This window comes from Cibotium barometz, chromosome 39, assembly GCF_041138505.1.
Source record: "Cibotium barometz isolate CiBa-2024 chromosome 39, ASM4113850v1, whole genome shotgun sequence".
Classification (NCBI taxonomy): Eukaryota; Viridiplantae; Streptophyta; class Polypodiopsida; order Cyatheales; family Cibotiaceae; genus Cibotium; species Cibotium barometz.
In genome coordinates, this window is record NC_141084.1 from 20,568,660 (window position 1) to 20,640,748 (window position 72,089).

Consider the following 72,089-nt stretch of genomic DNA (forward strand, 5'->3'; position numbering starts at 1 on the left):
TACCCTTCATATGAAATATTGGGGTTGCTTTCAAAACCAAGGGATGCGACTCTCATCCAACACCCGTGAAAAGTCGCAAAAATCTCATTTTCTAAGCTAGAAGATGAGTTATGTTAACGGATGTGCAAAGGTTTTCATAATAATCCTAAAAACCTTCAAAATTTTGAACCCATTTGCTTAAATGCAATTCTGGGAAGGTGGATATATACCATCCGCTCAACAAGTGTGCCACTATCATGTAGTCCCAAGGCATCGAACTCTGGGTCCCCATAGTGGAACGCGACCATTCTACCAATTGAACTACACATATTTAATGCAAGTTCTCTAGTATATTAGCAAAACATTTCAAGCAACTTGACACACCACAAGCCCGCAAGGCCATTTCCTAGAGCAGTACCAACCCACGACAAACTCCCATCCAACCTCACTCCTGTTAAGGAGAGGCCGTTTGCACCACGAGCTACTACACCTACCAACTCAAGTGAAGCCCCCAACCTACCTCATGTCTATTACAAAGACGAACTTTGCTTGCAAAAGACTCTCAGCTTGTTGTGCAACCGCTTCTCCCCCGTGGTGTTGCTTTAAACAAGGTTTCACTGAGGGAAGATAAAAAAAACATACACGCAGACAAAATAATAAATGAGGGTGTGCCTCAAGCTATGTCATAGATGACTTCCGAACTAGCATATGGGAAATGCTAGTTTGCCTCCAGGTACATCATTGGCAAGGACTCCATGTGGCTTCCCTTCTATATATTTTGTACTTCTATTCATAACGCATATTGCACATTTACCACAAAGTATTTTCATGTTCTAATATTACCATTTACTCACATTGTTAATTACATTCATTGCTATTTCATAATTCTCTAACAATCTAACGCCCATATACCAAGACTTGTTAGGAAAGCTAGTGGTTGAACATGGCCTTCAAAACCACCCCAATCTATACCAAATTTGATGGTCGTGCTTGAATGAGACTATTCCACATGTTATGAAATTGCACATATACCAAGGAGTTATTACATTGCCTATTAGTGAGGAGTTCTTACATTACCTATTAGTTTGTTTAACTACCAAATTTCCAAGCATACTTCTTTGACAGATTGGCAAGGAACTTGACAAACAGAGCTCCTTTCTTTGAGATTTTGGGTACTTTGGACAATTAGATTGGTCACAATTGACCGGTTTTCTAGTCACGTCAAATTGAGACAACTCAGTTCTCCAATCACCTCAAGTTGACAAGTATTACTACTTCCGTCAATCATTGCCTATAACTGTGTTCAGCTATTGTCAATTGCATCTGGACTTGTTTTTCCACTGGTTTTAGCTGTACATTGTATAAGAAGTGCCCTCATCTTGGGGGCTCTTCTCTTTATATAATAAAGAAATAGAAAGCGTGGTTTTACCCCCCCAAAAAAATGTATGGGGTGATAGATTAAAAAGAAAAATCTGATAGAGGAGCTTGAGAGCAGATTAAGAAAGAGAGGCTGCATTTCATAGATGAAAGCAATTGTTTCCCTATTAGTATGACACAGCGCTATCTTTGGAAAACACCCTAATTTTACACCACTTTTGAATAACCTGATTTCAGTTTTGTTGGTTGTTTGGAATGCATCAGTACATAAGCACAATCACATTTGTCTAAATTTGTTAACTCGTAAAGATTGAATGACAAATAAGTTAATGAAGCTTACTAAACACAGTTTCCCTAATATCTAGCTAGCCTAGGCATGTACGTACACACAACATGAGATCTGCCCTAGGACCTCATGACCATGTTTGTACACGACGTCTGCCCTATGGTTATGGGATAGTATGTAGACAGATCTATATGAGGATGGCATCAGTACACACGGTTGCTCTATACTCATGGGTATGTATGTATAACAGCACCTTATATAGCTGCCTTGCCCTCATGATAAGAACAGATCACATGGTTGCCTTGCTTTCTGAGGATGCAAGTATATATACTCGTGAGTATGAACAATAGACATAGCTTACCTACCTTCTGAGCATGTATGCTGCCGTATCGACGTTGGTGTGTATGTAGGCATGGCATAGCTTCCTACCCTCATCTAGCTAGATTACCAATAATGTGGAAATCAATTGATCACTACACACAATCAACACTCAGAGTGAGCCAACTGACCCTCTCTTTGCAATAAAATTGCTGCCTTGTCATTCTCCTCGCGCAACAGCAGCAAGCAACCAGCAAAAAACGAGCTAGTGGTTTCCAAGCAATGCTTAACAAGCATCATGCCAGAAATTGCAATCCATGTCTACAAACGCAAAACTTTCATTCAATCAAGTGATGCTCCCCACTCTAGTTTGTAAATCTACTCATAACCTGCAACCTGCAAGAACCCAAACTTCATGATGTTTCCCTTCAGGTAATTACAGACATCTCTCCCGCCCATAAGACAGACACCAAGATCCAAGGGACGTGCAGGATTTATGTCTGTAAAGCTCCACACTTTTTTACTTTTTCCTAAACAAGGCTATCTATGTTAACATTAGAAAAATAACACTATAAATGGCATGGGGCTGTACTTTTATTTCCTTGGATTTTACATTATAGCAGACGGACATATAAGCCAACCACATTATTACAACATTTTTCACATATAGCCCCTTTCACGCATAATTTGCTTCACAATATTCAGAATTCTTGGGAATTCAAAGAACAAGCTGGACTCCTTGCCACTCAACCCAACTCGGCTAATCCGGTTATTTCCAGATAGATTGTTGCAGGGGCTTCCTCCGATGATGAAGTCAATCCTACCAATTTCATCAATCAGCCCAGCTAGCACTTCATTGGTGAGCTCTCTCACATCATCTTTGAGTATCAAATCCCCTTTCTGGCCACTCTTCTTCCACCAACTTGCTATGATGTTCCTTGTTTTCACGTTTATCTCCACTGATACAACAGTCTTCAGAAAGATTCCAAGCTTGTGGAGTGCAACCTCTGCACCACCAATGCCTGAGAAGAGTGACAACACTGTCATACCCTGTGGATACAAGGACTTGAGGGGGGAAAGGTGGTAGGCAACCGTGTTGACTTGGAAGGAGTTTCCAAGAGCATCATATCGGTCGGTCATGGTTGAGCAACCCCTGCTGTGATCACGGTCAAAACCAAGCAGTAACTCAATCTCATGTGGCTCAAGAGGAGCAGGTTGGCCTGGCCCCACCCAGACCAAATTCCATTTTTTGCATGCTTGGAGAATCTCCTGATGCCTATTGTATGGAATCTCACAGCCGTCATACTTTGTAAAAAAATTTCTGATCAAATCACACAGACTGTCCGAGGCCCTCCGTGTGTTGATGCAGTTCAGCTTGTCCCTGGTATCCCAAGAAGGCCAATATTTCCTTGTACCAGGAAGTGCCTCGAAAATGGTCATGGGGGGTGTGGGCAGGATCAGCTTTCTGCCTTCAACAGGCAAGTTGTGGACATACCCCCTCGGCCGTCGGCTAGCTGAAAAGAACTTTGAGTCTGTAAACTCTGGGTCCACCCCATTGAAATGACGTTTGATAGTGTCCCATTCTGTTTTGGGGACACTGGCCACATTCTCGAAGTAGAAATAGGGGGGCCCTTGCATCAAATTGGGCAATGGCCCGGGCCTTCCTATGAAATGGCCAGGCATTCCAAAACCCATCATCCTTCCTTGTGGTAAGGGTCTGGATATGTCCTCTCTTTGGGATTGGAGGACACAAATCTTCTTGCTTCCCCTTTTTATTTTCAAGGCTGATTTCCCCTCCCAAGCTGATCCTTGGGTTTCACTGTCACTTCCATCCGATTCTGAGAAATGAGTGCTCTTTTTCTTGGAGCCAATGTATGTGTACCAGAGCTTTACTTTATCTTCTGTCCATTTGACTGAACCGGACACATTTCTTGAGGAGCCAGCCTCATCTGCTGCCTTTGAGTTAGTGGACATCTTTCTGAGAAGGCCATCTCTTGCGTGTTTTCCCTACATGCATCACAAAATTGCAGATGATTAGTTGAAGTCACAATCTCTTTCTCTCTCTCTCTTTCTCTCTCTCTCTCTCTGTGTTGTTTTTGAAAGAGGGAAAGGGGCGGGCGCCAGGGGGGTGGCGGGGTTTCGGGGGGGGCACCATAACACATACAAATGGAGCCGAGAAGAGGAGGTCTGAAAAAGGAAGCTAGAGACAAATGGGGTGTCTACATATCAACGAGTGATTATCCAGGAGAAACGTGCACAGATTCCCAAATAGGGGGATGTGGCCTGTGGACCAAACATAACCTATGCGTGGCAATATGAAATTGCAATGGCACACTTTGGTCAGTCATTGACAACTTTAGCGAGTCATACTCTTTCTCTTTTGTAATACGTTATATTACTAGTGGGAAACCTCCAAGTGGAGGAGAAAACCCACAATCAAAATACAAAAAACATGACGTAAGTTACAAGCCCAGCTGTCCAACTTTGAGACAGCTAAAATTCAAAATCAATCAAAGAACACTTGCAGCTGGTGCAAGGGAAGATCTCCAAGGCCAAAAGAATCCTGAAGAAATAAAAGAAGAGATCTCCTGAAGAAAGCAAAACAGAGAATATCTTGTGTGGCAAAGATCAGCTGATTTCTTGCATGATAAATGGACCATAGGGACCAAAATCTAGTCCATGCAAAGTATCAAATTGTGGCAAAGTGGGGGAAGTGCTGCCAAATAGCCAAAAAATTTTGCCAAAAGATCTACCCACAACTCACACGAAGGTGTCTTGACAATCTGTCTAGAAGAGCAAGGGAATAAGAGCAAGACCATAGAAGATGATACTGTCCCACGTGGATGTGAACACCTTCTACAAGATGCAAGAGCAATACGTCTTTCGGCCAAAAAACTGACAACCAATAAAGCACCAATGAGGCATATCCAGAAGAAGACTTTTTGTTTGAGGGATAATTTACTCTTCCAGATTTTTGAGAGAGAGACCCTCCACCAGCCAGAAGGCTTGTTAATGTGTCATGGTGAATTTCCATGAGCCTGTATCCAAGGTGGAGGAAGAAGCAATTTGTATGCACTGATTGCAGTCAGCTTTTGAAAGCGCAGCGCATGGCAACCTGCATTTTGATCCATCAATATCCAATCTTTCAAGCTATGACTCAATTTAGAGGAGGTACAAGCTGAAAATGATGCAATAAAGAAGCCATGGTTCACCATATTGGTCTGTGATGTAGACCTAGATTATAAAGTGTCATAACTTGTGGAAAAGAAAGAACATAGCCCCTATCACTCACTACATCCTCAACATATCTAACTGCTTTGGAAGAAAGGAAATGATGTAAAAGAGTAAGTGGTTGCGGAAATGCACGACTCCAATGAATGCTCTCTCTGCGAAGAGAGTTGCCTTGATTAGGTAGTCTACCATACCGTTTCATTTGAGCCATCAGATTCTGCCAATCTTGAATCAATTTCGTGGAAAACGAGCATCCAAGAATGCACCCCTCTAGGCATCCAAATATAACCTGAGCATGAGTAATCATCCAATGCCCAAAAGTTGGAGTTCTCATTGTTGCAACAAGACTTGATAACACTAAAGTCCAAGGCTATTTTCGCTCCAAGAAACTCAAAAGAAGAGAAGCTTTCCTGGCAATAACATGAGTGTAAATTCAGTATATTGAGGCCACCATGCATTCTTGGAGTACAGACCAAATGCATTTTGAGTAGCCTGATGGGTTTTTTGTCCACCTTCGTACGCCACAAACAAGCTAATGCTGCAAACATGAAATTATCCAAATCTCCCGAAGACTAGAGAACAAAAGGCAAGTGAAACTGAATATAAGCCATTAAAATGGATTGCACTATTCCCAATCTAACAGAGAGACATTCTAGCCCAGAGGATACCCAAGATGTATAACTATCTATTCTGGTGAAATTATCTGTCCCGGCCAAAGAATAGAGTGCCAATCACAATGCTTAAGCGGTAGAAGCTTGGACTTAGCAAAATTAATTTTCAAGCATGCCGCAAGACCATACATGTCCAGCGCATCCATAATTTTTTTAACATCATCTTGAGTATTCCTTGGAAAGAAAAACGAGTCATCCGCATAAGCTTGGCTAACAAAGTGATTTACATCTAAAATCTATACGCCATGTAGCTTGTTCATTGCAAAGAGTTTGTCCATTAATAAGAGCATGGGATGAGTGGCTATTGCATAGAGCAATGCACTAAGGAGACAACCTTGTCGCACTGATTTGCCTAGAGACCAAATATCCAAAAGACCCTTGTGTAATATACATGGAGGCTGGAGCAGTGCCTCCTTCATAGAGCCAATGAATAGGCCCAAACTCCATATTTTCCATGACACTGGCAATAAATTGTCATTGTATTGTACAAATGCTTTTTCTATGTCTATCCACATTATGAGTACATCCTGCTGAGTAAATTTCACATATTCAATGCCAATGTAAGCATTGGCAATGTTATCCATTATTTGCCTTCTGGGCACAAAACCATATTGTGCAAGGTGTAGACCCTCATATAAGATGTTCTTCAAATGTCTAACCAGCATTCTTGCAGCCAGTTTGTAAACCATAGGCATAAGAGTTATTGGTCTCTGATCCGATAGCTTTTCATACAGATGTGTTTTGGGAAATAAATGAGCCAATCCCTCTTTCCATAAAGAAGGGAGTAGCCCCAAATGCCAACAACAATTAATCATAAAAATCAGCTCAGATTTTAGCATATTCCAAAATGCCAGAAAAAATTCTACTGTCAAGCCATTCCAACCTAGGGATTTCCATTTGCCTAAATTGTGTAGTGCACGCAGCACGTTGTAGTTCTTCCATGGTGAATTCAACCTCCAAATCAAATGCCGATTGCTGGGACACAATTCTATTCACATTGCACTTCAATGAGACATACACTGGTAATGATGTTATCTTAAAGGTGCACCAAAGCTTGGGAGAGGTTTTCCAATTGTAAACATACAACTGGGGACCAACGTACAAGGATGAGACTCGAGAATGTGGAGGAGCACGCGGAATGCTTTTTCAGTCACACCTTCGAAGCATGATTAGTATTTTCAAGTGGCATCCACAGCGAGGTCATGGAAGAGACATGTGTATTGTTGCTTTGTGGATGTCTGCAAAGTCCTTGACTCAATCCCCCGATCCCGTTTGATTGGGCGCCTACAAGAGCTCCAATTCTCACATGAGATGATATGGGGTGTGATGGATCATGGCACTATATGAGGCAGTACTTGACTGAGTACCTGCACCCGGTGGACTCTCGCGAGATATATGTAGCACTATTGGGGTTAAGCAGGGCACTCTTTGGTCTATACATTGATGAGATTGCAGTATTTGTGGACAGTTTCAGAGGTAGAGGCTCACGGGGCAACCTCTCTGGCCCTTTTGGAGAGACCATGTTTCAAGGTGTTGAAATTTGAGCATAATGATGAGCTATGGTGGATCAAACACTAGAATCAACATCATTAACAAAGTGATTAGCAAGTGATTAAGACGTAATTAGTGAATAATTAGCAAATAGATTAATGTAGGCATGGATACTCAAAAACCAACAAATTCTCATTAGGGCTATGCCTCAATTTATAGAGTTTACATCAAGCATCAAATCCCATTGATTTCTCCATGACTCACTCCCAGAATATCTCCACCTTTTGCCTGATTCTCTCCACCTCTTCTCTTTTCCCTGAATATCTCCCAGAATATCTCCACACTCCTAAATTCCCTCATGCTACCCATTATTCTCTCCCGGTAGATTCTTCTAACCTTTTCACAGGTTCTTTCACAATTACATCTCCTCTTTTACAGCCTCTATCCAAGAGCTTGTTCCCACACACACCCTATTCACTTGTATATTTCAACACAAGGCACATTTCCAAGAGCCCGTACTAAATGTTGGCTCTTTGACTCTTTAGTACAACCAGCAGCTATGTATGGTGCAGCCCTCTGGGGCCAGGCCTACAGAAGGATGAGTGGAGGAGCATAGAGAGGCTACAGGTGATGATATTGTCATATATGTGCAGAGTTTGGGGTGGCTCTAGCGGCGAGAAAGAAGGCTGAAGGCAGGGGCGCACTCCAAGAATAACGGGCAGGAGGCAGAAAGAAACGCCCAGGAGGGCAGTGCGCAGGAGAAGGGGAGGGAGGGAGGTAGAGGGCAACAGCGGGCAGAAGGGAGAAGAGGAGAGAAGCAGGGGCAGCACAAAGGGGGACAGGGGGAGAGGTGGCGCAGGTTCGTGAATGGGCGGGCTGCTACAGCTCGCTCGTATTGATGTAGATCCTCTTATCTCATTTGCAAATTGCAAAATTGGAGGGAGGTAGTCCAAGCACTCCTTATCTATTTGTAAGCAAGATAAATCAACAACTCCAACCATTATACATCACATGTTCGGTTCTAAGTCAGTTGTGTTATATGAAAACTTAAACTACCTTCACCTTAGTCTCTCTTATTATTGCATGTGTTCATAGGGGTGTATTCATTTCAAGAACACAAGAGCACGATCTACTTAGATGCCCTCTCAAAATGAAAGTGCACCGCCCATTCACAGAAGCTCAAGACCACTGCCCATTCTCTCAAATAAACGTGCATCCTTAACTTCAACAAGCTTTAAATTATGGACTCAGAAATGCATAGCATGGACCTACAGCCATGGCATCACAACTCGCATCATCAACATGCCTGTGTTGAAATTCTTCCACAACAGTGCAAGTTTTTTAGATACACCTTTAGGAACTCACATGTGCCTGTGTTTGCTGGCCGTCTTCTTCCACTTGTGAGTCTTCTTTGGGCAGTAAGTCCACGTTTTCAGTTTCAACAATAAAGCCAAGAAGTACCTCAAAATCAAGGCTCTCTGCACACACACACAGTAGCAACATGTTTAACAAGCACTTTCCTTCCAACAGTGCAGAATCCATTCATATAAGTGGTAGATGATATACCACATGTTTCAATAGCCTTTTGGATGGCAGCATACGAAAAACCCATGCTTTTCAGTTTCTGAAAGGATGTGACTTCATCGCTATCTCCATCCTCAGAAGAATCCACCTTGCAACGTGGCCAAAAATCAAAATAATCTATGACCATAAAAAAGAGAGAAGAACAAACTTCCAATGCATCACACACATAAACACTAAACAAAACCCTCTGTAACCTTTGAATGCAAAACTATTTCTTGTATAAGCCTTGCACACATAACATGCAAAAGAAAAATGTTGAGGTTTAATTCTAGGAGCCGGAGCAAGAGTTTTGGGCAGCCAAACAGGAAAACATCAGCAAGAGAAGTATGACTTGGGGGAAAGGGGGGGGGAGAGAGAGAGAGAGAGAGAGAGAGAGATTTGAAAGGAAATGGAAAAGGGAAGGAAGTAGAAAGCAGGTGGGCGAGAGAAGATATGGAGAAATGTAAGTCATTTGACCTACACATTGTTAAAAATTTGGCTCCAATAGGAGCGGGTTTTCGATGTGTGTGTGAGCACCATATGTGCAATTATGTGTGGCAGTTTGAATGGTTTGAGAGAGAATGATTGGGTGAATTGGATAGAATGTGAATAGGTTAGATAAGATTGAGTGATGTAAGTGATGGGCGATGAAAGCAATGATGTCAAGATAAGCCTTTTTGGCTATACATGTTGTACTTGGCCTCATCTTTGTGAGAGATTTCTCAATGATCTGGTGTGTTTTCAGTATTCTTGTTGTGATTAATACTCCTTAACTCAATAGTGTGACGTTTGATGAATTTCCTATGATTAGGTTTAATCATGAAGCTTTCCACTTACTATGAACCGTAGCCATGCCTAGATCCATGTTTTCGACATAGTATCAGAACCATGGCTGTGCATAGGGTTATATTATATTAAAAATTACATAGGATTGAACAAAAGGGTTAATACTCTCTTCCTTCCATCCCTCACCTTTATTTCTAGAGAGAGAGAGAGAGAGAGAGAGAGCTCTTCACATATTTTAGCACTCTGTATTGTAGCCCCATTCTTGGCCTGTCTACTGCAACAAGAAAGTTTGTAAAAGGAGGATACTAAGAGGGTGCATCCAGTAACTGAGCAAGCTCTTTGACTCACAACAGTGAGCTTCATCAGTAGCTTCAGTAAGAAAACATGCAACTATGCATATATTGGCAAGTGGCAGTGGCAGTAGCTTGCACCAGCTCAGCAATGAGTCCCAGCCTTGGCTTCAGCTCAAGCAAAAGTGCAAGTCTGTGCTGGCGAAGACTCATCAAGAGGTCTGAAGATGTTCACAAGCAATAAACTTGCACCTCTTTCCACAACACAGCAGCACATCCGCATCCCCTCAAACACTGCCCTCCGTACGCAGTATAGACTGCTATAGCAGCTCCCTCAAGCTTCAACGTTCTGCAAATAATAACAAGGGGATGTCTGCATGTCAAAAGCAAGAGAAAGAGAAAGTGGTATCAAGCTGCTCCCAACCACCACCACCAGTGAGCACTCACGATCCGTGGCCCCATCTACAGAAATACTCAAGGTGTGATCCCAGGTGGCTGCAGCTCAGCCTCATCAACTCTGCAACAGATCAACACAAAAACACTAGAAGAGCTCTCCTCGACGGCAGCAATCCACCCTTTTACGCAACTCCTACTCAAACCAATACCTCCGCCTGGCCAGCACCTATACCCCCCTTACAAGTCGTAGTCTACACAAGCTCAAGGAACCTCCAAAGGTAGCAACTCAACAGTATAGCTCCTCAACAACAACCTACAGACAATGTAAGATCCCTCTTACTAGCTGAAAATTTAATTGATAATGAAAAAATGCTTGAGTTCATCCTTTTGAGAAAAGTGTGTAAATAAAATAAATTATAGCCTTTTTCAGATAAATTTTAAGGGAAAATGTGCAAAACTAAAGAGAAGACCCCTGGGTGCACATATGCATATTACTGTGCACATTAGTGCACACACCTTGCAAATTAAATTAGATTAAGAAGGTAAAATGGTAAATATTAATTAAGAAAAAGAAAATAAATAATTTAATCGAGTACTTGTAATTAATTAAAATATTAAAGCATTTAATTGCAAGAGTTCCCCTTGGATGAATTAAATTAATATGCATACCCATGTGTGTGCACATTAATTAGTCTATTTGTGCTAAGGGTAATTTTTCTAAGGTTTAGAAAATCATGGTTTGAAAAAAACCAGAGTAGATTGGGTTGATATGTGGTGGTTTTCTACCCATGGTAATTATTGGTCAGTTTATGGTAAATGGTTTATGCAAAACTAGAGTCGTGCACCTTCTATTAGTTCACTTTAGATAGATAAAGTGCATGCATGTTAATCAAGGTTTAGTTTAGCCCCCAATCTCTATGGTGTGCATGAGTTGCATGGTAGGTATGGCATGACATTGACTCTACAAGACTAATAGCATGGAAGGATCCCAACCATCGATTTCTAGTATAAATACCCACCTTCCCTCAAAAGAAATCCACGAGTTTTTTCTTGATGCTTGTGAATCCATTTTATTGCTTTCTGTACCAAGTACATCACCTAGACTTATACAGTCCTCTTTCTAGCCATTAAACCTCTTCAAAACTATCAAAACCTTGTAATTTTGAGTACTACAAAAACCTAGGTAGAAGCAAAAAAATTTGTGGACTTCCAAGGCATTGTGCAAGTCATCTTCATCAAATTCCGCATCTATATCAAGTCAATTTCAAGGCCAAAAAGGTACAACTCATAATTATCACTCAAATTTGACCTTTTTAAACCTTTTCTTACCCTTGATTGGTTCAATTTGAATTAATTTAAATTAAATACTTCTTGCATAAATAAATATACAAGAACCTTAAGAATTAATCAAGATCAAAGGTCTCCATATGGCTATGTGTCCAATTTTAATTAATTCACTTAAATAAGCACCATGTAAATTCTAAAGCTTAGAATAGACCTTGAATAAAGGATTAATTTAATCCTTTGAGAGAGGAATATTCTTTCATTTTTCTTTTAGAAACAAAATATTGCTTGCTCTTAGTAGTGACCTTACGACTAATTATTTAAAATTGACCTTGGTTTAAAACCTAGTCAAAGAATAAAAGCTCAATAATTAGAGAAATTGATACTCTAGAAATTGTGAGGCTTGATTTTAAAAATAAATTAAGGTTGAATTCAATAAATTGTGCACATAAGCATGGGTGTACAAAAATATGCACACGATGCACATAAAAGGTGTACAAATGATCCCCTTGCAAAAAGAAAACTTGACTAAAAGGATATTAATCAAGTGAAGATTAAGACCCTCGAATTAGATTCATTTTTTTAGAAAAAGCCAAATCCCATCATCAAGTTTAGGAGAAGGGGATGATGTGCATGCACATGTACATGCTAATCCCACAACTAATCCCTAAAGGGCAACACAAAGATAAGATTTAGAACCAGATTCAGGAGCTTTTCCAACTAGTCTTCGCACACAAGACATTTGGATGGAACGGGAGGCTGTCGGCCAGCAGACAAAGAGATGGTTCACGTGTCGACTGCAAAAAAAAAGGGATTATTTGTCCAGGGACATGACCGACAGCAGGTCGGCCAATCCATGTGTACTTCCCAAGCCTATAAAGGCAACACATAACTCATTGTGAGGTCTCTCTCACCTTGTTGAGGTGTTCGGTCATAGACTAGGTTAGACTAGATGTTCTACCTTTTATGGGGTAGCCTATGGCTTGCCAAGAATGTATACCTTTTTGTACTATATTGAATATACTGAGAGGGTGCGGAGCGACTGGCTCGATTCAGAGCAGACCCAGGCATGTTCTTCAAGGAGCTGTGGACACCTCCTTCATTGTTGTATACCATTTTATACCCCCAGTATGGTACAGGATGGAGCTAGCTAGGTTTTTTTTCTTTTTCCGAGAAAAGATCCTTTCATTAGTTATATAAAAACGCCCGTAGGGCTACAAAAGATCCTCTCCTGCTCACAAGAAAAACAGAGCAGTGAACGAAGCAAGGCAGCCCGAGAGACTCTCCCTAGGTCCTGAAAAGTACAAGCATCAGTACAAAGAACTGAGGGGCTAAATCATACAATAGGAGGAGGGAAAAGCAAAACAAGTGGCCTGTAATGCCAACGGGGGGACCCCGCGTGCAGGGTATAGAAGGGGCCGCTGCGCCAAGTGGTGTGAAAGGCCTGGCGCCGCAAGATCGCCTCATCCGAGTCGCCCCGGATGCGGTCATACTGTCCTCGCAGGGTGTGGATCAACTCCTGCCAAATCCCCCGTACAGTCTCTGCTGGTGGCTCCAGTCTCCCCTCAAAGGCCCTGAAACACCGGGCCCTCCGGGTGAACCAGATGGTGAGGCTGCTGAGGAGCTCCCATCGTAGATCCCTCTCCTGTGTCCAGCTGGCGGACGAGAAATCCGGTGAAGGAACAAGGCGAGGCTGGCCCCTAATGAATCTGATGGCCTGACTGTCTTGCTTCCTCTCATAGCCCATAGCAGGCCCTGACGAAGTCGACCAAGCAGCGGCACCCCACGTAAACATACCCTCTGGAGAGAGGGGGGCCAGAATACACAACATCCGCAGCCAAATCTGCTGCGCCTAAGGGCAATCCCATAGGCAATGTCTCTGTGTCTCCATAGGGTGGCCGCATCGGACGCAGGCCGCCGGAAGACCGCTGTAGACAAGCCAAGTGCCAACTGCTGAGCCCCTGTGGTGGGCGACCAGCCACTGGAAAGTCGAGATCCTGCGGGCCTGTCGACTAGCCTAGAGCCGGGCCCAAAAATCCTCCAGGAACTCCTGTGAAAGTCCCTGTAGCCGCCAGTGCCCCGCTGCAGCTGGAGAGACCATCCTCCTCGCCGTCAAAATATGCCGCCCCAGCCGAACAGTATACTGGAAAAAGGTGATCTCTGTGGCCTCAAGGGATGCATAAGGATCATGCCACTCGTACTCCCCAGGGTCCCACTGTAGCCGGGCCAAGGGGCGCGCTGCATATGCCCATATGCACCAATCCGGGAGCACATCTGCAGGGTCTGGGTGAATATGCCACTTCCGAGAAGCGGCGGCCACTACCGAGAAGCGGCGGCCACTACCCGTATCCTCTGAAAGGTGCACTCTGCAACCAAAGGCGACTCCACCTCCACTCTCTGGAGTCTGCCCTCATCCTGAATCTCATAGTAGAGGCATCTGCCATCCTCAGTGCAAGCTCTGACAGCAATCAGGATCTCCAATTGTGTAAAGGCTCCCATCCACCGTGGGGCCACTAGCTCGAGAGGCGTGAACCACTCCTCTGTGAGTGCCTCCTGAATGTCATCCCTAATAATCAACCCCCCTCTGAAGTGACTCAGTCTCTCCACTTGGATCTCCTCTGGGAGACTGCAAAAGGCCTGCCAGTCTCCAAAGCTACGTGCTGGGCCTGCCGCCAAAGGTCCCCATGCTAGACGAGGCCGAGAACCCAGCATATGACCCTGCTCTGTGCGAATCGCTGGGCTCCAGATGAGCGGCTGTCTGGCCCGCTCCTCAACACACGAAGGAGGTCTCTGAGAGAGTCCCGATCTCAGCAGCTCCCAAGCTCTCAGGATGCTCAAAGCAAATCTGTCCTCCCATCCTCTACTGAGGCCTGTCCTCCTCATCTCTATGAAGATCCATCAAATCTCTGGTGCCCAAGTGCCGCCTGCTGGGGAAGCCCGAGCCTGCAGCCGCTGCAAAAGAAGCTCTTTCCAAGGCTCAGCGCCTGGAAGCAGCCCCCGAACAATAAGCTTCCCCAATAAGGCTCTACTCTGATCGACTGGATCTATAATGCCCAAGCCTCCCTGGGCCAGCGGAAGTGTAATAACTACCCAAGCAACCTTCGCCCGAGTAGACTGACCGTCCCGCCCGGACCAAAGAAAGTTCCTGATCAACCTCTGTACCTGGCTGATGCAAGAGCTCGAGAAGATCCAGCAAGACGTAATGTACCACATGGTCGCTAAAAGCACCTGATTTGCCACCACCACCCTCCCAGCCAAGGATAGCCGAGCTATACTCCAATACAAAAGCTTCTTCCAAATGCTCAGAAGAAGCGGGGCAATCTGTTGCTCAAGTGGCAAATCTAGTCCAATCTGGCATCCCAAATATCGCACTGCTGTGCCAGGAGGAATCCATCTAAAACCGGGGTCTGGGCTCCATGCCAAAGTAGGAGCGCTACTGATCCAAAAGGCCACTGTCTTGCGCCAATTGATCAATGCTCCCGAAGCTGCACTAAAAACCTGGAGCGACTGCTCTGCCCGAAGAAGATTGGCCTCCTGGCCATGCAAAAATAAGCCCGTGTCGTCAGCAAACTCAGCATCAAGAAGGTCCTCCCCCCGGACTGGGAGCTGGAGTCCTCTCAAACTAACCTCCTCTGCCGTCAAATACATGCTCATAGCCTCAGCAAAGAAGAGAAATAGAAACGGGGCGTGAGGACACCTCTGTCGGACTGATCTGGTAAGCTCAAAACTCGGCCCCCGTCCTCCTGCAATCAACACCTGGCTACGAGCTGTGGAATATAGCGCCGCCACCCCTCTAATCCAACCTGGCTCAAAGCCCAGGCGAAGCATAGTGCCCTCTAAGAAACCCCAATCGACTCTATCGTATGCGTTCTCAAAATCGAGAAGCATCACGACCAAGTCCTCACCAAGAAATCTAGCTCGGGCCGTCACCTCCCAGAAGGTGAAAATGTTGTCAAGGATACTACGCTCCTGGACGAATCCTGTCTGTGTAGCATGAATCAACTCCCCCAAGAAGGGCTGGATCCTCAAACTCAAGGCCTTTGCTAAGACCTTGTAGACAGTATTGAGGATCGTAATAGGTCTCCAATGCCGAATATCATCTGATACTCCCTCCCCCTTGAGGATAAGAAAGATCAAGCCCTCTGAAAAGCTCTGTGGCATCATCCCAGTGTCCAAAACATACTGAAAGCCCCTGCGGAGGCCTGGCCCCAAAAGGTCCCAATAGCGCATAAAAAAGGCTGGCGTCAATCCGTCCTCCCCTGGGCAACTATGGCGCGGCAGGACCCTCAAGGCCTCAGCAAGCTCAACCTTTGAAAGAGGCTCACCCAGAACTATACGCATACGATCTGTGACCCTCCTCTGCACATGGGCCCACACAATCTGTCTGCAAGCATCCCAAGCCTTAGTGGCTGGCTCCGCTGAAAGCAGGTCTCTATAGAACCCAGTGGCAATGGCTCTGATCTCCCCGGGCTCAGTAGCTACCGATCCGTCCGGCCTCCCAAGCTGGCGGACTCCTGCTCGAGCATGGCGGGGTCCAGTGATCTCAAAAAACTCCCCAGTCACTCTATCACCAAGCTGCGTCCCCACTGAGAGGCCTGGCGACGATAGTAAAACTCATGTCTCTGCTCCTCTGCCTCTCTAACCTCCTGGCGTGTCTGGCTCAGCTAGGACGCCACCCACTCACATGCAAGCTGCTGCTCCTGAAGGCGCTGAAGCGAAGCAAGGCTGCGTCTCAGCCAATGCTCCCGCTCGCGAGTCTCTCTCAGCCGTGTCAAAGCTGCAGCGTGCAGAAAAGAGCTAAGCTCGATGAGTCCCGGGGCACACTGGCCTGCTACATCCTGGTCAGAGCACTGACTATCATGCCAGATCCTCTCAATGTCCTCAGCGAGACTAGGATCTGTAAGTACCCTCTCTGGGATCCTCAACTGCAAGCTGGGCTCCCGTGTCCTCTCTTCTAGTGTCAAAATAACTGGCGCATGGTCTGAAAATGAGGTGCCAGCGAGAATGCCAACGGAGCCCCCTCGCTCCCCTAACCAGTCGCCCACATAAAAGCGATCAATCCAAGATAGATTAGTCCTTCCCTGCCGGCGATCTGACCGAGAGAAACTAAGACTGTCCTGAGAGCGGGAGAAGGCCCCATGCTGCCATGCATCAGTGATCCTCAGTGACATGCAAAATCGCTCCCAAGCTGCAAGCTCCGTGCCGTGCACTGTAACATGACTACCTCCCACCCTATCGGTCGGGTCCTCAAGCATGTTGAAGTCCCCCCCGACACACCAATGTGCGGCCTCTGGAAATGCATCCGTAACCTAGGTCCAGAACTCTGCTCTGGCACTAGCATGGTTGGGCGCATAGACGTTGAGCACGCCCAAGAGCTCATCATGCATCCTCAGAATGACGTACTGTGCTCTACCAGGCACAATGATCCCTCAATCCACAATGGCCTGCCGCCATACATCTGCAATGACCATGCATACTCCTCCCTGTCCACCCAAAGGACCAAACCCTGCAGACCAAAAGGTGTCCCATCTACCAGGCATCACCGAACCATACCTCTGGATCCTGCTCTCACCCAAGTGGTGCTCCTGCATCATCAAAATATCAATACTGCCACCAACCAGGCATCTCTGCAGCTCCTGCCTCAAGCAACCACGATAGCGTATATAATGTGCTCCGCCAAGGCCCTGTACATTCCATGAGATGATCCTCATGGATGACCTGCTGAGGTGAATGCTGTCTCAACCGTACGGCGGGCCTTCGCAAGCGGCTTGGACGGAGAATAGTCCCCATCCGAGCGGCTACGAATCTGCCCACACGGTGTGCTGCGAGAATCACGGATCAGGCGCCAGTGGCTGTCCCATGGCGACTGCCTCCGGCTCCGACAGAGCAACCTCGTGTATGCATACATATCCAGGGTCGCGTGCTAAGCCTGCCACTATGCGAACGACCAAATGACGAATCCCTGAGGCATCCACACTCCCGGGATCCAAGAAAAAATGAGCCAACTCCCATAGTCGGCCTATCACATCTGTCACCTCCAGATCGCTCACATGGTGGGAGAACTCAACTGCCTGAGTCCTCAAAGTGCTAAGAGCGAGCTCCAAAGTCCACTCCCGGTCGCATGGGCCACAGAGAGGGAACGAGAAGGCCACCGCTGAATCAAGTGCCTCCTCCCCGTGGGCCGGAGGTATGACTACATGAACTCGGATGGGTGCTGGCTCATGGAGGCCCTCTGCTCCAAAAAGGTGTGTGAAGGAGTAATCAAAAGCCTCCGAGCGCTGTCTAGTGCCGAGGCGACTCAGCCGACTGCGGATAGATGATATCCGTGAAGCCCGAATCGGCATGGTAAGTCTCCTCTGCAGTGCTCGATCAAGATCAATGCTCAGAGCCCTCGCAGGTGAACGCCAGGGGACTGCCAGGGCCTCACGGGGAGCTGAGGCGGGGAGGGGGGGGAGGAGGGGGGGGCGAGGGGGGTGGAGAAGGAGCCGTTGCCGAAACCGGAGCGGGGACGGGAGGCGGCGAAGGTGGAAGCGAGGCGGTAGGGGGGGATGGGGGTGGGGGGGGTGGAGGAGGGGGTGTAGGCATCTCTCCTGGTCCTCAGTCGTCGCAGGGGCCTCCTCCTGTAGGGGAGCAAAGCTCTTCCTCACGTGAACCCAGTGATGCTGAGACTGTGGCTGCTGCTACATCGGTCTCGGGGCGTGCTGCTGCGGCTGTCTCCCTCGACAGCGCCCCTGTCCAGGCTGCCACTCCGAGGTCTCTGTGGCCTGAGCAGGTGTCCCGGAGGCTGCCTGCCGAGCCGCATCTGTGGGCGGGCCATCAAGGGCCTGCTGCTGCAGTGAGGGTCGGGGTCTCCTGCGAGGACAGGCCTTGGCCAGATGGTCGACCTGCCTGCAAATAAAGCACTGGTTCGGGAGCCCCGAGAACTCCACTCTCTGATCAATCCATCCCCCCCCTATCCTAGGTAGCTGAATGACCTTCGGAAGGGAGGAGATGTCAGGAACCAAAACTCTGACTAAAGGTAGCCCAGCTGCTCTGGCCACCACTGAAGCTGCTGTGGGGCCAGTCTCTAGCACCGAACCCACCAATGCTCCTAGCCTAGAAAGGAGCGGCAGGTACTTACGGCGGAGTCCAGGGAAGCAAACTGTAACATGGAAAAGGCGCTCTCCCTGCTCGGCCGCTGCTGGGTCAAAGCCATGCTGCCAAGGTCTGAAGAATGCCCGAGCACCCTAATGTCTAGGGGACTCATGGCTAGGACCTTGGCCACGCTCTGGGCAGTCTCGAACTCGATCTGGTAGTGACCACGGCCCAGTAGCTGAACGTCCAGGATCTTGTCCACATCTGCAAGAAGGCGGACCTGGAGAAGAACCCAGATCTCCCCTCTGCTGGGGCAAGTGCCGACTATATGGCAGATGGTGGAGTGTGCCTAGAGGCGTTCCACCTCTGCGGAGAGGCTCGCTTCCTCTTCTGGCGAAAGAGAAAGCCTGATGGGGGTATCCTCAGGGGCGGGCGAGGGGGCTGCGGGAGAGTCCCTCTGAGGTGGGGCGGGAGGAGCCTCCATCAGTGTCTGAAGCAAAGTCGAAGGCGAAGCGAAAGCAGAGAGACTTGCAAGAGCCGAGCTGCACACAAAGGACGGAGGGGGAGGGCGGAAGGCAAAAAGAAAAAAGAGGAAGACCCCAGGGGACGAAAAAAATCAGAAAAAAGGGGGGGGGGGGGGGGGGGAGGTAAGGCGGCGAGGACAAAAAACCCAAGGGGGGCGGCGGAACAACGCGAAACAAGGGGCGGGGGGGAAGATAAGGCGATGGCGTCGAGCAGGGGGGCGGAACGCTGAAGAAAAACAAGAGGGCGCAAAGGAGAGGAGGAGTAGGGGGGCGGGCGCTGCAGCACTAGGGCGCGCAGGACAGCCAGGCGGGGGGAGGGGGGGCAAACGCGAGTGCAAGCGGGGGGAGGGGGAGGTGAGCAAGCGCGATGGCGGGAGAGGGGGAAAGGGGAGCAGTCAACGTGAGCAGGGGGGGGAGCGTAGCTTCAGCGAGCGCTATTCAATGGAAAATATTTTTCTTAGCAAGTCAAAAAAATTCGGAGCTAGCTAGGTTGCATATCATGATTGTATACTCCATGCATATAGCTTTGCATTCTCCTAGTAGTAGAGCTCCATCCCCTCCCCCACTCACTGTACTTATTGCACACCCAGATTCAGCTTTTAGTTCGGTACTTTTTCATTTTGTTGGGATGACAGAGGATACCCCATACAGGTACACCGATTTGTCTCATAGGCCGAGTTCGGTCTTTTGGAAGACGTTAATAAAATCTCTCTCTCTCTCTCTCTCTCTCTCTCTCTCTCTCTCTCTCTCTCTCTCTCTCTCTCTCTCTCTCTCTCTCTCTCTCTCTCTCTCTCTCCTACTTGCGTTTGCATCAAGCACGTTCCAGGAAAGGTGTTTAGGGCTGAAAGAAGACTCCCAAAGCTTCCGCATGTGACAGATGCATACCATCTTGGCCCAAGAATCACGATTTGTGGTACGAGGAGATTCATGTGATGAGGTGACACTAATGTGTTACTTGGATATTTGTTATGTGATGTGGACATATGATATATGCATGGTTTAAAAAGGCATAATGTGATGTATGTTTTCTTTCAAAAGGACTATTTTTATAAAGGAGTGTGCGTGCGAACTCAAGTTTTCTGTAAGTGGGTGTGTGAGTAAAGTAGCAATTTCAATTATGGATGTGTGAGTTCACATCGGCTCCATAGGTCCAGTGATGGACAGAAGGCTACACCCATGGAATTGGACGAGACTAGGTTGAAGCTATGGATCTAGTCCAAGTAGAAAAGGGATTAAACACTGGAAAGTGGACGGCCCGGTGGACCCGAGAAGCAGATACTTTCCAAACCGAAGCAAATGTCTTTTAAAGCAAGAAAAATATGGGAGGAATAGTTTAGTTGGCAAGTCATGAATAAGGATAGACGCATTGCCTTCATAATCAAGGAGTCAGAACATCTTGTTGAGCCTAGAGGAGCCGCTCGATGTGACATGCTTGTGAAAATTATGAAAGAAATACATCTCGAGGGATCATTCACCTTTCTTTCGTGAGGATTATTCTAGTCAAACTGAGAGGAATTGACCGGATAGCCAAGTGTTAGGCCATTGTGATATGAGGCCCCGAGTGAGTTGCTCTACCCTTAGTGTGATTCCGTTGCCATAGATAGAGAGATAGGGGTCTCACAGACAAACAACACAACAAATCATATTTGTAACCTGCTAACTTATGCAAAAGCTAAGTTAACGATGATTAATGCTAAGCTACATAGATTAACCATAATCACATGTGCAATGATGACACACAGAAGTAGAGAGATGTAGAAGAGGGAGATTCTTCACCTAACGTACGTCCACTGTATATTATCAAATGAATATATACAATAGTGTAATGCTATGTGAAAATGCTACAATGCATAATATAACAATACTTTCTTCTACTAGCTACTCCAATCCAGAATGCCCCTATATCTCCTTTTTTATAGGGATTTTGATAAAAGATCGTAGGTGATCAGCCAGTCTTAAATATCATCAAAGTTTTAATTAAACATGTTCATATTTTGCCCAATGTGTCCCGCATGTCCTCAACACCTCTGGACGCCTATTGGACTACCAAAACTGGTCCAATCTGCCAATATACGACCTTTAGCTTTGTCTCTAAGGCAACTGCAAGGAGTCTACAGGGCACCCAATTAAGGTGTGCACGTGGCATCCCCTCCTGCTAAACTTGAAGGAAGTTGAAGCATTGGGGCGAACAATGCACCTTTGCTCCATTCTTGGCATGGTCCATCCGTAGCCTCATTCTTTGGCTCCTCTTCCATTGCTACCCCTATTGGAACTACCGGCACTTCTTTTGGCTCCTCTGTCAATGTTTGCTCTTCCAAAACTGATGACATGAGAAACTCCTTTATGAGAACTTTTGTAGCACTTGTCTTATCCTCCTCCGTGTTGAATATGATCAGACATACATGATCTATTAATGTAACCACCACTTCAAAAAACTGTTGGATCTTGGCCACTCTTCTAGGACTCATGTGGGTCTTTCAGACTTGGGTAATTGCACCTCTTGGTCGACTGCGATATGTGGATCCAACACTATCTTTGGTGTGTCTATGGTATGCCTTTGTCCTTGGTCTTCAACTGCGGCACTCTTAACCACCACTGATTCGGTCCATATTATTATGAAGACACTTTCCCACTTGGCCTAGACCTAACACAATCCGCATGCAAAACTAACGGTATGCAAGAAAACCTTTCGCACATGGAGAAAACTGACTATACATGCAAAATCACAAATCCTGATTTGGCTGCAAATGCAAAAAACGCAAACCCTAATTTGTTGCATGCACTTCTTGTAAACCCCAATGCAAAAGTTGTTGCTTAGGAAGCATCGAGACGCTCTGATACCAATTCAACATGCTAAATAATGTGGAAGCGTAATTAATCATGATTAATGCTAAGCTACATATATTAACGCTCATCACATGCACAATGATGACACAAAGAAGTAGAGGATGTAGAAGAGAGACTCTTTACTTGACCTACTCCTGTTCTTTTTTTTTTCCCAACTGGCCTTAGACCCAAGATCCTCCCATAGTTCTTCACTGCCCATAGGCACTTTTTTATCTACCCGTATGCTGCCGAGGAAGGACCTTATGGGGTTTTGAACCCAAGACCTCTTGGTCCTAGACAAACACCTTTACCACTTGAGCTATCACCTCATTGGTGACCTACTCCTATTCTATATTACCAAAATGAATATATACAATGATTATTTAGATCAAAAGTGATCTCTACACTTGAATGCTATGTGTTAATGCTACAAGGCATAACAATAACTATACTTGCTTTTGCTTGTTAATCCAACTTTACAGAGCTGAAACTGATATGTTGGGGAACAATTTGTCGATGAGTTGTGTGTCCATGTTGAGGCACACTTAGAGGAGTGAAGTGTGTTTACTATTCTTATGTGGCAAGTGTCTACCGTGATGAGTGATAGGAGTTCACCAAGTTATGAGAGTGGCAAGGGTTCACAAGGGAGAGTGACAATAGAGTTCACAATTTGTTAGGTCATGGGAGGGACCGGCAAGTGTCTACCGTGATGAGTGATAGGAGTTCACCAAGTTATGAGAGTGGCAAGGGTTCACAAGGGAGAGTGACAATAGAGTTCCCAATTTGTTAGGGCAAGCATGCACATGACAACCACCCTCTATGTGTGTGTGTGTGGGGGGGGGGTTGTACATTGAACAACTGAATCTCTTCAATGCGTGGTTCAGTATGGACTCTTCTCCGGATCAGTTGGCTGCAGACCAAATGTTAATATCAAGGTTTACCATCATGCTGACAAGAATGATGAGCAAAGGAACAAGGTTCTCTATACTGAGCTTGGTAAATCTCTCTAGAAGTCATCTCCTAAGGAGCATTTTGTTCATGATATGCTGATTGATGACTTTGTGGATAGTAAAAAGGACTGGCAATTGCCGGATCTTGATTTTCGGTTTGATATCCCTCTCCCTTCGGTGGTCTCACCACTTAAGTTCTCAGAAAATGTTGCTATGGTTTTTTTCCCAGGCAAAATGCCTCTTGCGAATGAGTTGGCACAATGGATAAAATCAAAATTGCAAGGAAATGTAGATGATGTGTAATGGGCTGCCAGAGGATTTTATGAGGTTCTTTTTAAAGAACCAAAACACAGAGTAGCTTTGCTTGAGAAATCGCCTCTCTTGTTTGGCACTCAGTTGGTTCATGTATTGCCATGGGCAACGAATAAAGACTACAAAAGTGTCATTAAGCATAAATGACCCGTGTGGGTTACAGTGAAGCATTTCCCAAAGCATTTCAGTGAACATTTGCCTATGTTAGATGCTTCATTGGGTAAGGTGAGTTGTCCTCCTTGACCTACTAAAGATGGAAATTGTTTTATGATTCTCTGGTATACAACTAGGCTTGTTGTTCCCTCGGTCTCTATTGGAGTAAAATGTATTGATAATAGACAGCTTGGGATTGGCCGTCAGAACTATGGGCTTATTTGGGGCACCTTTGTTGGTGAATGCTTTAAATGTAAACAATTTGGGCATATCTCCAATAAATGTCCCACTATCATTCATAAACCACCAACTGTGGCCCAAGCTTCGCCTTCTAACTCTACTGCAATTGCCATTCTTGTGTCGCCCTCTGGTACTATGGCTAAGCAACAAGAAACATCAAAAGGCTCGTTGCTTGTAGTTAATCAACAAGCCTCCAGCAATAAGGTTGTGCCATCTAGCAAGTCTAAAGGGAAAAGTACAGTGGATCAGGATAGTTTTGTTGCCCCGAAATAGACTTTCAAGACACCTTTGTTCAAAAATCGTAATTGGACCCAGACCCAAGAGAATATAACTCATAATGTGGATTCTTTAGTGGCTAATGTTCTCAATGCAAAAGCAAAGCCAATGCGGTCTCACGTAATTGGGTTCAAGTTTGTACTGGAGGTACTCAGCTCTTTGATAAGCATGATGTTATTTGGAATGTACTACGGGATCTTGGGGGGATCTCCACCTATGGATGAGAGTGTTTCTCTATCATGTACAAAAGATGCTTCCAATAAAGTGTGTTACCTATAATGTACAGGGTATTTGCAATCCTCATAAATGGAGATGATAATGGGATAATGTACAAATGACGAGACTAGATATAGTTTGTTTGCAAGAACACAATCAACATGAGTATGGTGGCCAATTTGGCCATTTTGCTCGATATGACATTTTCTATGCTAGAAAGAAACAATTCTTGGGTGTTGCTTTATAAACTAGAGCCAACATTGATATATAATGATTCACTGGGTCGATGTATGATTGTGCAATGTATTTTGCAAGGATGAAACTTGCAAAAAGCCAGAAGACCCTAGCATGGCATAGACAAGCCCCTTCTAAATATACTACTAGTGACCCCTTTGGACATCTAGTGTAAAAGCCTCACCGGTGACATTTTGCTGGAGTGTATGGATCTCAATCTTCCCATGAGTACCAAAGGATTTGGAATTTCTTCAATTCCTATCCCTGGTGGACAAATATTTTGTTTGTGGAGATTTTAACAACTCTCCACAAGGAAAGATAATACATCTGGCTCTTCTCATATGTTACATGTTGAGCATCGGACTTGGGACAATTTCATTCTACAAACAAATGCCTCTGATCTTTGGCTTTATTTGAACTTACGAATTGAGAGATTTGAGAAAGAAATAATAGTGAAGAAGGACAAAGATAAAAACAAAGCATTTGAAAGATCAAAAGTAAATAAACTAACAAACCTAGCTACTAAGGAGAAGAAATCAAAAGATAATATCAAACGAAGACTTTTAATTAAGACATTAACAAAAAAACAAAACAAAAACAAACAAACAAAACAAAAAACAAAAAACAAGAAACAAGAAAACAAGAAACAAGAAACAAGAAAACAAAACAAAACAAAAAACAAGAAACAAGAAAACAAAAAACAAAAACAAAAACAAACAAAACAAAACAAAACAAAACAAAAAACAAAAACAAACAAACAAAACAAAAAACAAGAAACAAGAAAACAAGAAACAAGAAAACAAAACAAAACAAAACAAAACAAAACAAAACAAAAAACAAGAAAACAAGAAAACAAAATAAAACAATTACATGAATGAAAGAAACTTTAAAAAATAAAAAATAAAAAACACACACACAAAAGCATACACACACTTCTTCTCTATAAGAATTTAAATTGCTCGTGTTAAGAAATTTGATGGCACATGGACATCCACAAAAATGGAGCTTGCAACTGAATGTGTCAATCATTATCAACACATATTTCAAAGTTCATCTATTGTGGATTCTAATGTTCATGATGCTCGGAAAAAAAAATTAAATTGTGTGCATCCCATTGTTGATTCAGTTCAATGGGACTACGTAGCTGAGGTCATGGCTACAATGGACCTTGGTCATAAAATGCAACCACCTATTTTTTGGTTATATCAAGATAGTACTGCCCAATGCGTTTTGGATCGTGATCTTTCATCGAAGTGGACCATTGCAAAAATATGTGCGTCAAGGATGCCCTCTTAATACATTACTCTATGTGATTGCCACACATCCACTTTTCATGTATATGGATGTCTTGACTACACAGCGGCAATTACATGGTCCTATAATTACCCAATGGTTCGCATTTTGTGGCCCAGGCCTCTGCAGATGATTCTTTGTTCATGCCCAAAAATGATCCAATGACTTTGGAATTATTTGGTAAAGTAGCTGGACTTTATATCCACTTTTCTAAGTCTAAACTACTTCCATTGACTTCTTGTGACTGGTATCCACTACTATGGCCAAGACAAATTATTCCACCAGATCACCTGGTTAGACATTTGGAATATCCATTGGCATGATATATGTCTACGCAAGATGCCATTCGTTGTGTATTGAACAAATTTAAAACCAAGCTAGCATATGGAAGCTTTCTACATGGCCTTTACATGTGCGTCTCAGAATTGTTCAATTGATCATTATGGCCTATGTGCAATTTTACTTGCCATTGTTGATTTGGCGTAAAACTATTATTGATACTTTTATGTCTGATGCCTTAGCATTGTTGTGGAAAACCAAGCATCATGCGAGAGCGCTACGTCTTCTGATAAGATCTTTGGTCTACACACCTAAAATGCATGGTAGATTAAATATATTGGATCTACATTATCATCTCTAGGCAAGAAAGGCCACCATGATTCCCTCTTTTTTTCAACTTCGGCAACCATGGGAAATAATAATTGCAAACATGTGTGCTTCCATCAAGACTAGAGCTTATGGCAATTGGCACATTTCTCATTGGGAAGCAGTGCTTAGTAAATTTAAAGGAAAATTTCTGGGATACCCTTATGCATCTTCCCTTCTTCGTGATTGAAAATTAGCTTTGTCTTCTATTCACTAGCATGGTAGAGATGCACTAACTGGGAATTCTTTTCGATTGGAAAGCATTCATTGGTCTTTGGTGTTTCCTCGACCACATGCAGAACATGAATCACAAAAGGCCTACTTTTTGGCCTCTATTTCAGTTACCACTGTAGCGGATATCGTAAACAAATGAGGGATTTGTGTTGACTTTCCCACAAGTTTGTCTGAGACATAACTTGGTTCTGCATCACAAGTGAGTGCAGAAAACTATTACTTGTTGGTCATACCTTCGATGATCAAGACAAACTTCATGATTGGCAACTTGTTGGTCATACCAGTTCTCTTCGATTGGATGCGCTTTTGGCAAGTAATGTGTACAAATTGTTGCTTCCTTCCCCGTGGATCCAGTCTCATGCATAAGAATACTAAATGGTGGAAACAAAGGCTTCAAATAATTTGGGGTTGTAAGCTACCTCTCAAACATCTTTTCTTATGGAGATGCCTTGTGGGAATACTTCCAGTTTCCACTTTTCTGGCAAAACGACATATCTCCAGTGATAGATGTTGTAGATGTGGACGACATGCAGAGTCCATTCCGCATCTTCTTTGGCATTGCACGGAGTCCAAGAATTTCTTGCACTAACAATCTCCAAGGACGTTTTCTATCCTTCAAAGGATGGAAAACTCTTTTGGATTTTTAGTGTTTTGCCATCTTGCATGGCTGGATTTGACACTTTCATAATCTGGATGAGATATTGGGCACTCTAGACTATTTGGAAGGCTAAGAACCATATTATGTTTCAACAGCCTTCTCTAGATGCTTATGCTTTCTTTCGTGCCAATCTTCGCCAATATCTACATGACTGTCAACAGCTGGAGGCTATTGATACCCAACAGTTTGAAGCCTTTTTCTAGCTTTCTTCCTTGGATGACTTATCTTTGAAGTACATCCTCCCCATGGATATTGCTTCTTGGTAATAGAACTCTAGTTTTTTACTCTCTTTTTTTAAGTGTGTGTGGAGCACCATATATGTGCAATTATGTGCTTGAATGGGCTTGAAGGGTTTGAGACATAGTCACAGGGGACGTGGGGGACGGACCCCTGGAATGGGGGAACGCCGTCCCATAACGTGCGGGAACGGAAACGGACAAGGGACAGCCAGGGGACGTGTGAGCCCACGCTGTAACAAGGAGACGGCGATTCTGGGATAGTGGGACGGCGACTCGTGTGGGATGGGACAGGACGGGACGCTGACCATTGCGCAGCGCTGACCAATCTCCCGTTGCGCCCTGTAACCGTTGGGTGCCCTGTAGCCGTTGGGCAGCCCTCCCCACTTGGCCCATGGCTATAAGAAGAGTCCCCATTGGCACATGCTATAGGAACTTCAACTTTCAAGTCTTCAAGTCTTCAAGTCTTCAAGTCTTCAAGACTCACCTCGCCCCTCCTTGGCACTTGCTCTAGCGTCTTAGCTCTTGCCTCTTGGCACTTGCAACACTCCTCAAGGCTCAAGCTCAAGCCTCAAGCCTCAAGCCTCAAGGCTCCTCAACTTTCAAGGCTCAAGTGGGAAGCTCATTGGCTCAACACTCCTCAACTTTCAAGGCTCAAGACTCAAGTGGGCATTGGGCAACCCGGCAAGGCTCTAGCTCTCCTCAAGCCTCAAGGCTCAAGTGGCATTGGGTAAGTTGTAATTTCAAGTTGTCACTTGTAGTCTTGTTGCTCTCCTACACTTACCTCTTGCTCTAGCCTCTCCATTGGCAAGCCTCTCCTACATCTCTCTCCTACACTCACCTCCATTGCTCAAGCCTCTCCTACATCTCTCTCCTACATTCACGGTCTCACCTCCTCTTGATTTAGCCTCTCCTACATCTCTCTCCTACACTCACCTCCATTGCTCAAGCCTCCCCGGCACTTGAGTCTTGCCTCCATGGCACTTTCATCGCGACCATCCCCCGCACCTCGTTTCGGCGGCGCCAATACGAATAGAGAAAGGAGGACCGAAGGTTGGTCTTGGTGGGAAGAGGTCAACTCCGATCATCCCGGAAGTGGAGGAGGCTCTCGCCCATGGTCCTGCAAGCTATGTCCATATGGGCGAACGGGTGGGACGTGTCGTGTGCACAGTGTGTATCTACCGTGTGCTACACGCACACAAGACTAGCTTCGAGGTTTGGGGAAGCTTGGAGCTAGGCAGGCTGATTGACGAGCTGAGTTAGGGATAGACTAACGAGCGGGCACCCAAGTATGGACAGGCAGGCGCCCAAGTGTGGCCGCCCAATGACCGGCCAAGAGCCTATAAAAGGGTGGCCAAGGTTAGTCATTAGATATATATAGTCTCGCGTGATTTGTGAGAGCTCTATGGTCAGGAGCCTGGATCTAGTGCAGACGTGCACCTGCTTCATGCAGCCAGGCCAATAGCAGTCTCGAGGCCCGCGAGGGTAGCTTCGTGAAGGTATGGGCAGATAAAGTGAGAGCTCACCTCTTGCATGAGCCCGATCATGAGGTCCGATTTTGTGATCAAGTCACACCGGAGATGAGAAGGAGGCTTCTTGAACGTGTTGCCGCACATGAGGCCTTGCTTTCAAGGAGGAGAGTGCCGCATGTGGCCGTGGATCCCGCAACACTAGTGAGGCCATCCCAAGGTTCGGCATCCCCATGTGCATCCACTTCATCGGCACCCGCGGGCGCATCACCCACCCGACAAGAACGGGCCCCAACACCATCCTTCTCCATGGCGACCACATCCACACTCTCACGCCGACAAAGTACTCTTGAGGGTAGTTGGGACCCCAAGAAGAAGGAAGAGGTGGATACGGCCATAGCCCGCTTCTTCTTTCATGACCACATTGCTTTCCATGCTACCAGGTAATCAAGAATTAAGATGTCTAGCTTAAGATCTATCATTTTACAATGTTCCTCTTACAAGTTACTTGAACTTTGAACTTTGAAGATGTTCGGTTACTAAATTATTCATTTTTTGTGGATAGATCGGACTACTTCAAGGTCATGGTGAAGAAGATAGGGGAGTATAGTCCAAACTATACGCCCCCATCATCGGAGTCCTTGCACACCACATTGCTAGAGAAGGAGAAGAGGCTTGTGGAGCAAGCAACAGAAAACACGAAGCGACAATGGGCAAGGAATGGAGTGTCCCTGATAGCCGATGGATGGAGTGATACGCAGAAGAGGTCCATCCATGGCCTTGTCGCATATTCCCGCGGTGAGATGTACTTCATCGCCTCACATGATGCTTCTGGGACCGGGAAGAGTGCTGATGTGCTAGCCGCAGAGTGGGCTAGTGGCATAGAGATCATTGGCCCAGACCTAGTTGTGGGCTTTGTTGCTGATGGGGAGGCTTCAAACAGGGCAGCCGGAGCGATCATTGAGAGCATGTACCCCAACATCACCATGTCATTTTGCATGGCACATTGCTTAAATAATCTCTTGAAGGATATTGGGGACTTGCCATGGATCCGGCCTATCATCCAAGTGGGCAGCCAAATAGTGACATTTGTCACAAACCATCAGTTCCTATGCCATGAATTCTCCAAAAAATCTAGCCCACAGCTCCTCAAATACTTAGATATACGAGATTTGCCTACAACTTCTTGATGCTCCACCGATTGAAAGAGTGTAGTGGTGCATTGAGACAATTGTTCATTAGTGACGAGTTCACTTCTTCACCATTGGCTTCCACTAAGACAAGAGCTCTATGCAAGGAAAAAGCAGAGAGCCATGATTTTTGGGAAAAAGTGAAGTGCATTGATGCTATGGTTCAACCTATTGTCCACTTGATGAGGCTTGTGGATGGTATGAAGCCATGCATCAGCAAGGTATATGAGGCTATGGACAGCATGATAGAGAAGCTGAGGGATTTGGAGCCAGATGAGGACAGGTACGAGGAGATCCGTGCCCTATGTGTGCGTAGGTGGAACTCCTACTCCTCTCCTTTGCATGCAACAGCCTATGTGGTGGACCCTGAGTTTCAGGGTAAAGGGCAAGAAAGTGACGCAAAGGTGAGCAAGCTATGGAGACTTGTCTTGACTCGACTTGTGCCTGACCCAAATGTTAGGCGGAAGATCCGTGACCAGTTGTCCAAGTATAGGAGCTTTCAGGGCTCTTATGGAGACATGGATGCACAAGATGATCGCTTCAAAGTTGGGACTGCTTTGTGGTGGGAAGATTTTGGTTCGGATGGACCTGAGCTTCAGCATCTAGCCATCCACATTCTCAGCCAGGCAGTCAGTTCCTCTTGCCTAGAGCAACTTTGGAGCTCATACAGTCACATTGCATCGAAGAAGAGGAACCGTCTTGGGGTGGAACGGACAAATGATCTAGTCTGTGTGACTGCAAACTTGCGAATGCTTTGCAAGAGTGCAACTGCAAAGGCTGATGCATTTACGGAGTGGGAGATGTCTCAAGATGATGAAGAGTTGGAGCAGCAAGTGGAGGACATCTCTATGGAGCCTGCAGGCATTGTAGGGACCCATGATCATGAGGCCAGCACTTCACATGCCCCTTGAGGCTTTTTGACATATGTCTACTCTAGTGATAGTCTCTTTTTTGTATGCCACTTACGTGGTTAGGACCTAGGCCTTTGCCCTTGTCTTTTGCTTTAGCCTTTGGCAACTGGGTCCTAGGTGCCCAATCTCCTTTTTGTAACACCCATTTTTTTGCTAGTATGACTTAATATTGATGCTTTGGAAGTGTAAAGTGACTTTGTTTTAGTATTGTTAAGTTTCCTGAATGAGTGCTTACTTAAAATTGCATATTTTGTATGCCGTCCCATGCCGTCCCCCATTCCCCGTCCCGGTTCCAGGAATCCCCATCCCCGTCCCCGTTCCCTATCCCTGTCCCTGTCCCATGTTACTATGGTTTGAGAGTGTGTGACTTATGTGAGAGTGATTGGATGAGTTGGATAGACTATGAATAGGATACATAAGATTGAGTGATGTAAGGGATGAGGTCAAGTGGGTAATGAAAACAATGATGTGAAGATAAGCCTTTTTGGCTATATATGTTGTACTTGGCTTCACCTTTTGTGAGAGATTTTATGAATGATCTGGTGTGTTCTGAGTATTCTTATTGTGGTTAAGACTACTTAACCGAATAGTGTGAGCTTTGCTTAATTTCTATAATTAGGTTTAATTGTGAAGATTTCCACCTACTATGATCCACCATAGCCATGCCTGGATCCATGTTTTTAACACACGTGACCTCAAATGGAGGGGGTGCAGAGGAAAACACCGGGTGTTGTCAGGGAACAGCCAGAATGGCCAAAACGCACATTTAAACAATGCAAAATAGCTAAAACAGTTGAAACAGCTTTCAGGTCCAGGGACTTCCCAAAATGGATGTTTTGGCCTAAATACCCCACATTTAAAGTGCTGAAATACCGAGGCATTCTCACCTCATAGTGCACTGGCTCTAGTGTAGGAAGGTCGTCTTCTTTGTTATCAACAAGGTACTCTAGAAGAACATCAAAATCAATGCTATCTGCATGCATAGCAACATCAATAGGTTTCAAAGTTCATTTTCTACTAAATGAAATAATGAACAGAAATTATCATTCAATGGAGTCCAGTCCATACTGCATTCTTCTGATGCTCTTTGTACAACAGCAGGTGTAAATCCCATTTGCACAAGTCTTTGCAAGGTTGTTGCAGCCCCATCTCCATCTTGATCTGCAGATCCAAATCTTCCAACCTTGACACAACCAACTTATCAGATAATGTCTACGATGGACAATGTTCAGTGCAACAAACCTTCTTATCACCTTCGCATATAAGACAAGTAAACCATGAAGTTGCACAAGTCACATTGGCTGATCTAATTGGTAAATGTCTTATCTGCTTGTGGTTGCAAAGGGCTACCCATGGAGAATGCAGCGACACATGCACCTTCACAACTCATACAGAGATAACAGAAAATACATATGCAAGTGTACCATCAAAAAAAGAATACAGAGACACCTGCCCTATCACAGCTCATAAGAGCATTGCTTCCTTTTTATGAGATCATAATCACCAGGTTTTCTAAGTGGACTCAAGTAGCACCTACCCCAAAGCCTATATGACAAGATATTTTAGGAGGGAAGAGGAGCAGGAGCAGAACCAACCAGGTCCATGACGGCCTACATAGACACATGATCCTCTAGCCCCATACACACGGGGTGTCACTAGTGAGCATGCGCAATCCCTTCTGAGAAGCAGACGTCCCAAATCTCAGAGACCTCATCCTCCACCCGGAGGCTGGAAATCCACAATATCCTTCGACAACAGGGTGTCACTAGTGAGCATGCACAATCCCTTCTGAGAACCAGACGTCCCAAATCTCAGAGACCTCATCCTCCACCTGGAGGCTGGAAATCCACGGTATCCTTCGACAACAGGGTCAGTTTTTATTTTCAATGGTTCAATATTCATCATGGGTACATTGTACTACATTTTGGTCTCATAGACCCTCTGGGTCTTTTATCCACGACACGGTCAGTTTTTTCTTTTCCATGGTTCAATATTCATCATGGATACATTGTACTACATTTTGGTTTCATAAACTCTTTGGGTCTTTTGATATGCAACTGTAGCCCATCAAGAGAGACAGTGTTTCCAAGCCCACTTCTAAGAACCTCGCACCAACCATTGGATATTAGATCCTAGAGCAATGTACGGTGCCTCTTTCTAGGACGAGACCTAGGAGTGGAGGATTGGAGGAGGACAGGGAAACTTTAGGTGATGGTGCTTTCACACATGATCCAGAGTAAGCCATCAGTGCCACATGAGAACATCTTAGCTGAGTTTGGAGCATCCCCCCTAGGCATAGATGCACTTTTTCAGACTATCACCTATATACACCATGTGTATACACTGGATGCATTTGGCCCTTGAGTCCTCCATGCACCTTACCCGAGAGGGACAAAGCAGGTTTGGTTCTCACGAGTCTTCAACAAGTTTGACAAAGGAGACTACAAGCTAGAACCCAGCCACTACATTATACAACCCATACCACTATCATTGATTTCTTTGGACCACACCCATGATGGGTAGCTTTTTTTTAATGAAGCAAAGTAAGGGAGATTTAGGAGGAGTTGGTCCCCAAAAGGGTTGACTTCTTGGGTTGGCCAGCAGTAGAGTAGGTATTCATGGTGCAGAAGGTACAAGGAGTACATCAAGTACACATGGTATGGAGGTACAAAAGGAAGGTACTTCGTGTACTTGATGTACAAGTACATGTGGTATGGAAGGTACAAAAGGAAGGTAGAGAAGCCATGAAAGTATGTTGCAGGTATGACCAGGTACAACAGCCACATCAGCATGTACGAAACAATTCAGCAGGTAACACTCTTGCCACATCAGCATGTACGGAACATTATACAGAGGCTGTACTAGTACAGCAGGTCCATGTAACATAAGATAATGCAAGTGAAGCAGCATGGTACAGCCATCAGGTACACATGGTACAGAAGGTACAACCACCTGTACAGAAGGTCCATGTCATCATGTACAGTAAGGTACTGCAACTGCAGCAGCATGGTACGGCCATCAGGTACGTATGGTACAGAACCCACACATACAGCCGGCTACAGGGCTGCACACTGCATGGGCAGCAGCAAGCAGGTACAACAGAAGTGCATGCATTAGTTTTTCCTTCACGATTTTCCTCCTTGCGTTTTTAATCTCCACACTATTATTGTTTCATGTTTTCCCCCCAAATTCATAAGCTGGGGTCAAATCCATAATAGGTGTGCAATGTCCAAACTTCCCAGGCACCCAAACTAATGATTGTGAATCCTTTTACTCACGATTCACAAGTACACTTCGAGCCATTTGTTTGTGCACTCCGTTTGCCCATCCGTTTGAGGGTGATAGGCTGTAGAAGGTAGCCTGGCCTTTGATAATAACTTGTCCACCCATTGTATTAATGATGTGAGCACACTAAAATGTCATGTTTTGAGCCTGTTTTATACACAAATGCTCTTCCAGTCATTCCAATGACCTGTCCAGGCGCATGGGCGCATGACCCATGTATTCCATAGCCTGAGTCTTGCTCCTAGGTGCCCACAAAGATGTCCAAGGTGCTCGAAGCACAACCTCCCATTCCCAAAGCTTGTCCAAAAGTCCATAAATCTTGATAAATCTCTAATATAATGATAAATGCTTGTAAATCCTGTAAATCACAGAAATGGTAACATCCACCCCCTTCTGAAAGAGTTGTCCTCACCTGTATGAGGAGTCATATAATCCAAAACTTTTGTATAATCAGAGATCCAAAAGGAAGTCACACACACCTCATTTTCAACGCAGTAGTGGGCCTGTATATAGTCTGCTATTTCAAAAACAGAGCTCTTCTTGCCTGCAAACTCCAAAAAAACCCAAAAGAAAACATGCATCAACTTATTTCTCAAAATTCACGTACACCAACATGATGAATGTTTAGCAAGATGAGTGATAGCTTTTTCTGACCGCATGCTTTTAAAGCACTTGCAATGTGCTCTTGCAAAAAGCCCATCTCTCTTAGTTGTCTCTCTGGGTCTTCCTCAGGGTCTGGAACATTTGATGCACAGCCTATAATCGTGGTATGGTACTGCTGTGCTTGGATAAAATCAAACAAATCAGCAGCAGGGGTGTTTCTGCCTGCATGAGCATGAAGTCAGAAATTTACACGTTTTGAGACACTTTGTTGCAGCATTATTAGACTTCACAAACATCATCATGATAAACTAAGTAAATGTTGTTGTCGTTATCATCATCGTTGTTGTGTGCGCATCATTGTGTGTGTGTGTGTGTGTGTGTGTGTGTGTGTGTGAGAGAGAGAGAGAGAGAGAGAGAGAGAGAATCAACAAGAAAATGCTCAAGAATGTTCGACAGATAGCTTACCACACACTCTGATGGCGTGGGCTACTTGCTCAGAGGAACAGCCCATTTCCAGCACCTTCATAGCTGGACTTCCGATTGATTCAGCTGTGAGCTCATTGAGGTCTCCTTCCACTACCTGCTGGGACAGGAGGGCTCAGTCAGAGAATCTAAGCCACCTTCTACTGCTTGCACCAAAAAAGAGGGGGTTGGGGGGGAAGAGTGCTTGTACATTTTATCACTGTTGTCATAACTCTGGCCAGTTACATCCCCTAAAACGCTGAGGTGCTATATGTAGCAGAGAGGGCTGTTGGGGCTGCTGTCCCATGTGCTGAGATTAAACGCTGGTGAGCTGGAGCACACAGGCGATGATGATGCAGCAGATATAGTGTAGGCCCCAATAGTAGCAATAACCAGAAGGTGTGGTATCGGATATGGTCTATGAAGTGGTACATAATGATGTGTCTCTAATAGAATAAGTTGGGAAAGCAATACCATGATTCAAATCAGCCCAGATAAGTTGAAAATCTGTGTCCAAAGCATACATATCTCGCACCCTGGTTGAGCTGTCATGTGTGCCCTGCCCATGTCCAATTTGTGCACCCTTGTGGCCCCTCACAAGCAGGTATCTGCTGCCCAGTCTGCTCTGATGCCTAACCAGGACCATGTCCAGCTAGCCCACAAATATTGTTCACCCCTTACCTGCTGTCTTCTGTCAGCCCAACCCAGTGTATATTCGTGCTGCTGGCTGTATGCTTCACCTTACCCAGCCACATGTACAGCCTTTTGAAGTCGTTTTCCTCTGCCATGGACCATCCAATGTGATGTTTAAGAGCCAAGTTTCAGGTTGCTAAAAGTTACAACTAGGCACACACAAAGGCAAACTACCTCTGAATGACATGACTGCTTTACACAGAGGCGGGGGCTTCAAAATTTGAAGACGACTTGAAAAATGCCTAACAAACAAATGCCATGCCAACAGGTTGTATAGAAGCCAATCCAACACTTTGAAGGACTATAGAACCTTACGCTCTGTACAACCTGCCACAACACCGAATGATGGTCTTTGGACCTCCCACTAAGTTCTCTTCCTTCACCAACCTTGCTGTATGAAAAAAGGAACTAGTGTGTGAATGAAATGGGGCTACATTCACAGGAACTTTTTCCACACGCACACACTTCAGATGCGAGGTGGAAATGATTCACTACAGAATTGTATTCAACAAAATGGCCACAGATCCCTTGTGGAGTGAGAAGCTTAGATGGTGAGAGGGGTATGCTAAAAGTAAAGAAAGGGGAAGCAGGAACTGCATAGTGAATGCAGCATGGAGAACAGGGTGGAGCAGTGAGTTGATACCATGGCCCTGTACATGGTTGACAAGCACACCAGCCAGGTCACCCTCTAGCAAGATGGTTGGCCTGCCATAATGGCTTACCAAAAATACGCCTATTGTCCAACTATCCACCCCTGTTGGTAACTTGGGTCCTCAGAAAGAATACCTGCCAAGCATACCAGAACAGGGGAGGCATAGTGGGCATTCTCTCAAAGTCACGCAGCAGCAGCACGCACACCACCCTAGGGCACTGAGCAACGTCAATGGCTGGGCTCCCATCTCCTAGCCATTGCTCCCCCCCAAAAACCCGGCCAGAGCAGATATCTATGACAAGGTGCCACCACACCCTATATATGGCTCTTCGACTTCCCATGCTCTTGTATCCACCACAACTTCTAGTCATGTGATAACCCGAGAGTAGCTACAAGAATTGCCACCTCCAACACCCTCCTTCAATTCGAGCACCTCGATCAAACAAAGGTTAGGACCACCCAAGACCACACAGGCCAAGCTCTAATACCATGTCAAAGTCACGCAGCAGCAGCAGCACGCACACCACCTTAGGACACGATGGCTGGGCTCCCATCTCCTAGCTGTTACTCCCCCCCAAAAACCCGACCGGAGGAGATATCTATGACAAGGTGCCACCACACCCTATATATGGCTCTTCGACTTCCCATGCTCTTGCATATGGGATAATCCAACACAACTTCTAGTAATGCGATAACCCTAACATACCATGCTTCAATTATGCTTCTATGACCGCTCCCTACAAGAGGCCTACATATCGGAAGACAATATACACATATTTAGAACACTTAATTTAACTGATATTAAACAATGAAAACAACATCAGCAACATAAATACTAAAAATACTGGAAATACAAATGACACCAGCACTGGGGCCGGAAAGCCCCCCCCCTCCCCCCCTTCATACTTATTGTATTTCTTGGAGTATTTATATTTGTACGAGTGTCACGGGCCTGAAAGGCCAAATTTCACCACCAGCGAGTGAAAACAACCAAACAAACTAGTTCAAGTCGATGAAGACGTGTTGAATGGAGTAGCCTCAAGTGCCAAGCTCATTCCCACCTTCACTGGGTACACACCTGCCTTTCACTAGTCTTCCGGGACCGTGCACAAACAGGCATGCTCGTACTAACGCAAGCACAGTGGTACACCGTGGAGGGAACGTTTCCCGGTTCTCCCAGTTAAGCTTTGTACCCGGTTTTTCCCCTAGATTTTTGGCTAACCTTCACTGGCCCTCTAATCCCCTGAGGGCGCGGTTAGCACGCTTACATAGGGGAATAACAACCCAGCAAGAAAACTTCCAAGAAATGGAAATGAAAAAGAAATTCCCTGTGCCTACACTACACAAACTTGTAGAACTTGAAATTTAAATTAAAATAATTAAATTTTACATAAATTTAAACATAGCACCTGGAGTAGCTTGTTGCAGATAAAACAATGGAAGAGTCCTTCCTCTATTTTGAAGCCTCGTGCTTTGGTTCCATTAGCAACAATTCGTACAACTAGAAGGCTATAGATAAGTCCATTTGCATCACCATATGCAAGTAGATCAACATCACCTGGTGTACACAAACCAGGAGCAGCAAGGCTGGAAGCTGAATATGTACGGGCAGCAGGTACAGCTCTTATTCAAGCAACGAGTGCTGTACGGGCAGCAAGTACAGTAGGTACTGTTGGTACAGCTGGTACAGTTGGTACAGCTTCAGGCAGGTGCAGGTACAGGCAGCAACAAATCAGGTACAGCCAGGTACAGACTGAATTCAGCACGTGGGAAAACCAGCAGCAGCAGGTACAGTTCAAGTACAATAGGCGGGCAGCAGCTGGGAGGCGGGTACAGCAGATCGTCTGGAAGAGGGCCTCTACTAGCATAGGAGGTGCAGCAAACTCCGTCCGGACAATGTCATGTGGGACGGAGGGTTTGCTGCGGATCATCCGTGAGAGCATGAGAATCTCAGGCCTCTCTATCTGAGACCATGTGGAGGTGGCGAGCCCAGTGCCCATTCTGCTGCAGCATACATCAAAGCAGGGGTGACTAGTGTCAAACAACCACCCCTTCATGCGGGGCTCCTGGAAGTGTGCCTAGTGACACTGTCTCTCTAGCATGGCCAGAGCTGCATACCCTCATGTGAGTCTATCCCTGGTTGCCTGTGCCATAGTAAATCTTCCTGGCAGAGTCGTAAATGTAATCCCCAGGTACACATATGAGTCTACCACCTCTACATGTCCTCCTGCTAGTGTGAAGATGGCCTATCATCGAACCGGCCCTGAGGTGTGGAAAATCATGGCCTTGGTTTTCCCAAGGTTCATTGTAAGCCCCCTCTGTGTGCAGAAGTCATCGAGTGCATGGAGATGGTGCTATAGTCCCATCCACGACTCAGAGACCCGAATAATATCATCTGCATATAGCATAACGTGGACTGTAGTACCTGAGATGTCTACCCCGTCCCCACCACCGTGACCAATGAATTCAGCCACCTCATCGATGTATAGCCCAAATAGTGTAGGAGAGAGTGGGCATACTTGCTTCACACCTATGGTGCTAGCAATAACATCAGATAGCCCCCTGGGGCATCGTATGCGCCCGAGGACCTGCTCATATAAAGCATAGATGCCCCAAACCATCTCTGATGGGATCCCCAATGACTCTAGGCGCTAGGCGCTGGAAGAGTCTCTCTCGTGGCACCGTGTCAAATGCTTTGCGGAAATCCACAAAGCAACAGTATAATCTCTTCTCCCACGCCCTAGCCTGGTCAATCAGACATCTCAAAGTGAATATATGGTCAATAGTGGAGAAAGCTCGTCGGAATCCAGCCTGCCCTGGTGCTCGCAGTCCCTCCTCCTCTGCATATGAGCTCAACTCTGCCTCGAGCACTGCGCCATAAAGTTTGGCCAATGTATGACCAATCATGATAGTCCTGTAGTTGCTGGGGTCTAGCATGTCCCCCGCTTTGTGGAGAGGCATGATGGTGTGCATAGTCCACTCAGCTGGTAGGCCCTCCACTAGTGCCCTATTAAAGAGGTGAGCAACAAAGGGTCCCAGTGTGTCAGCTACATAAATAAGATGCTCACTCTGTATACCTGTGTGATCAGCCGATCTCCCATGCTGTAATCGGCAGATAGCTCTCTCTACCATAGAGGCGGTAAAGAAAGTAGAGGTGGTAGGGCGGAACTCTTGTGGCTGTGGTATGGGCGGCTGCTGAGAGATATGGTAGAGGCTCTTTGCATGTGTGCCATGTGTGTGGATCCTCAATCGGGGTTGTCACGCTCCCAGCTCAAGTAAGTGATGACCATATCTGGTGTTATCCGGCCCCATGTCCTCTGACACCCTGCAAGCTCCCATGTCCTCCACCTCTAGTGTGTGCATCACCTCGGGGTGCTCGAAATCATAAATGTCGCACTGTCGGCTCTGTGTCCGTGCATTGAAATCCACTTCCCCCAGGTTGGAGTAGTGTATGATCTCATCTGAAGAGGCTGCATATGGTGACTCCCAATGGTCCTGTGTCCTCCTCCTCCCCTCTACTCTCCTCCTCTGTTGTCATGGCATATCTCGATCCTCTAGGAGAGAAGTAGCATAGAGCAATGTATAACACCCTGTCTGCTGAGAGCTGCAGTCTAATCCACATGTATCTAGCCTCCTGGTCACGTGCTACCACCTGTAGGCGCTCCTGTAGCTCTCTCTTGAAGAGTACCGCTATACCTCCAGATCCTCTCGATGTGCTCTGCCATGTGGTCCCCCTGTATGTAAACTCCCACTGATAGCCCTCTACTTTGGGTAGCCCCCTCTCTGGGCTCTGGTGCGTCTCTGTAAGTAGTATGATGTCCCGTCCCTCCATGACCTCCTCCATCCTCCCAAGATGTGTCCAAAGTGCTCCATTGCAGTTCCAAACTGCTATGTGTATCTGTGAATCTGGATCCACCATAGCCGATGTCCCATAGGCCGCCTGGCGCTAATCGGTGGCCTTACCATCGATGATGACACGGCCATCGCGATAGAATGCTCTCTTGCCCTCTTTCCGGGCCTGTAGCACTCTCGGCATGCATGTTTTCCTGTGTTCTATCTGCATCCTTGTAAGGTCGTCATCCAAATAGATGGGATCTCCCTGTAATCCTCGTAGAATCACCCTCTTCCTCATGAAGGTGACCCTCTCCGTCTCTCCTACAAACTGTACGATGAGGGCTCGCTTGCGTGTTGAGTCTTTCCTAGCTCTCCATGCTTTGGTGAAGGGAAGAGGGTCCTCTTCCCTGTAGCCGAGCTTCATGCATAGAAGCTGTCCATCTTTCTCGAGAGTGGAGTCGGGTGTCTCGGCTATACCTGTGACTCGAATGTTGAGGCGGCGGGCATGCCTCATCTTCTTCTCCTCAATGGTGGTGTGAATGATCTGGTGTTCTTCCCTTTGAGTCTCCTCCCTCACTTCTTTACGGATACTCTTCTTCACCACTTCAACCCATCATGACTCCTTGGAGAGAGAGAGGCGATGGAGCAAGAAGGGCAGCCAGCAGGCAATGATGAGAAAGAAAACCCACCAACACACCACACGTGGGAAATTTCCAAAAAGGTTCCATGCAAAGCCTTTTTTTTTAAGGTTATAAAACCTTAAATCAATTTAATACTTTGGGCACCCTCAAAAGCAAATGTCCAGCCCCTTTTTAAAATGGGTGTGAACACATTACCTTATAAATATTAAGGTTTACCATAGTTTATGGATTTTATCTTTTAAAAGGGTCAAAATGAAAATACTTACCACCTATTCACACGCCACACCATCGAGTCAGTACGCAGCACTCCACGGTACATTGGGGGCGTCCCCGTCCAGTGTACTAGCACGGCATGACAGACAGACACACGCAAACAAGTCATGCAAAAACAAATTTATGCATGCATGCATAAATGCATGTGCACATATAATGAACGAAATCTCACTTTCATGAAACTTGTACAAGAAGTTCCTATCGGGCACAAAACTGGCGCGACAGAAATATAAAAAAAATATGTCCTGGTCTTCCTATGGAGTGACAGTCCCATAGGTAAGACGCCATCCTGGCCATACACGGGTGGCACCAATAAGCTCCCGTCCATACAGCACGGAGCAAGTCACACGGGTGGCACGAAACTGGTTCTTGTCCATGTGACGCAGCACTGGTCACACACGGGTGGTACTAATCTGGCTCCTGTCCATGGACACCAAAAGACTGACCCTTTCACATGGGACATTGGCCTAGCCCCATGTGAGCATGGCACAAATCTGGCCGCTCTATGGAGTGACAATCCCATAGAAGAGGCTCCAAAAAAATGGAGATGGACCAAATGGTGACATCCCCCCGGGCTTCTAAACAGTTAACCTCAACTGAAAAGCTTCAAGATATGCCTACAAAAGCTGAGGGTAGTCAGCAAAATAATCCTCATCTACCCACTTTGCATCAATTGGCAAATAATTTTTAAATTTCACAAGGTATCTCTTGGAAAGTTTCCCATGTGGTAACTTTCTCTCCTTGTGAAATACAATCTGCTCTGGCTGAAGAATCTCCTCAAGCTCATCAACTTCTGGCGGATCTTCTGTGAGACAGCTCCTCTGGATCCTTCCGCAAAAGACTCACATGAAAAGCATTGTGAATCTTCCAATGGCTAGGTAAAGCAAGCCTGAAGGACACTTCATTGATCTTGTCAACCACTTTGAAGGGTCCATAATATCATGTAGAAAGCTTTGGATATGATCCCTCTCGTCCTGGCCTCTTCCGAAGCCTAGCTTTCTCAAATTTCAGCAATACCCAATCACCTTCCTTGACTTGCATGTCCCTTCTATGCTTGTCAGCAGCCCTTTTATGCTTGTCTTGTGACCTTGCAATGGCTGTCCACACCTGAGCAAAGGATACATCCAAGTCACGCACATACTCATCAGCTACAAAAATCTTATCCTTTGTATGAAGGATGGGGGGCAAGACCACTCTGCCATAAATAATCTCAAACAGGGCCTTTCCCGTGGAGACATGAACTATGTTGTTGTAGGCAAACTCTACAAGTGGAAGATACTTCTCCCACGCAGTCTTTTGATCTGCCACATAACACTTCAACAAATCCAACATGGCTGAATTTGCAGCTTCACTTTGGCTATCCGTTTGGGGGTGATAAGCTGATGAAAACTCAAGCTTAGTACCCATGTTATCAAATAAAGTCCTCCAAAAGAGGCTCATAGTCCTGGGATCTCTATCCCCAATGATGGACTTTGGCATACCATGATACTTGAATATGTGAGCAAGAAAAAGCTTCACCATATGATCAACTTTAATGGTTTTCTTGACAGGCAAGAAGTGAGCTTGCTTACTAAACTTGTCCACAATGGTCCAAATAGCATTATTCCCATGCTGGGATCTAGGCAAATCCATAATGAAGTCCATAGTAATGCTTTCCCATGGTTGCGAGGGAATAGGCAATGGCTGAAGCAAACTTGGAGGCTTTTGCCTATCAAGTTTCACCTTTTGGCAAGTAAGACATGCGCGTACATATACCTCAATGTCTTTACACATGCTTGGCCAAAAGAAATCTCTCTCAATCATGCGTGTAGTAGGCACGATACCTCTATGACCAACATAAGGTGGAGTGTGACATTCCTCCATAACCTTTGGACGCATATCCTTCACCACACATAAGCAATTATCCTTCATAAGATAACCCTCTTTGATCACATAAGAGGCATGTGAATGACCAACCATCAAATCAGTCCATATATGGCAAAAATCAGCATCCAATTGATACAAATCTCGCATGGCTGATAAGTTCCCATGAGAGGCCACTGAAACTGCACCCACATAAGGCCTCCTGGACAATGCATCTGCCACTACATTCTTCTTTCCCGGAGTATGTACGAAAATGAAACATGGAAAGAAAGTTTGCCATTCTCATCTGCTTCTCAGAGAGCTTTGTTTGAGATAGAAAATATCTCAAGCTGTGATGATCTGTCTTGACTACAAATTCAGCCCCAAGAAGATAATGTTTCCATATCTTTAAGGCATGAATTACAGCCAAGAACTCTTTTTCATAGATGCCCATATGAAGCTTGGCATCATGCAATTGACGGCTCTCATATGCAACTGCATGACCTTCTTGATTGAGGACAGCCCCTATACAATTCCCACATGCATCACATTCCACCGTGAATGGCTTTTGCAGTCGGGAACAATCAATACACGTCCACATATGAAAACATTCTTGAGTTACAAGAAGGCATCTTGCTCCTTAGAGATCCATTTAAAAGTGGCTTTCTTCTTCGTGAGATCATGTAGAGACATGGCAATCATAGCAAAATGCCTTATGAAGTGCCTGTAATATGAACATAACCCCAGAAAGCTACGTACCTGATGTACATTTTGCAGCTCTGGCCAATTCCGAATGGTTTCAATCTTGGCAGGATCCATTCTTACACCATCCTTGGATACAATGTGGCCCAAATAGTGTATCTCTGAAAGAAAGAACTCACTTTTCTTGGCATTAATGAAGAGTTTATGCTTCCGCAACTCTTCAAATACTATAGCCAAATGAGTCCTATGCTCTTGCTCATTCTTGGAAAAAACCAAGATGTCATCAAAGAATACACATGTGAATTTTCGATGGGGTCGGAATATCCTATCCATCATATGATTGAATGTGGCGGGGACATTGGTGAGACCAAAAGGCATCACCAAAAACTCATGCAATCCAAAGGCTACCCTGAATGCAGTTTTGTGGACATCCTCTGGCACCACTCGTATCTGGTGATAATCACTCTTCAAATTGAATGGGAGAATTAATTAGGGTTAGGGTTTCGTGTGGGAGATATACACAGAGAGAAGGAGAGAGAGAGAGAGACATATGTGGGGATAAATCAACTCACCGGAATGAGTGTGTGACTCCCCTATCACACATGTATATTTGCACAAGTACACATAGTGCACTTAATACATTAAAAGTACTAAGTGTACTATGTACTATAACTTATGGGCTTGTACACACTATAAGGGTGGGCATAATGCCTTTACCCCAACAACCTCCCACTTAAAGACAAAGTGCCCTTAAATGAAGGAAAAGAAAAATCAGCATGTACATGATAATATACAAGGCCGTATCAAGGCTGAAACTGGCCTCATCCAATGCCCATCAAGTGTCTGCAATGAGCAAACCTCTCCGGAAGCAAACTCTTTGTCAACAGATCAGCCGGGTTGTCATCCGTATGAATCTTAACAAGCTGAATTTGCTTGTTCTCTATCATCTCTCTGATGAAGTGATATTTCACATCCACATGCTTCGTCTTTGCATGAAAGACAGGGTTCTTTGCCAACTGGATGGCACTCTGACTGTCACAATGCAACAATGGAATATCCCCTGCATAACCCAAATCAAACACTAACCGAGATAGCCATAATGCCTCCTTGCAAGCCTCTGTGGCTGCAATACACTCGGCCTCTGTAGTAGATAAGGCAGTGCACTTCTGCATCTTGGATATCCATGACACAGCACCTCCTGTGAATGTAAACACATAACCGGTAGTAGACTTCCGGTTATCTGGATGACCGGCATAATCCGAATCCGTGTAACCATGCACTAATGCATCCTGTTTGCCAAAGCATATGCACATATCCTGTGTGCCCTTCAGGTATCTCATGACACCTTTCACTGCTTCCCAATGCTTCTTGCCAGGTTTGGCCATGTATCTAGAAACCACTCCCACTGCAAATGCAATGTCTGGCCTAGTAGCAAACATGGCATACATGAGACTGCCACAAGCTGAAGCATACGGAATCTTGGCCATATGAGCCCTGTCACTATCCGACTGTGGGCTGTCCATAGCACTGAGTTTCACATATGGAGGCAAAGGAGTACTAGTCTTCTTCCCCCCATCCATATCGAACCTCTGCAAAACTTTGCCAATGTATTCTTTCTGAGACAAATACAACACATGCTGATTTCTGTCCCGAAGTATCCGCATACCCAAAATGTGTGAATCAAATCCAGATCATCATGTGCAACCAAAGCTAATACAACTCTAAGTGTGGTCATTTTGACCACTGGAGAGAAGATCTCATCAAAGTCCACACCATATTCCTGCTTGAAGCCCTTAGCCACTAACCTGGCTTTGTATCTTGGCTTTGCATCAAGTGCAACTTTGAGCCTGTAAACCCACTTGCATGGCAAAACCTTCTTGCCCGTAGGCAAATGCACCAACTTCCATGTTCCATTTTTGTGCAGAGAATCCATCTCTGACTTCATAGCACGCTCCCAAAGAGCCTTGTCTGCCCTCTGTAAAGCCTCCTTATAACATGAGGGCTCCCCACAGTCAGTGAGCATCAAGTAGTCAACCCCTGGAACAAACCTGTCAGGGGCTCTGGAGGGTCTTGTGGACCTCCGTACCCAATGACCATCATTTGCAGGTTGCTGTCCAACCTGCATATCACCTATTGGTGGCTCCTGTTCCATGCCAAAAGGCTGAAAAATCATGCCCGGTATCTCCTCTAACTGTGGGATATCCATAGGGATATCTTCTGCCATCTCTGGCTGTCCATTTGGACCATTTTCAGCACCATTTAAGGGCTGGTTTTGATGCTGTAATGGCTGATTTACAACCCTTGGTTGTTGTCCATGATGTTCATCATCATCAAAGATGACTCTGCCAGGCTCCTGTTGCCTTGCAGGCTCCTTATACATGCATGTTTCATCAAAAATGACATCATTGCTGCGTATAATCTTTCTATTCACTGGATCCCAAAGTCTATACCCCATTTCACCTCTGTCACCATATCCTAGGAATATGCATTTGTGAGACTTAGGATCAAGTTTGGTGCGCATTTCCCTGCGTATGTGCACGTATGCAACGCAACCAAACACTCTCAAGTGCTTGTAGAACGGAGGCTTCCCTGTCCATACTTCTTCTGGCACTTTCCCACCAAGCCTCGTGTTAGGTGACCTGTTTATAAGATGAATGGTTGTCATAACAGCTTCAGCCCAAAAACCATGAGATAACGCAGCATGTGACAACATAGAACGGACCTTTTCCTGAATGGTCCTATTCATCCTCTCTGTTGTCCCGTTTTGTGGAGGATCATACGGAGTAGAGAGCTCCCTCTTGATGCCTTTAGCATCACAAAAGTCTTGAAACTGTTTGGACATATACTCTCCACCATTGTCGAAACGCAAAGCCTTCAATGTTTTGCCAGTTTGATTCTCAACATGAGCAACAAACTTCTGAAACACTGAGAATGTATCACTCTTCAAACGAAGAGGATAAACCCACACCTTGCGTGTGGCATAATCAATAAATGACACAAAATATTTTGCCCCTCCCAAAGAAAGCTAAGGCATCTCACATACATCTGTATGCACAAGCTCTAACTGAGCTTCTTTCTGTCCAAGAGCTTTCTTGTGGGGGCACTTGAGTTGCCTGCCATATATACAATGCTCACAAAACTGAAAACTTGAAAACTTTAGAGAAGGCAAGTAACCAAAACGAGACAATTGCTCCATTCCTTTGACACTCATGTGTCCCAACCGGCTATGCCACATAGAGATTTCCGACAGCTCGGTTGCATTTACATTAGCATGGTGACAAACACCTGCATGCATGAAGTAAAGAGTGTCCACCTTAGAGCCTCTGGCAACAACCAGTGAGCCCTTACTAATCTTCCACTTTCCACGACCAAATGTGGTAACATAATCAGCATCATCAAGCTGTCCAGTAGAAAGCAGGTTCTTCTTGATCTCAAGCACATGCCTGACATCATGGAGGATAAGCTGTAAGCCATCTGAAAACACAAGCCTCACATCACCTCTGCCAAGAATCTTGCATGCATGGTTGTCACCCAAATAAACTTTGGCTTCATCTTTGTCTCTGTCCTTTCCTTTGCCCTTTTCCTTTTGATCATTCTTCCATTTGTAGCATTGCTTTTTGATATGTCCCTTCTTGCCACAATAATGGCATTCCAAGTCCTTTTTGGAGCGGGACTTGCTCCTTCCCCGTTCTTGGCTTTTACCCCTTTGCTGGGATCTCCCACATGCATTCATTGCATTGGACTTTCCAACGGAATTGTTCTTCCTGTTCATCTCTTCTTGAAGAAGAGCACCCTCCACATCTGCATATGACAGCATAGCATTCGAATTGCTAGTGGCTGTCCTAAATGTGTCCCAACTCTCTGGCAAAGTGCATAAGAGAAAGGTGGCTTTGAACTCATCGTCCATTGCCAACTTTTGATTGATGACCTGGCTGACAATACCATTAAACTCATTTAAATGGGCTGCCATAGACGCCCCTTCCTTCATTTGAAGACCTATGAGTTTCTTCAACCCATACACTTTGCTTGAGGCACTTTGCTGGGCATACAAGTCCTGCAATCTTTGCCACATTCCCCAAGCTGTCTTCTCTTCACGAATGCTGAAAATTACACCCCTTTCTTTGATAGGCTTGTGCTGCTTCTTCTGGAGCAACACATTATAGCACTGGGTTTGCCAAATATCATGATTATGTGAGCCTTCAAGCTTCTTGATGTGAAGCAATGAAGAGCTCTCACCTGTGGTTGCCATAGCAATATGCAACCTGTCAATGCCTGACTCCCTGCAAAATGTGCAAACACTGCACCAAAAGCACACAAAGTGCTCACAGTTGTTCTCCCAAAGTTTATCTCCCACTGCGGAAGCACGAATGCAACTCTACTCCCACTGTATGTGATGAAATCACCAAAATCTGGTTGCTGCAGATTTAGGACAGCACCTTATATGTGCTCTGTTGCCCTTCCAAAGTACTGTACAACAGTACCAAGTGCTCACCAATGATGTACCAAATCTGTACCGGCAAGTACAGCAGCTAAAATTGAGCCTTTTCCTCACTCAAATCAATGTGTAGCCATGCCAAAACTTGTACAAAGTTGTACCAAATCTGTACCAGCAAGTACAGCAACAATAAATGCTCTCCTGGCTGTCCAAATGAGTGAAAATCAGACTTTTACAGTCCCAACCACTGCATACAACAGTCCCGAACAGAAATTGGGCAAAAGCCCCTTGACTGCAAGCTGATTTCTGAGGATTCAAGGCATAAAAGTCTTGCCTGCTGTTTTGCCAAGCTCCACAAGCATAAAATCTTGAAAAGCCCCTTGATTTAAGATCAATTTTGTGATCATACATGGTACATTAACGCACATGAAGGCATCCAGAGTCTTCACAGTGCTTCCCCGTGGCCACATATACATCCAATACATAAAAGCCCCTTGATTTACAGGCACATTGAGTGCTTGACAGGCATCAACACATTGCCCAAAGCATCAAATGCGAGTGCCTGCATGCAAATCAACCCAATCGGCACAAAAGCCCTTTGATTTGCATATCAATTTCCTGCAATTTTGGCCGAATGTGAAATTTATCACATCATCCAGCATGTATGAATGCTTAATTGTACAATAACATCAAAAGCCCCAAATTTTGATATCCAATTTCCTACAAATTGATCCTGAATGTGACCAATGTCACCCAATTTTGCCAATTTTGCTCAAAATTTGAGCAATTTGGCACCTGTACCTGCTCAATTGATAATTGTATCTACTCAATTGCAAATCCCCAAAAAAAATTGAAGCAAATACCTTTGCAATTTCTGATTGCAGGAAAGAGGAGGGGGTCGTGCTGATGCTGCTGCAGTCTGATTCTTGGAGGTGATCCTTGGAGAGCTTTGATGGCTGCTCCAATCAAGCTAGTGGAGCCAGAGATTCTGCGTTACAAGGCGTTTGAGCCGGTGCTGCTGCTAGGGCGCATCTCTGCTTCGCATTTACTGACGTGGAGTCCGTGCAGTGCTTTGGGCGGAAGACGGTGGTGGCACAAGCGTACACACACGTACACACGGACAGAACCGCTTCTTGTAGAGAGCGAGGGTGTGAAAGCACCGAGGACGCCGACGACCTACGCTCCGCCTTCGCCTAGCGGTGGCGGGTTGTGCTCGCCCAGCGATAACACGCCTGTGCTTCGACGGCTCGCTCGTAGGCATGTTCGCCTGTGTTCGCCTCGTAGACGTGTTCGCTCGTAGGAGTGGTTTTACGCCTTGTGGCCAGGCATCTTACACGTGGTGATGATGACGTGCTGCTACGCTTCCTTGCGCACTGAATCGACTACAGATGCTGCTACGCTTCCTTGCGCACTGAATCGAAGACAGATGCTGCTACGCTTTGTGGCCACCAACGCCTTGCTTTGCTCACACTGCCTACGACTGGTTTGCAGCGCATGTGCTCCTTGCTGAGCACCAAAAAGCTCCTCTGCTCGTGCCAAGCTCAAGGCTCCATAGCCGAGCTTCTTCTTCGCGATGAGGATGACTCCGTACACCCGCACACACATGGACACAACCGTGGCTCTGATACCAGTTGAATGGGAGAATTAATTAGGGTTAGGGTTTCATGTGGGAGACATACACAGAGAGAAGAAGAGAGAGAGAGAGACATATGTGGGGATAAGTCAACTCACCGGAATGAGTGTGTGACTCCCCTATCACACATGTATATTTGCACAAGTACACATAGTGCACTTAGTACATTAAAAGTACTAAGTGTACTATATACTATAACTTATGGGCTTGTACACACTATAAGGGTGGGCATAATGCCTTTACCCCAACACAAATCAATACGGCTGAAACAAGCCGAGCCATCAAGCTTATCCAAGATGTCATCAATGCGCGGGATTGGAAATCTGTTCTTGATGGTGACCTTATTTAGAGCTCTATAATCCACACACATGCGGAATGACCCATCTTTCTTTTGTACCAGAAGCACAACAGAGCAAAAAGGTGAGAAACTTAGCTGAACCAAACCTTTCTCCAAAAGCTCATTAACCTGCTTCATAATCTCTTGTTGTGCGGCACTCACACGATATGCGGGTTTCTTAGGTGGAAAACTATCTGGCACAAGATCTATGCGATGATCCTCCGGCCTTTGAGGAGGTAGTTCACCTGGCAATGCATCAGCAAAACAATCTTTGTATACATGAAGAAAATTCAACCTATCCTGAGTTTAAACATCCACATTTTCATGACTTGGTTCAATGTTATCACGAACAAAAACCAAGTACGCTGAAAGACTCTTTTTCATTGCTTTATTAATCTGGATGTGAGATACAACTGAGATAGAATCCCCTTCCTTGCCAGCATCAATAACATGCATGCGGCCTCTATGCATAAAGGAAATTCTGTTTGTCTTGTACTCTTTGCGGGGCTCAAGCCTATGATGCCATGGCTTGCCAAGCAATACATCACATCCATTAAGTGGAGCAACCAAGAAATACTCATGATCAAGATAACCCTAAATATGTATGCGCAACTTCCCAATAAAGTGGAGTAACCTGCACCTCTTTACCAATAAAGGCAGCTTCTGCTTCAATTTGAGGCCCTATATCCTCAACCTCAATGCCCAAGGCGGCTGCCATCTGGGTAGAGATGAAGTTATCTGTTGCACAATCATCAAACATAAATAGAGCGGGCTGATCCTTGATTTGACCCCATGCTTTGCATACCATCCTCTCTTTACCTTCATGTTTCCCTGCACATCAGGAACTGCATGCACAGTTGCCTTGGGTTGCTTGTCCTCATGCTTTTGTTTGCGGTTGGGGCACTGTCTAAACATATGCTCTTTACTGCCACAAGAAAAGCATTTCCCCTCCTTTGCATATTGCTCCCTTTGCTCAGGAGCCCATGATCCTTCGATGTGGTATTTTCAGCTTTACCTCCCTTTTGGACTTCTCGAAAGCTCTTTTTAGGTGGCTGTCCACCTTTTTGCAGGTTTGGGACAGCCTTCTCTTTGCCCTTAGAACCACCTTGATCTTGCTTGATTTTGAGCACCAATTGCTCCGTAGCAAGAGCAGATGCTATAAGCTGTTGTAAGGTGTGTTTCGGGTGCAATTCAATGCCCAAACGATAGGCTGGTTGCAACCTGGAAGGAAACTTTCTTTTCTTTTCATCCTCAGAGAGTTGCATGAAAGGAGTAACCTCGAGTAAAACTTTCCAAAATTTGCTCACATACTGCTGCACACTCTCATTATCCTTTTGATCAAGTCTATCCCACTTTAAGGTGAGCGTATGCTTTGCGTTTAGTGATAAGAATTGGGCATAAAATCTGTCCTTAAACTCTTTCCAAGTGCAAATGGGATCTTTGGTGGTCTTTTCAATGATCCACCAATGGGCAGTTGTCCCCTTCAAAAACATGCTTGCATGACGGCTCTTGGACTTCTCAGTGAAGTCCTCTTCACTAAATGCAATATCAAACTGAGCCACAAAAGCAAGCACCTTAGAAGCATCAAACTCCCCATGATAGGCATCAAACTTCACTGACTTGTCCCCTGCCTTGAGCTCCTTGAGCTTTTTGGCATGAGGCTCAAGTTCTTGCCTCTTTCTCTTGCCCTTGTCCAAGAGGGCAGCTCTCTCTGCATGAGCTTCATGGGCAATCTTAGGTGTTCCACTAGCCAAAGTGACATGGGTCTTTGGTTCTTGTGGCCTCGCTAAAAGATGCTTTGTCTCACCACGAGACAACTCAATAGGCAAGGTCTTTTGGGTTGCATACTATCCCCATGATGTACAAACTTGGAATCCATATGGCCTTCAGCACGCATGAATATGTTTCCTCCTTTGCCATGAGAAGTGGATGCATGGCGAGAAGTGACCGATACTTCTTCTTTATGCAAATATGATCTCAACCTTTCAGAGGCTGGGTCTCCATGCTGCAAACGAGGTGGATTCTTGAACATAAGCTGTCCATCCTCTCCCTCTTTAAGGTCACCCTTTCGGATAAAATAAGAGAGTGCCAACTCCCTTGGCTTCTTGCCCACTTCTCGAGCCATAGACTCAAAAGTCATGTCCACCATAGCATCAGCTTTCTTGGCTTCTATGACACTTTGTACATGGGGGTTTTCATGCAAGAATTTCAACTCTTGCTCTTTTGCCTGCAAGAGCCTCTTCATGTGCTCCAACTCATCCCTCAATGCATTGGGCTCTTCCTTATGCATGGGTTCTTTACCACGTGATGGCTGTCCCATGAATGCACTGTCATAGACTCTCTCAAGAGGCTTATGCCTTCCATGCAATGCATCGGAATCCCGTGAAGCACTTCATTGGCCCCTCGAATTCGGCACTTCCAATGGGTTGCCCTGGCTATCCAATGAGTCAAATGTTCGCACTTGCTTCCGATCTCAAAACACCGTGTCTCCTCTTGAGAAAGAGAGACGACCAGGCTCTGATACCAATGTGACCGCTCCCTACAGGAGGCCTACAGATCGAAAGACAATATACACATATTTAGAATACTTAATTTAACTAATATTAAACAATGAAAAAAACATAAATATTGGAAATACTGAAAATACAAATGACACCAGCACTGGGGCCGGAAAGCGTAGGCCCCTCCCTCAATACTTATTGTATTTCTTGGAGTATTTATATTTGTACAAGTGTCACACGCCTGAAAGGCCAGATTTCTCCACCACGGAGTGAAAACAACCAAACAAACTGATTCAAGTCGATGAAGACGTGTTGGTCGGAGTAGCCTCAAGTCCCAAGCTCATTCCCACCTTCACTGGGTGCACACCTGCCTTTCACTGGTCTTCTGGGACCGTGCACAAACAAGCACGCCCGTACTAACGCAGGCACAATGGTACAACGCGGAGGGAACGTTTCCCGGTTCTCCCAATTAAGCTTTGTACCCAGTTTTTCTCCTAGGTTTTTGGCTAACCTTCACTAGCCCTCTAATCCTGAGGGCGCGGTTAGCACGCATACATAGGGGAATAACAACCCAGCAAGAAAACTTCCAAGAAATGGAAATGAAAAAGAAATTCCCTACGGTTGTGGGAGATGGCTGCATGGGAACGCCATAGGTTTACTGTTTGGGCAATGGTCACATTTTTGACCTTTTCTTTTGGCCGTTTGGGAGGGGCTTTTCATGGGCCTTTATAGAACTTGAAATTTAAATTAAAATAATTAAATTTTACATAAATTTAAACATAGCACCTGGAGTAGCTTGTTGCAGATAAATCAATGGAAGAGTCCTTTCTCTCTTTTGGAGCCTCGTACTTTGGTTCCATTAGCAACAATTTGTACAAATAGAACGCTGTACATAAGTCCATTTGCATCACCATACGCAAGTAGATCAACATCACCTGGTGTACACAAACCAGGAGCAGCAAGGCTGGAAGCTGAATATGTACGGGCAGCAGTTACAGCTCTTATTCAAGCAACAAGTGCTGTACGGGCAGCAAGTACAGTAGGTACTGTTGGTACAGCTGGTACAGCTGGTACAGTTGGTACAGCTTCAGGCAAGTGCAGCTACAGGCAGCAACAAATCAGGTACAGTAGGCGGGTACAACCAGGTACAGACTGAATTCAGCACGTGGGAAAACCAGCAGCAGTAGGTACAGTTCAAGTACAACAGGCGGGCAGCAACTGGGAGGTGGGTACAGCACCGAATTTTGCCTTTGGAGAGAGAGAGGCGATGGAGGAAGAAGGGCAGCCAACAGGCGATGATGAGAAAGAAAACCCACCAACCCACCACACGTGGGAAATTTCCAAAAAGGTTTCATGCAAAGTCTTTTTTTTAAGGTTATAAAACCTTAAATCAATTTAATACTTTAGGCACCCTCAACAGCAAATGTCTAGCCCCTCTTTAAAATGGGTGCACATTATCTTATAAATATTAAGGTTTACCATAGTTTATGGATTTTACCTTTTAAAAGGGTCAAAAAAAATACTTACCACCTGTTCACACGCCACACCACCGAGTCAGCAAACAGCACTCCACGGTACACTGGGGGCGTCCCCGTCCATTGTACTGGCACGGCATAACAAGCAAACAAACGCAAACAAGTCATGCAAAAACAAATTTATGCATGCAAGCATAAATGCATGTGCACATATAATGGACAAAATCTCCTTTTCATGAAACTTGTACAAGAAGTTCCTGTCGGGCACAAAACTGGCGCGACAGAAATATTAAAAAAACATGTCCTGGTCTTCCTATGGAGTGACAATCCCATAGATAAGACGCCATCCTGGCCATACACGGGTGGCACCAACAAGCTCCCGCCCATACAACACGGAGCAAGTCACATGGGCGGCACGAAACTCGTTCCCGTTCATGTGACGTAGCACTGGTCACACACGAGTGACACTAATCTGGCTCCCGTCCATGTGACACCAAAAGACTGGCCCTTTCACATGGGACACTGGCCTGGCCCCATGTGAACATGGCACAAATCTGGCCGCTCTATGGAGTGACAGTCCCATAGAAGAGGCTCCAAAAAAATGAAGATGGACCAAATGGTGACAGCTTCACCTCAGCAACCCATGGTGAAAGAACCACAAACAGTCAATGAAGATTCCAAATTCTCCCCTCTGCGATCTGCAAGTGTGTACCTGCATTGAGGAAATCTTGGGTCCTTTTCTTTTTGAAGCCTGCGGCGGTTGGCATCTCTCTAGCACCTCTAGGAGCAGACTTCAAACAGTATATGGGTAGGCACCTAGATGGAGACCGTACGCATAGCCCTTGAGGTCATTGAGACACAAAGTAGCTTAACAATATGATGCACGTGCCTCCTTCTGGACCCAAGCAATAACAAGTTCACAGGGGAGTTCTTCACTTTCACTAGCCCCCACCACCATCAGTATGGAGTTTGGCACCTCCATAGGCCAAAAGGCATAGTTATTGGTATAGGGGAGTGGTGAGGAGAAGCTATGGAGGCTTGAAAGGAAACACGGCTATGGAATTGGAGCAAAGGGAGAGAGAGAGAGAGAGAGAAGGGCACAAACGTAGAGAGATTTACACCACTGCAAAATGTGACAGTTGATTGATTTTTTCAATGAAGTATATGCACCTTTATAGGTTACAAAGGTCACCTCAATGACATCACTGCTTATATCAAGCACACACAAATATCTAGATATTATTTGATACCCCTCTACGAGGTGGTTCACACACTACCACTCTGTAGGAGATGGTTCACACGCATGCACAAGAATACTTTGATCCCAAGTTCCAACAAACCCTCCCTTGAGGGATTGCCTTATACTATGTAAAGAATAAATCTAGGCTCATGGTTTCTCATGCTAGTTTTCCTGGTCAAGGATCAATCACATGGCTCTAGTTTCACAAGCCAGTTTTGGGGTCCTAAGGGTAAGGACATACACGAGATTAAGTCACACAAAAGAACACAACACACACAATGGGCTTAAAAAGCACGGCCTCCTATATAGAAGGCTCTTCAACAATATTAGCAAAGCTTTATATAGAAGGCTCTTCAACAATATTAGCAAAGCTTTATATAGAAGGCTCTTCAACAATATTAGCAGAGTTTTTCTTTGAATTGCAATCTTTTTCAAGATGATTGCTTTTCCCACATATAACACAAGGATTGAGCCTAAAACAATCCTTTTCCAAGTGATTGCTTTAATCTACAAACTTTCCCTTTGGCTTGTCCTCTGTATGATCCTTTAGTCTTTAAAGCAAAACCTTGTTCTGTGAGTCGTGACTACTTCTATTGACCTTTGCTTCTTCTTTCTTTCTTCTTCTTGTAAAGAATTAATGATTCTCTCCAAGGTAGGATTAGGAATGTTCTTCAAGGTGGTCACCAAGTTGTCATACTCCTCAAGCACGCTTTTGAGAAGCACTGCCATGGCATCATGTTTAGTTATTGGAGACTAAACTGCGGCTAGTTGAGTCATGAGACTCCTCATTTTGTTGACATGTTGAGTAAGAGATTCTCTTGTCTTCAGTTGCAACTCACAGAAGGTGTAGATTTTCTTTCATCAAATGAAACTTTGTCTTCATTTGCCAATGTGGAAACCTTGGCCATTAAACTTGTCTATGAACATGTGAGAGCATATAGTTGTAGAGAAGATAAAAGACTAAAGACTCCTTAGTGTTAATCACAAACACGTTTGTGCAACGCCATCATGTAGCATCACATAGATAGTTTATGTAGCTAGTTTAGTACAATTTTTCTTTCCCATGGTTCAGTATTCATCATGGATACATCGTACTACATTTTTGGTCTCATAGATCCTGTTGGTCTTTTGAAGACGTTATGTCTTTCTTTCTTTATTTCTCTAATATAGGAAGAGATTGAAAGACCTAAACCAAAAAACAGCCAAGGAGAGGAGGATGCAATAGATGCTTTCTAATCTACTCTTTTCTTTTTCCCAAGAAAGTATCCTTCATTCCAGATTACAACCCTCAAGAAAAGAAACAAGGTACTATGGCCCCTCATGTGAGACTAGAAAACCAAAAAACATGAGGGGGGAGCTCCCTCTCCAGCTGGCCGCTCTCAAAGGGAGGCTACATCAAGGAGGGCGGAAGGGGAAAGAAAAGGCACATGGTAGCACTTTACTACCAAACTAGTCCATCGTCCCTCCCCCCCGCCCGAGTGAAGAAGGGGTCTGGACTCCCAAGTGCCCAAGAAGGCTGCATGGCACTGTTGACATCGGATCCGAGTTGCCTATGAGGCACTTATCTGAACTAGTCTTTTTAGTCCTAAGCCTAAGCTAGTCACATGCTTTAAATCTAAAAATTGATTAGAAACTTTGATTTGATCCTAGCCCTAGGTGGCTCTAATACCATGTAAAGATTTTGCATGGCTAGGCAAAATCAAAGCAAAGCACAAAAACCATAATTAAGATATAGCCCAAGAACTAAAGCTAATCACAAGGCATAAGCATATAAAGACTTATCTCATTGAAAATCTCTCGTAGCAATAATTCCATGTATGTTACCTTCGAGCTCTCATTCACCACAAAAAGGAGTGGCACCTAACATGCCACCTATGTGGCCTCTAAAGTGTCCACATTTCTCAATCTCAATTTGACTCTTCTACACACTTCTTCTATCCTTTTTCCCTTTTACAAACAACCATATAGATCATCTTTGCCCAGATGAGCCATACAACGTTTTGAGGACAACATGCAATCTACAAACCTAGAAGAAGAACTCAAATACATATGACTGAACCACCCATTCCTCACCAACATGCAGACCCAATATTTTAACAAACACTTCACACATTCAAAAGACAAGACTTGGATCTCACATAGGTGGGCACTTTGGCATTCAAAGGGACTTGAGGAATGGCCAACAGACAAATGCCATGCAAACAGGTTACATAGAAGCAAAATCCACACTTGAAAAAGCTATACAACCATATGCACGGTGCAATCTATGGCATCACAAAATAAATGTCTTTCAGTTTAACCATTTTATCATTTGAACACTGACTTTCTTCTCAATTCTATTCAACAAATGACTGCATACCCCTTGTGAAGTGAGAACTTTAGATGGTGAAAGTGGCATGCTAAAAATAAGATAAAGCTTGACCTGCATGGTGGATGCAGCATGGAGGACAGCCCCCCCCCCACCGTTGTGCATATAAGGAAGGCCAACCAGTACATCAGCCTGGTCGCCCTCTAGCTAATCCTAGAGAGCTGGTTGGCCTGCCATAAATGCCCCACCAGAAATGGGTCTGATGTCCAATTGGCCAGCCTTGTTGGTGAATTGGGTACCCAAAAAGAATGCCTTCCTAGCACTCTTTATGCAGCCTACATGCAGCTCAAATTCATCCCGTTCCCTGCCCGCGGCGCCGAATGGGATGGCTTCTTGTCAGATATGCCACGGGGATCTACACTGGGTCAATACAATCACACGGGTGCCGGGCCTCCTGCCAAACCTGGCTGGCCCAACCTCCCTCCCCCAAAGGCATCTTATCTGTCGTAATTTGAAAAACAAACCATGTGAACAAAGCAACCACAACATGCAAGCATAGCAAGTGCAGCTTCTTACCGAGGATGACACCTCTGACTCCTCGTACTTGATCTGCTTGAGCTTTTTATTCCTGGGGGAACTTTCCTCTGACCCTACGCTACTGCTTTCATAACTCACCAGGCTTTGCATGGCTCCCCCCTACAAAAGAGAGGTTTCTGGTTAGGGTTTCTTTCCACAAACCGAGACGAAGAATTGCACCAGAAAAAGAAAGAGCGAGAGGACTAACCTGGTAGTGGAAGCTAAAGTTGCCGCGCCACGTTCATTCTGCAGCGATGGCGAAAAGAGAGCAGCACTTGGGGATCGCGGGCTAAACAACACGGAAGAGAGAGAAATCACAGAAGGAGAGGGGGGAAGGTCACAGGTGGAGCTCCAGTGAGAGGGGTACTGCAGTGAACTCAAAGTGCATGGCGGGAAGCCTGGGTTGGCATGGCATTGGCACCTGTGTTTCGCTTTTAACCCTTCCTTCGCCCACACACTTCCATCGATCAATCACATATAACTACTTAGGTAATGGATTGTATTGCTTTATGTAAACGCCACTTAACCCACATAAATGCTGTTTTGTTTGTTTTTTTTTTTGGCTGGAATTAGATAGAACAACACACACCCCTTAAAGAGAGGGGGAAGGGGGGGGGGAGGGGTCGAACCCATGACCTCGAGACTCTCAAGAACCATCTTAACCACTCCACTAACTCGTGCGATCAATCAATCACATATTAACTACCTTGGTAATGGATTGTATTGCTTTATGTGAACACCACTTAACCCACATAAATGCTGTTTTTTTTTTAAGTTTGGCTGGAATTAGATAGAGGCTGGGTTCACATTGGAGCGGCGGAAAACATACTCTCAAACACACTTTTCCAGGTGGAACTCTTACAAAATGCACACTTCCGCCGTCCAACTGTTCACATAGGGAGGGGGAAGTAAAAGGGAGCCTGACTTCTTCCGCCGCCCACTGTGAACACTGGGGGGCGGCGGAAGAAAGAGTAAACACCATACCAAAAACCATAGAACAAAGCTATATTATGTCCACAAAGCATAGTGTAACTACATAAAATAAAGAAGCCACACTACAAACCACAATAAACCAGACAAAAGACTTGTATTACAAAGGCTTAATCGGAGTTGGTACGTGAGTCCAGCTCCTCTAAAGCCGCCCTTCCAAAAACTTGTAGGACTGCCTCCTTGAGCGCGCTCCATTGCATCCTCTATGTCAACTTCACGTATTGCTTGAAGCTCCCTCATGGAGGTAGCTATTGCTCTTCGATCCTCTTCTACATGTCCAGAGCATGCTGACAATTCTGCTTCCGCCTCACGTACCCACTCCATCTCAAAAGACTCTCCATGTTGGATACAAATGTTGTGTAGCACAAGACAAGCCGCAACAAGATCTGGGACATGACGTAGATTCATGTCACATCTTTTTAGCAAGATGCGAAACCTTGCCTTGAGCATACCAAACGCTCTCTCAATTGGCATCCTTGTGCTCGATTGAATGAAATTCCAATGGTACTTTAGACGTGTCAACCCTTCCTTGCATCCTTTGAAAGGCACTAACATGTATGGCCGTGCGGGGTAAGCACATTCGCCAACCAAACAATAGTTACCCAGCTCGCCCCTTGCACATGCTTGCCCTATATCACTTCTGGAGAAGTTCAAGGAGTCATGCGCTGATCCGGCCCAACTGACATCATAATTCCATACTGAGCAATTGGCGGATACTGTTAGTTGTAGCAAAATAGAGTGGAATCCTTTCCGATTGAAGTAGTCAACATGGTTGTCTCGGGGTGCAATGATGGGGATGTGAGAACCATCTATCGCACCAACGACGTAGGGAATTCCCCTAAGTGCCTCAAACTCTCGTGCTAAAGTTGCAAGCCGAGATCTTGAAGGCCATCTTATGTACATATTCCGGAGACCCGATTTCACAATTGCCTTGGAAAATGCAAGGATTATTTCACAACATGTGCTCTTAGCGCAACCATAGGTGTCACCAAGGCCCAAGAGTCCATCTCCTGTAGCAAGTCTGCTTAGAGCAATGGCTACCCTATCTTGAATAGACACAGGCACACGGAAGTTTGTGGTTTTCTTTTGCATGAATGGTGCTAGACTCCCACAAAGGTAATGAAAGGTTTCTTTGCTAACCCTAAGACGCTGCTTGAACATGCTAGCACTATAAGCACTTAGGAGATAAGCACTTAGCGTGATTGAAGTGCATGCAAAAGCACCTTGGAGAATGGAACTTGTGAAGCTTATGTTCGTTCTCTGTTCTCTGGAAATTCTAGAGGGTACAAAATCTCACCCTAAACCCTTTAATTTATAGGAAATTGAAGGGTGTGAGGGGGGGGGGTTTGTACATTCGAAATTGGAACGTTGGGAATTGGGACGTTGGAAATTTGGACGTTGGGAATTGGGACGTTGGGAAAGGTGGGCTCCTCCTGCAGAAAAGTCGAGGTGGAGGGTGGAACATGGTTTGGGCGAGGGGGGGGGTCGGCACAACATCAGAATTCTTCTTCCTATACGTGGCAAGGGGGGGTGGATTTCCACCGCCCAGTATGAACCATTAGTGCCAGCCTGCGCTCAATAATTGGAGCGCAGGCTGGCGGCAGCTTGGTTGCTGCCTTATCTGAACACGGCCAGAGTAACACACACCCTAAATGCCACCCCTTGGGGGGGGGGGGCTCGAACCCATTACCTCGGGACTCTTGAGAACCATCTTAACCATTCCACTAACTTGCGGTCGACATAAATTTTGTTTTAGCCTACCTCTATTCACTGACACCCTACAAAGCCTTACAATGCAATGCACCTCCAAATTTTACTCTTCCTGTGTTTTGTGTGTAGCCCAATCTCAAGGTCCATACCTCCCCAAGTGGACGTACTCAAATCGAATCTATCGTAGTGGCACGTGACTTCAATACAATTTTACCCAAAAGAAATGTTTAGATTATGTTTGAAAGTTTGACTTTTTTTCCATTTTAATAATTCTGAAAATTCTTAAGTAAAAGGAAAAATCACTTACAAAATTAATGACAAGTTTATTATTAAACAATTTGATAGATTTTATATAAAGTTGTGTGTGTGTGTGTGTGGGGGGGGGGAGGGGGTAAGACAGTGGAACGAGCTCTCGATCTGCAGTTGACGCTGCCTTAAACTTTCTACAGTGCCAACACCGTCTCTACGCAGCTCAACCTCTGCTGCCTACGCAGCACTGACTGTGCAGTGCCGACTTCACCTCTATGCGCCTGGTTTTTGCCCCTTCGCAAAAGTGCGCCCGACTGTGTCCTTGCTATGCTTGTACAGGAGTTCGCTACTGCTGCTGCTAGGGTTTTGGACGTGTCCCGTCTCTTCCCTATCGACTCTTCCAACACCTTCGCGTCTTCGTGCTTCCCTGTTTTGACCTACTTTTGAGTGCTATTTTTTCCTCTACCCAGCTATTGTCTTTCGTTCCTCTTCTTTGTACAACCCTTTCTGATTGTGTGTGTGTGTGTGTGTGTCTGTAAGGATATGTGTAAAGTGAATAAAGTTTTGTATCTCTTCAATGTGTGGTTCAGCATGGCTTCTTCTCCATACCAGTTGGCTTTGGATTAGAATGTGAATATCAAGGCTTATCATCATGCTCACAAGAATAATGAGCATGGGAACAAGGCTCTTTGTACTGAGCTTGGCAATCCTCTCCAGGAGCTTTCTCCTGATGAACGCTTTGTTCATGATATGCTAATTGATGATTTTGTGGTGGATAGTAAAAAAGAATGGCAATTGCCGGATCTTGATTTTAGGTTTTATATTCCTCTCCCTTTAATGGTCTCACCATTGAAGAAGTTCTCCGAAAATTCTACAGTGGTCTTCTTTCTGGGCAAGATGCCTCTTGTTGCAAATGAGGTGGCACAATGGATAAAACTAGAATATGTAGTTGATAATGTGTACTGGGTTGCCAGAGGATTTTATGAGGTTATTTTTAGAGAACCTAAATACATAGTAGCTTTGCTGGAAAAGTCGTCACTCATGTTTGGCACTCAGTCGGTTCATGTTTGGCACTCAGTCGGTTCATGTATTGCTGTGGTCGACGAACAAGGATTATGAAAGTGTCATTAAGCATAAATGTCTAGTGTGGGTCATACTGAAACATTTCCCATAGCATTTCTATGAACATTTGAATATGTTGGCTACTTCATTAGGTAAGGTTATTTGTCCTCCTCCTCAACTTGTTGAAGATGGAAATCGTTTCATTATTCTCTGGGATATAACTAGACATATTGTTCACTCGGTCTCTATTGGAATAAAATGTATTGATGATAGACAACTTGGGATTTGCTGTTGGAACTATGAGCTTATTTGGGGCACTTTTGTTGGTGCATGGTTTAAATGTAAACAATTTGGGCATATCTCTAATAAATTTCCTATTGTTATTCATAAACCACCAGCTATGGATCAGCTCCCAATGGCATCAGCTTCACCTTCTAATTCTCTTGCAAATGCCATTCTTGTGTCGTCCTCTAATACTTTGCCTAAGCAGAAAGAAAATTTGAAAGGCTCATTGCCTGTAGTTAATCAATAAGCTTCCACCATTAAGGCTATGCCATCTATCAAGTCTAAAGGGAAATGTATATTGGATTATGATGGTTTTATTGTCCCACAAAACCCGTAATTAGACCTAGACTCGAGAGAATGTAGCTCACAATGTGGATTCTTTAGCAGCTAATGTTCTCAATGCAAAAGCGAATCCTGTTGCTAATGTGGTCTCACGCAATTGGGTTCAAGTTTGTACTAAAGGTACTTAGCATGATGTTATTTGGAATGTATTGTGGGATCCGAGAGGATTGCACATATGGATGTAAGTTAAATCCTCTCATTTCTTTAGCATGATGTTATTTGGAATGTATTGCGGGATCCGAGGGGATTGCACATATGGATGAAAGTTAAATCCTCTCATTTCTTTGTCATGTACATATGATGTTTCAATAAAGTGTGTCACCTATAATGTACATGGTATTTGCAATTCTCATAAATGGAGGTGTTTATGTGATTATATACATACGATGAGACCAAATATATTTTGTTTGTAAGAATACAATCAACATGAGTATGGTGGCCAATTAGGTCATTTTGCTAGATATGACATTTTCTTTAACGAAAGCAAACAATTCTCGGGTGTTGCTTTTCTTTTACAACATGAATTGGAGCTAGTATCGGAATATGATGCTTCATTGGGACAATGTACCATTGTGCAATGTATTTTGTAAGGTGAAATTTTTTAATTTACAGGAGTGTATGCATCTTAATCTTCCCATGAGTAGCAAAAATTTTGGAATTTCTGCAATTCCTATCACTGGTTGTCAAATGCTTTTGTTTGTGGAGATTTTAACAACTCTCCACAAAGGGAGGCACCTCTGATCACTGGCTTTGAACTATGGTTGGAACTCTAGGATTCACTTATCGCCATAATTCTCTCACTCAATATTGGGCTAGATTGGCCAGATGGTATTTGTTTACTTGACAGTATAACTCCTTTTCATGCAAGCTTTGGGATAATCATGCCTTGATACTCTCTGATCATTCGTCACTGTGGTTGGCTTTATATTTTCATATGCCCTTATGGAAGCCTCCTCTACATCATCAAAGACTATTACACATAAATAACAACTATCTTTCACATCATGCCTTTAGAGCTTTAGTACATGATGCCATTTCTCCACTTTTTGCTCAGTTATTAGATGATGTTGACACTGCTTGGTTTCGTTTTATTTAATGAATGCAGATAGTCATTGCTGACTATGGTAGGTACTATGTTGTTGATGCGAGGCACGTAGTTGAAATGGATAAACGATAGATCTAATCGCTCACATCACTCAACCATCTTCAAACTCTTACACAAGATAAACAAAATGTGTTATGTGAAGCCAAAGCGTGTGTCTCTATGAATCAACAAAGAAAGATATAGAAATAGCAAATCAGATCGAGATGTAAGAAATTCCAAGATAAAGGTTGTGTTGGAATTAAGGTTAGGGTTGCAATAATGCACACACACAAGATAGAGAAGCTTGAGAGCACACAAACTCACTAGATTAGAATGAACAAATGTGTGCCAAATACAAAAGATAACTACACACCCCAAAATGAGTAGATAAGAGGGTGTACATATGCACGGGGAAAAAAACCTCCTAGTGAGGAAAAAAGTACCCCGGCGATCCTAAGTGTGTTCACACACATCACTACCATATAATGCTACAAATAAATCCCCCCTGGAGTGATGATGTGAATATGTACAGGGTATGGCCGATCAATCCTGAAAAGGCAGTAAGCCCAAAGCTTTACGAAAAGCTTCGAACTTTTCATGAGGAAGAGCCTTTGTGAATAAATCTGCCATGTTGTCATGTGTAGGCACATAAACCAAGCTGATCTCTGTTTTGCAGAGAATCTTTCCCTGACATAGTGGTAATGTACCTCAATGTGCTTAGTGTGAGCATGAAACACTAGGTTTGCTAATGCGCTCTGGTTGTCAGTGAAAATCTTAGTATTAAACGACTACAACACCCAAATCAGCCATAAGATATCTGAGCCACACACACTCAACTGTGGCTGTAATGAAAGTTACCCTGTACTTAGCTTCACAGCAGTTGGAAGTGGCCACTGTAGGCTGCTTTTTGCTTAGCCATGATATACATGAATCACCAAGGCGAAAGCAAAACCCACCACTAGTGAATACTCATGTGTCATAACATCCAACCCAATCTGAATCACTAAAAGCATGCAACTGTGACTCACCCCCCTTTGGATAAAATAATCCAAAATACTCAGTGCCCTAGCGAAAAAACTCGCTTAACAGCCTACCAATGCTTCGTACCTAGGCTATGCATAAATCTGCTTAGCTGTGAGACCGCATACTGTATATCTGGCCTTGTGTTACATACATAAAGAAGGGATCCAACAGCCTGCTAACACAACACAAACTAGCATCAAAAGAGTCTCCTGCATCTTGAAGACCAAGTCAAGTAGTTGTCTCCATAGGTGTAGCCACAGGTTTACAGTCTTCAAGATTAAACATCTTCAATAGCTTCTGTATATATTTAGACTGCAGCATAACAATTCCATCATTGCGCTGCATGAATTGAATCCCCAAATAGTAATGCAAGGGCCCCAAATTTGACATCTCAAACCTTAAAGACTGAAATCTTATCTATATATCAGGTCCCGTGAGCAGCATGTCATCAACGTATAGAATGATGACCAAAAATATGTCCTTACTCCTCTTCACATAGAGGGTACTCTCTGTTGGACTGTTGCAAAAATCATTTGCAACCAAGTATGCATGAATCTTCTCATACCATGCTCTAGGAGCCTGCTTAAGGCCATAAAGAGCCTTTTTCAACTTACATACTTTAGACTCGTATCCTTTCATAGAGCAAAACCAAGAGGTTGCGGTACATACACCTCCTCATGTAAATCACCATTCAAGAATGCAGTCTTAATGTATAATCGATGTACATTCCACCCATAATGTGCTACCAAAGCAATGAGACACCTAATGGTAGTCATATGAGCTGTGGGGGAAAAGGTCTCATCATTAATCAATGCCCTTTTGCGCTAGGCAAAGCCCTTTGCAACAAGTCTGGCCATATAGCGATCAATGCTACCATTGCTTTCTTGCCATGAGGTAGATTTGTCAAATACTAGGTGTCATTCTTGAGTATAGAGTTATACTCATCCTGCATAGCATGCATCCAATGATCATCATCATCCTGTGCTTCCTCAAAGGAAACAGGTTCCTCCTCATTACATAAAGTAGAAATGAGGACATGATCCACATGAGAATAATTTGCATGATGAGAACCTATGCACAAGTTCTGCTAGGTAAAGGAGCTGCCAACTTGCTATCCCTCAATGTCTACACAAGACATTTTGGCATACGCCTAGATTCTTCTATGGATGCTCTCTCCTCATCCACTACATCCTCAATAATTGCCTCATCGTCTCGAAAGGCTGATTTTTGCAGGCTGATTTTTACACCTGCAAAGGTTGAAGTTCAGCACTTAGTTGAGCATTAGTCTTCCTCTAAATTCCTGATTCCGTTTGGCACTGACTCTGATTGTTTTCGGCTCTTGGTCGTTCCCCAGGTTCACTTCTTTGAGTTCATCTTCTCGGACTTTGATGTTTTGCTTCCCAAGCTGGGCTTCCTCTTTCTTGAGAACCATCATAGCCTTTTCCTACTAAGCTTGCAATTTTGCCACACTATCCTTATCTTCCTTTGCACTTTCTTCATTTAGTAGCACTTCAAGGTGAGCCACCAAGACTTCTGGATCGTATCTTTATATAATCCTTTCTATATCCACCTCAAATAGTGATAGTATATCTGGATTTTTTTTCATGATCTGCTCTTCTTTGTTGTCTTCTATCCCTTCTAGGTAATTTAGACCTTCTACATGCAGTGGTCGACTGGATAGATTCAGCTTGTCTTTTCCTATGCAACCGAGATGCAGACCTTCTTTTTCCCCCTCTAGATTGTGATCTTGTCCGTATCCTAGTTATGCTTGATCCTTCCACTTTCGAGCCATGATCTTCCCAATAGCATGGGATATGCACCTGCTATCTCCGTCATTTTGAGGACTATGAACACGACAATGAACATGCATCCTACCACTTCTATTTGTTCTCCCCTGATTATTCCAACTGGTTAGACTCTTCTCGCTTAGCCATGCGGATCTGGGAACGAAGCTGGCTGCATGTCCATGATACCTAGCTTTTTGGCCAGGCTATCTGATATTTTGTTCACTCCTTGATCCTCCATCGAGAATGATATTTTGTTCACTCCTGATCCTCCATCCAAAATGATCCTTGCCACTGTATGCTTTCTGATCTTAATTAGTCACTTTTGGAATGGACGTGTCATAGTCTTGGATTGTTTCCACATTCTTGCATTCTGCTGTCGGATTTTCCGTCTCCTGCAAAGGCATCTGCACTAATTTCTCATTTGGTACTATGGCCAGAAGCAGCTTTTGCCTATAATTGGAAACTAGGTTCAGCATTTGGTCCAGTGTGATGTATCGCTTTATCTTGTTGAGATTCTCCCACCACAGGTCATATTCCTTCACGAAGTTGCTTCTTTTCTCCTTGTCAATGGGCATACCTTGATCTCTGTACACTCTTCCTTCTTCCTCTTTTACTTTCCTTTCCTTTTCCTAACCCTCCTTTGTTATTTTTCCTATTCAGATTTCTTTCGGATTCCCTTCCATTGACACTCCGCTACTCTAGGCTGTAATTGGCTCCAGTTGGCACTTCAGCATCCTTTCTTTGGTTGCTCTACCATTACATATCAGCTTCTTTCCTATTGTAATTTCTTCCCTTTTCTTGACCAAGTTTGTCCTGTCCGGATTCTCCTTAGAATGATCTCCCAGGAGCAAGCTTTCTTGCATTGTTTGCACCATCCCTTGTACACTCTGCACCAACTTGGTAATATGCTCACGGACTCTCTACTGCCCTGCCTATTGTTCCGTCTTGTAATTCCTGCTTGTTGACGTCTTGAAAAGCCCTTGTGATCTTGTCTCATAGCCATCACCTCTGGTGGATTATCTTCTTCTTTACCTACTCCATGGTCCACTTTTACCATGTTTACAGTTGCATCAACTCCTGTTGGATTTGCCTCTCCCTCTGTGACCTTGCCTCTTGTTGTTGCAGTTCTTGCTGATGGCACTGAAATATGGGGCAGTCATTTTGCCTATATCCCAGACCATTACAGTAGAAGCAAGCACCCCTTGGCTCAAATCTTCCACATCCTCTTCCATATACGGCTTGTTGATTTAAGGTCCTATGGTGACTCTGTTGACGACTGGGGCTTGCCTGCTCTGCTGTCTTTCCATCACTCTTGGATTCTTGTTCCAAGTATTATAGAAATACGACTCTATAGTGTGATTGTTTCTTTTGTAGATAGTGCATAGTAACCTGCATGTTCTTCAACTAGCACTCCTCCTTCATGTGACCTGATTGTTACACCCTATGCACCAGACGTTTGGTCTGAGTCCAGATCCTACATGTCCTCCGGCAATCTTGGCTAGGGTGGCCTTTAGTTCTTCTTGAACATTTACTGCCTGCTTCTTACCTTTCTTTTTTTGAGGCTTTTGCTCTTCGGCATCTGACTCCTGGTTGAAATTTGATTCTAAGGTGTCTTCTCTCCGAAATCCGATTCAAAAGTTTCTTCCTCCTTTCTTTTGTCCTTCTTCTTCTTCTTGGGGTCTTTGCTTGTTTGCTTCAAGATGCTCTTAGCTATGGTTTCTCTCACCACCACTTGTTTAAAGGTGAAGGCATCCAAGTCATACAAGGCCACCATTTTCTAGAGATTTTCCCTCAATCCTCTCACAAACCATTGGCTCAGTGTGGCTGGGGCAGGTCTATTGGGCTAATGTAGGCGCATTAGCAGTGCTCGAAATTCAGTTGCATAGTCCTCTGTTGGCCGCTTCTTCTGAGTTAGCTTGTACAACTTTTCTAGGACTTCTGCTATGTTCTTATCTTTCTTAAATCTTTTTCAGGAAGGCTTTCTTCAAATTTTCAAATTTTTGGAAATGCTCCAAACCATATTGTGCATACTAGCTAGTGGCCTTGCCACACCCAAAGTTGTCATTGCAAATACTCTGTCTTTTGCAGCAATTGAGCTCTGGTGGCCACCAGGAATGTGGTTTTGAAGGCAAAGATGTGGGCATCTGGATCCTCCTCGCTCTTGCCCTTGAACTTTGGGTACTTGAGAGACATTCTACCCATTGCTGGGTTCTTCTTCTTCTTGAGCTTCCTGCCTCTTGTTTTATAGCTCCTAGTGATCTCCTTCTTGATTTCTTAATGGTTCCTGAATCTTTTGTTCTAGCTAGTGTGGGATTCCTTCTAGGAGTCTTCTCGGATGATGCGATTGTCCCTCTGTTCTGTAGCTTCGGCCTGTTTGTGGGGGTGGTGCAGCATTACTCTGTTTGAGCTCCCTTTATTCTCCATGAATACCCTATTGTACTCTTATTTATGACTCTCTCGTGAACATTCCTGACACTAGTGTGTGCACACTTCTTTTCTAGATCTATTTCAACTGGCTTTACTCTACTGACCCACTGTGCAGGACTAACCTAGAACTAGCCTCTATCTTCTTACTCCCCTACTTGGCGTAGCAAATTCCCACCAAGATCGCCAAAAGTATCGGAGTCCGCCGGTCAAGACCTAACACTTGTTGAAATATATGATGTACAAGTGGTAAAGGGTGATAGAAAGAGGTCATGCAGGTGTACACAACCCAAATAAAGTGGGCATGTGGGTGGAAAAGGGATCTAGGGCTGGCCCAACCCTAACCCTTGGTGGACCCTCTATAAAGGGCAGAAGGCCTCATTTTTTGTAACATAAGTGACACATTCACAAGGTAAAGTTCAAGCTAACTTTGGAGTGATTGAAATAGAAGGTAATATAGAAGCTTTCTATACATCTTGTGTTCTTGCTCCCTCTCATATATGTTGCTCTATCTTGCCATAAACTATTTCTTCCGTTGTGTATATTCCCCATAATTTTGATATGGTATCAGAACCTTGCAAAGGCTAAGTTCCCCTTCAATCCCCTTCTCTCTCTCTCTCTCTCTCTCTCTCTCTCTCTCTCTCTCTCTATGATAAGCCATTCACATCCTCATCAAGAAGGACGGTGGTAGAAGAAGGTGAGAAGCAAAAAGGTATCAAGAAGGAAGGCAACAAAAGAGCTTCATCAAAGAGGAGATTCCGTTATCATCAACAAGGTCTTGAGAAGAAGAAGAGGATCCTGGGGACAACAAGAAGAAAAGGAAAAAGGAGAAGAAAATGTAAGCAAATTGGTTTTTGGGTTTGCCCTCTTCCCCCCTTATCAAAGGGGGCAACATCATCAACAACAGGTGCATCTAAAAAAATGCAGCACGTCCATCTCTGTTTCCGGCCCACCGTCCGTTCACTTCTGTAGCCGTTCTTCCATATCTGTGTTTCCGTCGTCATTTGTCGTAGCTGTCGCCGTTGCCATCCGTCGTTGCTAGTACGTCTGTCTGCCTTCAAGGTCCAGCAGATGCAGGAGCTGACCGTAAAAGGCAAACAACTGTATAGCGCATCAATGCAACGTAACAAAATAAAGCAAAACACGTGTTTTTCTTTTAGAGAAAAACAAATGCTATATTCTAAGGTTGTGTTTTTTTCCATTATATAAGGTTTAAAAAAAAAACCTTTCCTCTTTTTCATCAAAGGTTTTTTCTTACAAAGGTTCTTTAAACCTTTTAAAAGCCTTTCTCTCAAAGTTTTCTTTAAACCTTTTGATCTAAGGTTTTTCAACCAAGTACTCAAAGGTTTTTGCCTTGATTTCTTTCAAACTCGAGGCAAGTGGGGGTAGAATTTTTTTTTTCCATTCTCGCTTGGGAATTGCAAGGTATGCACAATTTCTGAAACCAAGCAAAATTAACGCATCAAGCATGAAATCCAATCCTAATTTTTTTTTATAAACTCATGTGCATGGAAATCGTCTACCGTATTATAATGGAGTTAGACACTGCCCTTGTGTTGATAAACAAGTGGTAAGACCTTTCCTGAATCAATGTGCACATTGGTGTATGCATTTTTGCATCATGATAAAGTGGAAGATGGAAGCAAGAAGCATATTGAGAAGCACATGCATAAGCTATTAAAACATGGGTGGCAGCCATGTGTTGATCTATGTGGTAGCTAGACTAAAGAAGATAGCATGATTGGAAGGAGACATGTATGCATAAAGCGTGTCTACCCACGAGAAAGGATTGGAGAAGCACGAAGATGCAACCAATGAAGCCAATGTAATGAAGAATGGTACATCCAAATCCCACTTGAATATTGCCTTTTGCAAGAAGATGGTTTCATCAAAGCGAAGGAGTAACAAGGGTGGTGCACGAAGCCAGTATGGAAGTGAAGGTACCAAAGATGTTACTAAGGTTGAGGGGAATTTTGTAAGTTCCTCATATGATAAGCATTTCTTTTGGTTAAAGAGTAAAGCATGTTTGCTAGAATTGGGAGTGAACCACATTTCTCTGTAACTCATCACTTTTGTAAAAGCTTAATTTATAAAGGCTACCTACCTTATCTTCTATCCTATGGTTGAGAGGGTGTCATTTTGCTCTTGTATGTCCACCTTGCTCCATGTTTGGCATTGTCCCATGGTGGCATTGAGAGGGGGTGTTGAAATATATGATGTATAAGTGGTAAAGAGAGAGAGAAAGACGTCATTTTGTTTGTATATGTCCAATGCTCACCTTGCTCCATGTTTGGCATTGTCCCATGGTGGCATTGAGATGGGATGTTGAAATATATGATGTACAAGTTGTAAAGGGTGAGAGGAATGGGTCATGTAGGTGTGAACACACCCTAAATAAAGTGGACATGTGGGTGGAAAAGGGATCTAGGGTTGGCCAAACCCTAGCCCTTGGTGGACCCCATATAAAGGGCAAGAGGCCTCACTTTTGTAACACAAGTGACACATTCACAAGGTGAAGGTCAAGCCAA

The 72,089-nt window shown here is 44.7% G+C and overlaps 1 protein-coding gene across 2 annotated transcripts; it reads right to left on the reverse strand.

The window, feature by feature from the left end:
* Window positions 1-2,527: 2,527 nt before the first annotated feature.
* LOC147615847 (DNA (cytosine-5)-methyltransferase DRM2-like) lies at window positions 2,528-59,112 on the reverse strand. 2 transcript variants are annotated; one of them, XM_086778453.1, is made up of 11 exons: window positions 58,814-59,060; window positions 58,606-58,725; window positions 35,675-36,244; window positions 35,467-35,581; window positions 35,053-35,223; window positions 34,878-34,942; window positions 32,182-32,296; window positions 32,001-32,086; window positions 8,920-9,025; window positions 8,719-8,831; window positions 2,528-3,967 (listed from the first exon to the last, which is right to left on the reverse strand). In XM_086778453.1, the coding sequence occupies exons 4-11, from the start codon at window positions 35,525-35,527 to the stop codon at window positions 2,621-2,623; spliced, it is 2,064 nt and encodes a 687-aa protein (XP_086634579.1). In that variant the 5' UTR covers window positions 35,528-35,581; window positions 35,675-36,244; window positions 58,606-58,725; window positions 58,814-59,060; the 3' UTR covers window positions 2,528-2,620. The 2 variants fall into 2 exon arrangements, with proteins under 2 accessions (XP_086634579.1, XP_086634578.1); XM_086778452.1 differs by lacking the exon at window positions 35,675-36,244 and having other exon boundaries at window positions 58,814-59,112.
* Between the last annotated feature and the right edge of the window lie 12,977 nt (window positions 59,113-72,089).

Coding starts and splice junctions, on each gene's coding strand:
- LOC147615847 (XM_086778452.1), bottom strand. CDS start 58,716: ATGCAAAGCCTGGTGAGTTATGAAAGCAGTAGCGTAGGGTCAGAGGAA. Junction 35,582..58,605: donor AGTCAGAGGTGTCATCCTCG/GTAAGAAGCTGC, acceptor CTGTCCCAGCAG/GTAGTGGAAGGAGACCTCAA. Junction 32,297..34,877: donor ACTACTGCGTTGAAAATGAG/GTGTGTGTGACT, acceptor GGTTGTGTCAAG/GTTGGAAGATTTGGATCTGC.